This window comes from Schistocerca cancellata, chromosome 6, assembly GCF_023864275.1.
Source record: "Schistocerca cancellata isolate TAMUIC-IGC-003103 chromosome 6, iqSchCanc2.1, whole genome shotgun sequence".
Classification (NCBI taxonomy): Eukaryota; Metazoa; Arthropoda; class Insecta; order Orthoptera; family Acrididae; genus Schistocerca; species Schistocerca cancellata.
In genome coordinates this window covers 156,168,741-156,240,829 of record NC_064631.1, presented here as the reverse complement: position 1 = coordinate 156,240,829, position 72,089 = coordinate 156,168,741, and the positions used below count along the sequence as shown (strand labels likewise).

The 72,089-nt window shown below is 44.4% G+C and overlaps 1 non-coding gene and 2 pseudogenes across 1 annotated transcript; 2 read left to right on the top strand and 1 right to left on the bottom strand.

Moving 5' to 3' along the window:
* Positions 1–28,247: 28,247 nt before the first annotated feature.
* Trnaa-ugc (transfer RNA alanine (anticodon UGC)) lies at positions 28,248–28,322 on the bottom strand. Its single transcript has one exon. It is a non-coding gene; the product is annotated as a tRNA-Ala (tRNA).
* Positions 28,323–53,796: 25,474 nt separating this feature from the next.
* On the top strand, positions 53,797–53,914 carry LOC126089721 (5S ribosomal RNA; annotated as a pseudogene).
* Positions 53,915–68,193: 14,279 nt separating this feature from the next.
* LOC126089604 (5S ribosomal RNA) lies at positions 68,194–68,311 on the top strand (annotated as a pseudogene).
* The last annotated feature ends 3,778 nt before the right edge of the window (positions 68,312–72,089 follow it).

The following is a 72,089-nucleotide window of genomic DNA, read 5'->3' as shown; positions in this document are numbered from 1 at the left end:
AGTCGAGATGACAGGCATCTTATCCGCATGGCTGTAACGGATCGTGCAGCCACGTCTCGATCCCTGAGTCAACAGGTGGGGACGTTTGCAAGACAACAACCATCTGCACGAACAGTTCGACGACGTTTGCATCAGCATGGACTATCAGCTCGGAGGCCAAGGCTGCGGTTACCCTAGACGCTGCATCGCAGACAGGAGCGCCTGCGATGGTGTACTCAACGACGAACCTGGGTGCACGAATGGCAAAATGTCATTTTTTCGAATGAATCCAGGTTCTGTTTACAGCATCATGATGGTCGCATCCGCGTTTGGCGACATCGCGGTGAACGCACATTGGAAGCGTGTATTCGTCATCGCCAAACTGGCCTATCACCTGGCGTGATGGTATGGGGTGCCATTGGTTACACGTCTCGGTCACCTCTTGTTCGCATTGACGGCACTTTGAATAGTGGTCGTTACATTTCAGATGTGTTACGACCCGTGGCTCTACCCGTCATTCGATCCCTGCGAAACCCTACATTTCAGCAGGATAATGCACGACCGCATGTTGCAGGTCCTTTACGGGCCTTTCTGGATACAGAAAATGTTCGACTGCTGCCCTGGCCAGCACATTCTCCAGATCTCTCACCAACTGAAAACGTCTGGTTAATGGTGACCGAGCTACTGGCTCGTCACAATACGCCAGTCATTACTCTTGATGATCTGTGGTATCGTGTTGAAGCTGCATGGGCAGCTGTACCTGTACATCCAAGCTCTGTTTGACTCAATGACCAGGCGTATCAAGGCCGTTATTACGGCCAGAGGTGGTTGTTCCGGGTACTGATTTCTCAGGATCTATGCACCCAAATTGCGAGAAAATGCAATCACATGTCATTTCTAGTATATCGTACTTGTCCAATGGATACCCGTTCATCATCTGCATTTCTTCTTGGTGTAGCAATTTTAATGTCCAGTAGTGTATTAATACAGTATTGGATTCTTATATTCATCAGCGCAGCATTCAGTACTTGACAAATAAGATTATTATTGAACATTATTAATGGCCAGTAGTGTAGCACCCGCTATTTGACATGGCCCTCTCTCTCCTGTCGCACAATGCAGCGAGTATCTGCTGCTGCAGTTGACATTAGTCGACCATCTCTTGCCCTTCGGGCAGCAGTGCCTCTTGTTCAGAAAGCTTCCCACGATCGTGAAACAATATTGTGAGCGTTGCCAAACTCCTGGGCTACGCTCGTCCCACTTCGTCCTTCTTCCGGCTTCCGGATGATCCCTCCACGTGTGAAGCTACCCAGATCATGCGATATTGCAGTGCCTGTGTTGCTGAGAAGTACGGTGCTGTGTTCCTTTGGACATGCATGCATGAACCCCCCCCCCCCCCATGATGACAAATCAGATGAAAAGATAAAAGCCGACCAAACAGCATCAACAACACACCCCTTAATAGAAGCAGGAACTAAATATATCTCCACGCCATTCCTCGGTAACATCTCATACCAATTTTCAAAACTGTTTAGGCCAAACACAGTCAAAGTAAGTTACCACACAAACAACAAAACACAAAACAAAATAATTCAAAATTCTAGAACGGCTAAGCCGCCTATTCGCAAATGTGGTATATATAAATTAACATTTAACAGCTGCTCCTGCTATTATGCAGGGCATACAGGACGAAACTTCGAAATTCGATACAAAGAAAACGCAGATTTACCGCGTTTTGCGGCCAACCTAGCACGAAACAGTCATTCAGTTACAAACAGCAAAACAAATCTCCGTATCATACACACTGCAGACAGGCATACAAATGAACCTCCTGGAATTAGAGATTTTCGCCCATAACAATAAATCACCCCACACTATCTTAACTGAACAAATGCACTTAGCGAATAACCTATTTTTCGAAAATTTCAAAGAATCATTAAACTAAATAACTAAAAAAAAAGTTCCTCTCCTACCCCCCCTCTCTCTCTTTCTCTCTCTTCCACAATGGCACACCGGCTCAAAACACTCTCTCTCCTTCTCTAGTGCCTGCGCGCGCGCGCACACACACACACACACACACACACACACACACACGCACACACGCACACACACACATCAAAAAAACGCCTCCCACATGCCACCCTGCTTAACGTTTCACTTTTTAAAATATGCTGACGTGATTTTTATTGCTCGAACAGTCCACGGGTATACTGCCGGTTCATAGTTTCCAACGGACACAATATTTCGCCGATCAGACATGTCTGATCGGCGAAATATTGTGCCCGTTGGACACTATGAACCGGCAGTATACCCGTGGACTGTTCGAGCAACATATACGCCGGGAGAAACTGAAGAATCACATGATGTTTATTTCATAAGTATTGAGCAATGTTAGTTGAACAGAACATAAAGAAAATATCAAATGAAATGTCAGAGCTAAAACTGTCGATGTAATATCTTCCATTCTCGTTGTTTAATAGATTTATAAAGAGCACGTATCAATTTTTCCATATAATTACGTCCTATTTTTGCAATAGAGAAATAGATACATACTTACTATCACCAGTGTGTTTTACAAGAGCTGAACACAAAGACTCTTTGCCGTAACACAAACTCTTTGACATAATTTTAGCTATACTCCTTGGATTATTTACGTTTTGTTAAACATGTGGAACGTGTTACCTGTGGCCAAGTGTATGAAGTGCACTAAAATTAAAGTCACTGGAAAACATTCCTCCTGTTTTCCAGATCACCGTGTGCACTAACAACCAACCAATGCGTACTAATAACCTTAAGTAATGTAACAAAGTCTACCTCATAATGTGAATACTCTGTGCTTAAATGTTTCGTTTATACTTCTAGCCACAGCTGCACGATTGACACACTGCTGCAAGCAATCAATACCATCTGATGATTAATCGCTAGGCGGTTCGAAAACGGCAGTGTGTTAATAAAAATTGAAGAATAAAACAAATGGCGACTGGTTGCTGCCATTTCAAGAAACCTTGAATTACAAAACTACCCAACCTTGTTACTAATTTTTGCGATTAAGACAACTTCAATAAAAACATTTGTGAGTATTAAATTTCGTTCTTCACAAAACAGCATCTGGTTTCATAAGATTTCTATATCGTGTTGCACAATGTGAAGTACAGAATTCAGAGAAAGCAACGAACCTCAACTAAACGGGAAGTAATATCTAACAGCCTCTGCATACCGTGGGACCTGGCAGACTGTGTCGATAGTTTGGACACTATAACAATAAAGCCACAACCACCTTCGGAACCTGCATTAACGAACTGTAAAGGAATTTTTATTCGTTCTTTTCATTTGTTAAAAATATGTTGTCAGGATTCGACGATAAAGAGAGTTCATTTGTAACAGTCCACATACATGAATATGGAGGGAACATCGATAGATGGACAGATTTATGGACGATCTTTGCAAAAAGGACATTAATTTATCAAAATAAATTCCTTTACCACGTGAAACGTTCAAGGTTCCTCTGATTCATGACAGTTGGGGCATTTCCCTTTGTACAAAATGGCTCTGAGTACTATGGGACGTAACATCTGAGGTCATCAGTCCTCTAGAACTTAGAACTACTTAAACCTAACTAACCTAAGGACATCACACACATCCATGCCCGAGGCAGGATTCGAACCTGTGACCGACGCGGTCGCGCGGTTCCAGACTGAAGCGCCTAGAACCGCTTGGCCACAACGGCCGACTCCCTTTGTACAGATGTATTTAACTACTTAAGGGTGTCACCAGAGATAGGACCTCCGTCGCTAGAAAAAAAATCTTCCCCCAACCAAATTCGCATCCTGTCCCATCAGACAGACAGACACATCAATTCAGTATTAGTTTGAAAAAAGTCAGAACACACTACGCACATTAACTGGTACCAAGTGTGATTAGAACCATTCGTCAAAAAATTTCAAAAATATTTCGTCACTCACCGCGAAACTAACACTAGCTTTCGCAGCAGGAGCCTCAACTTCACCACAGCCCAGGAGGGCAGTCTGACGCCTGTTAACCGTTTTGGAAAATTTGGAAATTTGTGCTAATTCCTATGGGACCAAAGTGCTGAGGTCATCGGTCCCAAGGCTTACACACCACTTATGCTAACTTAAACTAACTTACGCTAAGGACAACACACACACCAATGCCCGAGGGAGGACTCGAACCTCCGACGGGGGAAGCCGCGCTAGCCGTGCCAATCAATGTACCCGAGACGGCACGGCTACCCCGCGCAGCTACCTGATAACCGTGGCCAACGCCGCTTGCAACTGTTTCCGGAAAGTGGCCGATTCCTCCGGCAGCCATGTACAGCAGGTTCAGTCGCTATCCACCTCTACCTGCGTTCAGCTTGTAGACCTACCATATGTACTGAGTTCAAGTTCTTTGATACCCTGGCAGACAGAAGATGATCATTGTGGTAATGACAATACATGATTTTTAATTCGGAGTTCTCGCGTTTTCGTGTGGGCCGTGAGCCGTTGGAGGCTGTTGGCTTTTAGAGGAGTGACTTCACGTGGAGTAGAAACGAATATGAAATGTATAATAAATGTAGGTGATGAGCAAAGTAGGGAAATATAATCATAGGAAGAACGTTAATTAATTATACAGATGAATAAATTGTGATAGGTAATTATTAAATAAATAGTGTGCTGCAAAATATTGCCTAAACAAGCTTAACTTAATTGCCACGTGTGAAAAATGAGAAATGATAATTATCATATGCAACGTTTCAACAACATTTTCGTGATTTTCTTGGGAAACAATTCAGAACGACACTATAACTGTGAAAATGGTATTATGCACGTTCGTACCGGATAGGTCTGAAATGCTTGTCAAATGAACAGCCACTATATTTATGTTCCTTGCTCTTTGTGAATTACTGAACACACATACACATATTGTTATACATTTGAACTGAAATGCGTAATAATCAGACTATATTTGAATTGAAAGACGAATATGGGATGGGTACTAAGCACGTAGACATAGCCCTTAAATTTGCCCCATTTACCCTGTGTGTGATGATAAATAAAACTGATTCCGATTACCTTCAGTTATATTTGCGACCGATAATTGCCTTAAATATATATCGGAGAAGGAGATGGAAGCTTCCAAGAAGTATCATATTAACACAAGCAGTCAAAAGGTATCTACAATCTAATAAAAACGACTAGAGTAGGTTGTCCATGCTAACTACACTGATCAGCTAAAACATTATGACCACCTGCTTAATAGCTTGTTTGTCCTTCTTTGGAACGAAATACATCGCTGACTCTGTGTATCAGGGATCTGTCAGTCTGTTGGAAGATTTGTGGAGGTATGTGGCATTAGATGTTTTAATAATAGGTCGTGTAATTCGCGTAAAGAACGGACCGCTGATTGGCGTACGCGGTGATGGCTCCCGGTAGCTACCCAGATGGGTTCCATAGGATTTACGTCAGGTGAATTTGGTCGCCAAGACATCAACGTGAGTTCCCTATAACGCTCCTCAAACCACTGAAGCAAGGGTTCTGGCTCCGAGACAAGGACAATTATACTCCAGAAAGATGACATTGCCTTCGGGGAAGACATCTAGTATGAAAAGATGTAGGTGGTTGGCAATTGTCAGTGCGTCTTCGGTTACTACCAAAGATACCATGCAAGAGAACGAGAATGTCTCTCAGAGCATAATACCGCTCGCACCAACCCACGACCCTGCATGCTTCGAGCCACCGTTCACTTCAATGACGGCGATTGTGGAGACGACAACCGACCTAGTGTAGGAAAAATGTTAGTCACCCGAAGAACCGACACGTTTCCATTGATCGACGCTCGAAACCCGATGGTCACGTGCCCACTGCAATCGTAATTGACGATTTCGTTCAGTCAACATGTGAACACGTAGGGGTGGTCTGCTGCGGAGCTCCATGTTCAACAATGTACGGTAATACTCCGAAACACCTGTGCTCTTTCGGCAGAGACACTACTGATAACAGTCTATCCTACTTTACAGAGCAGACAAACCTCCAAACCCCATCGTCTGTGAAGAGTCGTGTTGAGTCGAATCATTTAGTGCGTGTCCTACATCTTTCCGTAGATGCTCTCGACACTAGCACGTGAACATTTGACCAGCTTCTCCGTTTTCGAGATACTCGTACACAGGCTCTTTATCAAAGTCGCTTATCTCAACGGATATCCCCATCTTCTCTAGGGTGATCCCCCGTCTGTGTCTGCCCCGCTTATATACTGTTGTTAATGCGTCACACCTCCACAATGGCACCAGGCGGCATCCAACGACGCGGTGGGCAGTGGCCGTAATGTCTGCTGCCACTGGCTGCTATCCGGGACAACGACTAAAGTACTGCACTAAAAGGTGCCCGTTATTTTTTCGGTTTTAATATTTACTTTTATGTATCGCTACCGATCGTCTCAGTACTGATTCATTCTGAAACTGGATTTTATTAAAATCCGGTCCTCGTTTTTGCCATATGTCACCGATTTGGTGAAGCTACTGTGCTTCTTATTTGTAAGTGCCACCGAGTGCAATGTCGTCTGAAGTCATTAAGGTAATTTGGTCCAACAACTAACCTGTAATGCGCAACGGAATATGGCTATAGCGACTTAAGCACGATGGATCACTCCGTCTTCAGGCCACGAGTGGCCTACCGGGAACATCCGACCGCCGTGTCATTCTCGGTGGAGGATGCGGATGGGAGGGGCGTGGGGTCAGCACACCGCTCTCCCGGTCGGAAGTCGTATTCTTGATGGAAGCCGCTACTATTCGGTCGAGTAGCTCCTCAATTGGCATCACGAGGTTGAGTGCACCCCGAAAAATGGCAACAGCGCATGGCGGCCTGGATGGTCACACATCCAAGTGCCGACCACGCCCGACAGCGCTTAACTTCAGTGATCTCACGGGAACTGGTGTATCCACCAAGGTCGTTGCCAAGCACGATGGATCAGGCAAAGAATTTCGTTAATCATTTAAAAGACACTTCTCAAGCAGGACAGTTATTGTAAATAAACACAGGAGTTGGACAGGAGTGGCAGAATGCAACTGAGTGAAAAGACTAACGAAGTATTCTCCATTAAAGAAAACATTAATTAAAAACGAGGTAACTTGTCCTCAAATTTTGGCAATCATTTCACAAGTCAAAATCAACTTAATATTATGGTTTCTTGCAGGGGATGGTTATTTTTTAACACAGATTCCACGCATTATCCCGTCAGAAAAAAAGAGTGTCATTGGAAAGGGTGGGACACAGTTGCTGCGGTAAACACATTAGAACCCCAGCACTCTTTACTACTGGAGACAGGAAGTCACTGGGAGATAAACTCACCAATCAAACCAAATCCCAATAATTCCTACGAATCATGAGTGGTTATCATCAGACCAGACTTGTGACCATTCATTTTGCTCAAGAAAACCCATAGAACGCAATGAAGCCATTCTAATACGGACAGATAAGTGAAGACAAACTGTCCTTTCGAAAACTAATTTCAAATATGATAAAGTTTACACATGTAAAATTCAGCCACATAATTCGCTTGATAGCTGAAGTTAATCAGAGAACGAATTACCTACATTATTAAACGAAACTTTAAACCCTCCAGGTTAGCCAAGAGCGCTAACGCGCTGCTTCCTGGACTCGGGTAGGCGCACCAGCCCCGGATCGAATCCGCCCGGCGGATTACCGACGTCGTCTGTGTGCCAGCCAGCCTAGATGTGGTTTTTATGCGGTTTTCCACATCCCGCTAGGTGAATACCGGGCTGGTCCCCACGTTCCGCCTCAGTTACACGACTCGCAGACATCTGAACACGTTGGCACTATTCCATGAATTACGCTAGTCACAGACAACAGGGTTACACTAATTCCGTCCCAGGGGGGAAGGGGGATGGAGTGGCGGCAGGAAGGGCATCCGACCACCCCTTTCCACTAACCTTGCCAAATCCGTTCCTAACAATGCCGACCCTGCGTCAACGCGGGACGTGGCGCCAGTGAAAGAAAGAAAGAAAGATTAAACGAAACTTTAAATAGGAATGCCAACCAAAAAGTTTTAGCTTAAGTGCACTCAAAAGCAGCACGTGTAACTCACCACAGCGTCAGCCCACCACTAACTAACTCCGAAACTTTTTAAAACTTACCAGACGCTGTGACCTGACGCCTCGCACCTAAGTTGACGGCGCTGAGGCCAGCCAATGTCAAGAAAAGATATCGCGGATCCGGGCGCTCTGTCGTACTGGGAGGACAAAAATGACAGTGACTGTTGGTCAAGTCTCCAACCAGTCCCTTGAACAAAATTTGAACAAAAATTCCTTGAAACTGTCCACCACTTGCACGTTGGTCTGCCTGGCCTATAGCAAGACACAGTGCTAGAAAATAAGCGAGACAAACTGTTGTGTCTGGCCGGGCACGCCATAAGCCTGATTTGAAAACTAAAATTTCAACGAATGCTCCCACGCTTGTACAACGAAAACCAAGAAAGCTATACTTGTTCTACAGTCCGGCGCACATAAAACCGGCCCCTGCACTGAATGCAATATGAATGAAGAAAATCAACGTACATAATCTCTTACATTTTTATTGTACAGTTTCATTATTAACTATGTAATTAACAGTTTAAGTAACATATTTATTAGTTTAATAAGCATATTTTAGAAAGGAATTTAAAGTCTGTGTTCAAAATCTTCTCCGCCAACATCCAAGCAAAGTTGTGCTCGTCGAAGGATGTTTTCAGTACTCTTTGAGGAATGTTCGAAATTTCTTTACATATGTTGTTTTTTAATGTGTCCAAGTGTTCTGGGATTGTTGCGGTAGACTCTAGCCTTCAGAAATCCTCAGAAGTAAAAGTGACACGGTGACAAATCGGGAGAGTGGGGTGGTTACAAGCCCTTACTAATGGTCCTCTCTTCTGTAAAAATCAGTATGTATGCGAGGTAAGGACAAATCCGAAGTATGAGAGGTTGCCCAATCTTGCTGGAAATATGCACAATGTTTTTCGTTTGGAGTTAACAGAGCCGAAAATTCATTGTAGAGTTGCAAGTAAACTTGTGTGTTGACAATTTCGTTGAAGAACAATGGCACGATAATTCTGTTACCAGATACAGCACACTATACACCAATTTTTAAATCGTGTAACGGCTCTTGCAGTATGCCATGGGGATTCTCTGTAGCCCAGTGTCTTGTGTTTGTGAATTAACGTAACCCGACAGATGGAACCAAGCTTCATACATCGAAAGGAGGAGGAACGGATCAAGATGTCCACCAGCGACATTTTACAGCAACCACTTTAACAGTAATGTGTACGCTTACCCTTGTCCGCTTTTTTTTTTTTTTTTTTTTTTTTTTTTTTTTTTTTTTTTTTTTTTGACTTCTTTCAATGTGTGCCGTCACGTTTGCCACAACTTCAGGTCTACGTACAGTCGGCGCCTTATTTCTCTTTGAATTAACAGCACCGCCGGTCGATCGCCACTTTCTCACTAGATCCTGAATCGTTGATTTAGCAGGAATATTGTTTTCTGGAAACTTTTCACGAAAAGTGTCACGAACTACTTTAAGGGATTCAGACCGCACATATTCTTCAACAATGAACACACGTTCTCCAATGGAGTAAGGCATGACAATGAAGTACACGGTTTATAACGACTACTTTCCGTATGAACTACTCACACGCTACTGCTGTTGGAAGGTGGCAAAGAAGCTGACAAGCTAGTAATGCTACTCACACGCGTTCGCATTCCAGTTCGGCCGGTTTTATATGGGCCACTCTGTACAACTGCATATGCACTCCCAGTTAACCACACATTCATGATACGCGCGTTCTATAAGTAATACAACACTTGTTTCCTCGGTAATTTTCGGTTGGAAAAATGAGGAATTTCTTGTGGGACATGGTGGAATATTCCCGCTTCAGCCCCTATAGTTTCATGAAGTCCGATAGGTATTCGTGCTACATGTAGCCTTCAAAGGGCGTCTATAACGGAGGTGCGTCCCAAGCAGAGCGCTTTCAGAGTGTCTACGGAGACCTGGAAGTGGACAAAAGCACGGAGAGTCGTTGGGTGAGGCATCTTTCAACATCGCAAACATGGGTTCACCATTTCGAACTCTAGGCGAAACGGTAATCCATAGAGTGGCGCCACACCACCTCTCCTCTGAAGAAAAAGCTCAAAGCCTTACCCTCAGCTGGTAAAATCATGACGACGGTCTCTGGGACTCCGAAGGGGTTATTCTATTTTGCAGTGGACACATGGTGTGTCGTGGGGCGATCACTCTCTTTTTAAACTAATTGAAAAGCCACGATCGCGTCAATATCGTTATTCTATTTGATGTTCTCCCTTATGATGCAACGATCAACTCTGAAGTGTGTTGTGCTACGCTCAGGAAATTGAGGAAATGGCTGCAGCGTGTCCGTCACCACAAAAATGCAAACGAACTTCCCCATAACAACGCAGTGCGTTACGCAAGTCTACGCACCCAAGAGAAGCTCGCAGAACTGCAAAGGGGTCCAAAAAAATGTATGCTCTGTTTAAAAGTCCATAACTTGCAAACTAATTGACGGACTTGTCTCATTTTTGGTGAAAGTGTAGCTTAAAGTCCAACTTAAAGATATCACAGTAGGTGTTCGAAATGGTCACCATTAACATCCACACCCAAACGATGCCGCCGAACTGCAGCACGAACTACTGACTGCAACGTGTTCAGTTGGATATTTGCACATGAATGTACGATGGATTCTCGAAGTTCATCCAATGTGCGTGGCTTTTGTCGATAAACGACGTCCTTTAGTGTTCCCCACAGGTAAAAGTCCAGAGGAGTTAGGTCTGGGGAACGTGGTGGATACTCCACAGCACCTCTACGGCCTATCCATCTTCCTGGTAGATTTTCGCCGAGATACGCCCTAACACGGTTTTGGTAGTGGGCTAGGGCACCATCTTGTTGAAAGTAAACTCTTCCCTCTCCATACAAGTCTCGGATGGCAGGTAAAATTGATGTCTGAAGCTTCTGAAGGTACACCTCACCAGTAACTGTGCCGTCAAAGAAGAATGATCCAATCAAGCCCCGGTAAGACAACCCACACCACACATTTACTCGTGGCAAATTCACGGCTTTGTCTACATGGACGTTCGGATTTTCGGCGGCCCAGTAGATGCAATTGTGGCGATTTACTGTACTATTGAGTTTGAACTGTGCCTCATCAGACCACACAATCATCTCTGCAAACTCTTCATCTTTGCGCACCATGTTAGTAAACCACTCGCAGTACTCCATTCTGCGATCTGTGTCGTCCTCATTCATTGCGTGTAGCAATCGTGGGATGTAGCACTTCCACTTTGCTGTCTTCAAAATTCGCCAAACACTTGAGCGACTCACTCCAGTTTCACGCGCACACTGTCTCACAGACTTCTGTGGTGAGCGAGTGAATTGTTGTAACACACGACGAGAGTCAGCTGGACTTGTTACTGTTACAGGTCGTCCAGATCGTTATTTGTGTACATCTTTAACACAGCTTTCGTCTTTAAATTTGTCTCGAATGCGACGAATCGTTAAACCTGTCGGTAGCTCTGTTTGATACTCATTTCGACATTGCCGTTGAACCTCATTAATGTTTTCGTACTTAAAATACCACTTCAAAACTGACTTCCTTTCATAGAATGTAAGCCTTGCGCCAGCCATGTTTACCCGAGTAACATTGACTATCTGGCAACTGTCATCTGACAAAACAAAACAACGCAATCAAGGCTTGTGTGGCGATTGCCGGAACTATAAACTATTACACTACAAAAGATGAGACAACTTCGTCAATTCGTTTGCTAGTTATGGACTTTTAAACAGAGGATACATTTTTTGGACCCCTCTGTATATTGGACTGTTCTTCTTCGTCCAGGTGGGCGTGGTAGCCGTGTGGTTTAGGCGTCTTGTCACGGTTCGCGCGGCTCCCCCCGTAGGAAGTTCGAGTTCTCCTTCGGGTATCGGTGTGTGTGTAGTCCTTAGCATAAGTTAGATTAAGTAGTGCGTAAGCCTAGGGACCAATTTCTTCTTCATCGTCCCAACAGCCCGGGTCTAGCACCTTCCCATCTATTCGGTCCAATGAAGGACGCATTCCGAGAGAAGCAGTAGGTGGATGATGCGGAGGTTATTGATGCAGCAAGCCGTTGGCTCCGACGATCAGTAGCGTGGTACCATGCGTCCTCCCAGTCCCTCCCAGTATGGTGGCGTAAGATTGTCGCATTGAAAGGTGATTATGTTGAAAAATACGGATTTTTAGTCAAAAGAGTGGGGAATAATATGGTGTATTGGAGTCCTGAATAAAATCAACCAGCATTCAGAAACAAAAATGCGTTTCATTACGTACTGAAGGCACGTCGTACATCACAGAGATAACGGTGAGTATGGGTAACATAGAATGCTGATATACGCTAATGTTCAGAAAAAAACGCAACACCTTGAATTAGTTCAGGTGCCGGCCGCTGTGACCGAGCGGTTCTGGGCGGTTCAGTCTGGAACCGCGCTGCTGCTAGGGTCGCAGGTTCGAATCCTGCCTTGGGCATGGATGTGTGTGATGTCCTTAGGTTAGTTAGGTTTAAGTAGTTCTAAGTTCTAGGGGAATGATGACATCAGATGTTAAGTCCCATAGTGCTTAGAGCCGTTTGAACCATTTTGAGTTCAGATAGGACGCTTATGTTTACAGGACATTAGTATATCCTGCAGAAAAGACTAGCCTTTGAACCATGCCAGCCCACGGGTTCAGGGTCAACATCAATACTGCGGAACAACACCACCTACCGCTAAAATGGGCCTGTGGCTCTGATTGTCGCGGCAAACCAAAGGTAACGGATCAGTGTGACTTGAGCTGACGTGCAGGATGCCTCGCACACGTGTGCGCGAACGGTACCATCATATCAGTGAATTTGAAAGAGGACGCAATACTGGCACGAGAGAATGTGATGTATCCATCAGGGGAACTGCTGGTGGTGTGGGACAAAGTGTTCGGCAGTGCAACGGATGTGCAGAATGGTTCACGGAAGGCTGTAGAACAGGTGATGTGTCAAGTTGCACCCCCCTGAGAAGATCGACACCTCTCACAAATCCCATTGCGGGACAGATCTGCGAACTCCTCGGCTCTGGCGCAACAGTGGAACACATCGTGCACTATCAGGAGTGACAGGCCGTCGCCTTATGTTACGGCAAGGGTTACGTGCGCGTCATCCATCTCTTCGCCTACCTATGACGAATCTGCAAAAAACTAGATGGCAGTGGTGCATGGAACAACGTCACTGGGGACAGGAATGGCATCAGATCTTATTTGCGGACGATTCTAGGTTCTATTTGTTTGAAAATGATACAGCATTTTCGTTTGGCACAAACAGGCAGAACAGCATCACAGTGCATATGCACAAGACATACAGCGCTGACTCAAAGCCTTATGATGTGAGGTGCCATTGGGTACAACGACAAATCACAGCTGGTGCGTTTCCAGGGCACTGTGACCTACATGAATGACATCCAGCGACCCATAGCCATTCCCTTTCTGCACACATCCCAGACGCCATTTTTCAGCAAGACAATGAACGACCACATTTTGCTGCATGAACACGTGCTTTTCTGGTGTCACAGGACGTCAGCCTTGTGCGCTGGCTCGTCAGATCACCAGACTTGTCGCCAATCGAAAATGTGTGGGATATGGTGAATCGTCGGGGCAGCGCTATGACCCAATGCCGGTCACCATAGATGAACGTTGGAACCAGGTGAATACAGCGTGTATGGCTACACCACAGGGCGCCATTCGCGCCTTATACGCGTCGATGCCATCACGCATGGAACAAGTTATCAGGTCCCATGGCGGACCCTGTGCCTACTAGGCAACGGGACACATGCTGAACGAGGTAAATGGTTCAAATGGCTCTGAGCACTATGGGACTTAACATCTGAGGTCATCAGTCCCCTAAAACTTAGAACTACTTAAACCTAACCAACCTAAGGACATCGCACACATCCATGCCCGAGGCAGAATTCGAACCTGCGACCGTAGCGGTCGCACGGTTCCAGACTGAAGCGCCTAGAACCGCTCGGCCACAACGGCCGGCGAACGAGTTGACTGAAATGCTAATCATTTGTGAGAACATGCTAATATACATGTCCTGTGAACGTGACAGTTCTGCCTCCAGGCGTTCAACGTGTTCTTTTTCTTCTGAACATGAATGTAGAACAGAAGGAAATAAAATCAATAAAGTTGATTTCCTAGACGTGGCTATACGATAAGCAAAAAGCAGAGAAGCAATTTCCTGAACGTGGTGAAGCCATGTTAATTATTACAAATAATAATCTCATGAAAGGTGGATGAGACAGATGCCTTTCAATGGTACAAAGCCCGCTCACATTATATTAAAGCTCTTAAAATATGCAAGAATTTAGAAACAATAATTAACACTTCTCTAGTTACTGTTCACCTCATCGTAGTGCTTACTCTTGATTCAGAATACATAATAAAAACCATCATCTGTTCGTTACCTTAGCAAGGCAGAAGATTTATCCTGAGAAAACGTCATGTTTTCAGCATTTAGATATTTTTAAATACATTTTACAAGAGCGTAAGTAAGAAGTGTAGTTTTGAGTTGTACGACAGTCCCCATCATGGGGCGCCACAGTGTTTGAGAACCGCTGCACTGCAAAGTAGACAGTAGAGTAGGGTAGCTCACCGAGGTATGGATCGTTGCAAGTATCGTAAGAGACGTTGAGTGGGTCACAGTATGTATACTGTGTTGTTCTGAACGCAAGAACGTCTTAACTGACGACCATCAATCTAGCAGTCTCTTTTGCTAGTGACTCACAACATGTCCAGTGCTAGAGAAAACAGCGCACTCACCGTCTTAGCAATAAATTATGATCAGAGACCGACTGTTACTTTCTCGTACAACTCGCTCTCTCACGTCTAAAATTATGTTGTCAACTCTGCGATATAGATAAGAGGCACCGAACGCGAAAGCCGTCGTGGTGGTGGTGCTGACTCACGCGCCTCGTGACGTTAGCTCGCTTTCTAGCCTCTCCGTAGCTTGAAATTCGCCAGACGCTAATCGTTCGCAAGCTTTTTGAGTACGAGACTCTCCCTCATTACGAAAGACATATATGCCTATAGTATGAAATATTAAGTTTGTAAGTAGGCTGTTTATATTTTCTTATTGGCAACGTTACGTAGCGCTCTGTATGAAAATCAATGGCTGTGCTGTGTGCAGTCTGTGGCTATTTAGCATTGTTGTCTGCCATTGTAGTGTTGGGCAGCGGCAGCTGGCTGTGAACAGCAGCGCGCAGCGTAGCGCAGTTGGAAGTGAGCCGCCAGCAGTGGTGGATGTGGGGAGAGAGATGGCAGAGTTTTGAAATTTGAAACACTGGATGTCATGAACTACTATATATATTATGACTGTTAAGGTAAATACATTGTTTGTTCTCTACTAAAATCTTTCATTTGCTATCTATGCCTATCAGTAGTTAGTGCCTTCTGTAGCTTGAATCTTTTATTTAGCTGGCAGTAGTGGCGCTCGCTGTATTGCAGTAGCTTGAGTAACGAAGATTTTTGTGAGGTAAGTGATTTGTGAAAAGTACAGGTTAATGTTAGTCAGGGCCATTCCTTTGTAGGGATTTCTGAAAGTCAGATTGCGTTGCGCTAAAAAATATTGTGTGTCAGTTTAAGCACAGTCATGTATAATTGTTGAAAGGGGACGTTTCAAGTTTATTCTTACTAAGTTTGTTTCTTTAGCCTAATTCAGTGGCACTAAGCTCGTTCCGTGGTTCAGGACTCACGAAGCTAATCATCTTATTTGTCAAGTACTGAATGCTGTTCTGAATGAATATAAGAATCTAATACTGTATTAATAGTTACACATACTGCAAGGAAAGTTGAATATTAAGCAGGTCAGTTTTTCTTGGCTGGAATTCGTAGCCGCCGGCCGCGGTGGCCGAGTGGTTCTGGGCGCTTCAGTGCTACGGTCGCAGGTTCGAATCCTGCCTCGAGCATGGATGTGTGTGCTGTCCTTAGGTTAGTTGGGTTTAAGTAGTTCTATGTTCTAGGGGACTGATGACCTCAGATGTTAAGTCCCATAGTGCTGAGAGCCATTTGAACCATTTGTAACAGTTTGAATTCGTGGCCGTATAAAACGTTATGAAAGACATCATAGTCACCACTGCCTGTTCAGACTGTTTATGTTCTTCCCACCAACAATCTCAGCTGCCATCAAACAATAAAAATGTGGAACACTTTGATGACAACAACGATAACAATCTGTATGATTTACGCCATTTTATTGTGTACCTAGTCTCGTTCTCGATTAATAAGGACGCATTCTTTCAGTCAAGTATCATCCTATGGATATAATCGTGCCACCGGAACAACAGAACCACTTCCTAGACATCGATTCGAAGTTCCCAAGACTCTTTTTCCACAAGGAATACGTACCCCTCTGGACCCTGAAAACCCTTCCCCAAAGTATGATAATGTGATCTTCAAGTCCTTTTATGAAACTGAAGTGTAGGTCACCGGGAGGTGATGGGACTTCAAACAAACACGATAAAAACTGTAATGATGTTACCTAACATATCCAATTCCAATACTGGGTCAAAAACTATCCTGCAACCGCATCTACCAAAAGTCCAAAAAGGAAACCCAGAACTGACTAAAACTACTATTACAATTAACAGACCAAGATACGCAGATAAATTCTACGAATATCATTCTTACATATAAAAACCCTTATTGATCCCATCCTTATCTCTGCCATTTATACTAGTATTTAAGTACTGACGCCGAAATGAGGTGCGTTTAATGTGGATTATTTCGAGGTATATGACTGGCAGATACATTCACCAGCAGCAATTCACGCGTTTAAGTTCACCTCGCCACAGTCTCTCGTTACGATTACCATTGTAACAGTCTAAATTGACTGATATATTAACTCTCTGTTGAACAGAGTGATATTTATCTCTTTCTTCTAGAAGAAGAAGAAGATCCAGCTTCCAGCTCCGTGATAAAGAACGCAGTATAATATGAGGGCTGGAACTTAAATAGTGGCAACTATTTATTCACAACCAATGCAAAACAGTTACATGTTTGCACCTGTTACTGTCCTTCAAAGTAGTCACCAGCGTTGTGTAGAACCCGTTGCCAGCGATGTGGAAGGCGGAGTATACTGTTAGCAGAGCCTGTTCTGTTGATGGTGCGAATGGAGCGAGTCTACTGCCTGTCGAATCTCTGGAACAGTTCTGAAGCGAATGCCACGAAGTGGTTCCTTCATCATCGGAATCAAATCAAAGTCACAAGGACTTAAGTCCGGGAAGTATGGTGGACGGTACAGTACTTCCCAGTCCCATCGACCGAACAGAGCAGCCACAGCTTGCGCTGTATGCGCCCGCGCATTGTCGTGCAAAATAATAGGTGGGTTACGCAGAAAGTGTCGCCGCTTCTTTCGCAAAGCTGGTCGCAGGTGATTTCCAAAAACGAACATTAATACTGTGCATTGACGGTCTGCCGTGGAGGAACGTAATGCGTTAGAATAACACCATCACAGTCGTACACGAGAATCACCATAACTTTAGACCGATCTACTCGTTGCCACTATTTCAGTTCCAAACCTCGTATAATCATACATAATGTCGCCGTGTGTTCCGAAATTGGTAGGCTACGGTGTGATCAAGTATCATTTTCAGGATGAAGCAATTTAGAAACGAAAGAAACTGCCTCCCTTTTCAGAAGACATTTTGTAAAAAACTTTTCCACAAATCTATATTGTTGCCTGATAGACGCGCAATACGTCTACCCAGAATCACGGATGGGAAGAGATATATTGTAGAAGAGTGAAAAATTTTATATCGGTTTAAGGAAACATTAGAATACAGATATACGTTCATCTTCATTTTCGTACACCTCTCTTTTTGGCACTGACATGTTTATATTGCATCTTTGCACCGCGCAATATTCCAAAACTTATTAAATAACATTTACTCTATGGGTAAACCAAAATAACATTGACACACAAGCCGGCCGCGGTGGCCGAGCGGTTCTAGGCGCTTCAGTTCGGAATCACGCGGCTGCTACGGTCGCAGGTTCGAATCCTGCATCGGGCCTGGATGTGTGTGATGTCTTTAGGTTAGTTAGGTTTAAGTAGTTCTAAGTCTAGGGGACTGATGACCTCAGATGTTGAGTCCCATAATGCTTAGAGCCATTTGAACCATTTTTTGACACACAAACTAGCGTTGACTTCTGCTTCTTCCAATCATGTAATGACCCCCATCTACCTAGCTTTGCATATTCGAATATTTTCTTCCATTTGTATCCTGTAACAGCTCATAAAGTTCCCACATCTCCTCGGACACACACCTTCCTACATCTCCCCTGAACTTGAGTTGCTGCACCCTATAGTCTCCCCAAGCACTGAGACTTGTGACGTGATGATGAATATGCGAGTATCGATAGTCAAAGTAATATGGTGCATAAGGAAAATTATCATCAATCCTTAACTGTATGTAAGCTTCTAATTCGCCCCCTGGATAGAAGTGAGTATCGTTTCCAGCCCAACATCAAGCATATTGTCTGATGGAACACCGTCTGGAGACGAAAGAACTCTGTCTTTCAAGTACTGAACCACGTAGGTTCTCATCGTCACAGCAGCCAGCACTGAGTGATTTTTTTGTTGTCAGTGATGTTCTGCCGCACACACTGGAGCTCTGTTCCTAACGATTCTCACCCACAAGAAGTGCATCATATCCAGACTAGTTGTAAGTAGGCTGTTTATGTTTTCTTATTGGCAACGTTACGTAGCGCTCTATATGAAAATCACTGGCTGTGCTGTGTGCAGTCTGTGGCTAGTTTGCATTGTTGTCTGCCATTATAGTGTTGAGCAGCGGCAGCTGGATGTGAACAGCGCGTAGCGTTGCGCAGTTGGAGGTGAGCCGCCAGCAGTGGTGGATGTGGGGAGAGAGACGGCGGAGTTTTGAAATTTGGAAGACTGGATGTCATGAACTGCTGTGTATATTATGATGTTAAATTAAATGCATTGAATGTTCTCTATTAACATCTTTCAATTGCTAACTATCCCTATCAGTAGTTAGTGACTTCCGTAGTTTGAATCTTTTATTTAGCTGGCAGTAGTGGCGCTCGCTGTATTGCAGTAGTTCGTGTAACGAAGATTTTTGGTGAAAGGTACAGGTTAATGTTAGTCAGGGCCATTCTTTTGTAGAGATTTTTGAAAGTCAGATTGCGTTGCGCTAAAAAAAAAAAAAATATTGTGTGTCAGTTTAAGCACAGTCTTGTGTATAATTGTTCTAAGGGGACGTTTCATAGTTGCATCATCAAATGTTCAAATAAAGTGAATACCTCATTTCATAAGAGTCGCGAGTCTCCATTTCACCTGCGGACACAAGCGTGATTGGTCTCTGCTCTTGCACAGTTGAACTGGGCCTGGGTTTGTTAAATACCGGTCATAAACCTTGTAATCCGATCATTGGCACATATTTTACACACCAATTACTCTCTCTCGTTTACAATCGATGACCTCGAACCTTCAGAGAGAAAAGCACCGAGATTATAACTGAAAGAAAGTTTTCTCCGGTTTACTGTTAGTACGACATAAAATATGGGTACCAGAAGAAAAGGTAACGCAGAAATGCAGAATCTGACTAAGATCAACTCGTCTCTCTCAATAGCTTCTTTCACATTTGACGTCGTTAATAGGAACGGAAACAGCATCTACTCATTCACCATTCCCAAGAATCCATAACACCTCCGGTACCTTGGATAACACTCTATCACTCGACCTAAACTTTTCACAATTTGTGTCTATTGGGAAGAGGTCTGTTGAGGATGCTGGCACGTGTAGTTCGCCGTCCTTTCAGAAAATTCGCGCAGTATAGTCAGAATTGTTTGCATGGTATTGCACTGCTGGAATAGTGTTCATCGGTGGTGAGTGTATCATCTGGAGTGTCCCAGGGAAGTGTGGTAGGTCTTTGTTTTCTATCTACATAAATGATCTTTTGGATAGGGTGGATAGCAATGTGCGGCTGTCTGCTGATGATGCTGTGGTGTACGGGAAGCTGTTATCGTTGAGTGACTGTAGGAGGATACAAGATGACTTGGACAGGATTTGTGATTGGTGTAAAGAATGACAGCTAACTCTAAATATACATAAATGTAAATTAATGCAGATGAATAGGAAAAAGAATCCCGTAATGTTTGAATACTCCATTATCAGTGTAGCGCTTGACACAGTCACGTCGATTAAATATTTGGGCGTAACATTGCAGAGCGATATGAAGTGGGACAAGCATATGATGACAGTTGTGGGGAAGGCGGATAGTCGTCTTCGGTTCATTGGTAGAATTTTGGGAAGATGTGGTTCAACTGTAAAGGAGACCGCTTATAAAACACTAATACGACCTATTCTTGAGTACTGCTCGAGCGTTTGGGATCCCTATCAGGTCGGATTGAGGGAGGACATAGAAGCAATTCAGAGGTGGGCTGCTAGATTTGTTACTGGTAGGTTTGATCATCACGCGAGTGTTACGGAAATGCTTCAGGAACTCGGGTGGGAGTCTCTAGAGGAAAGGAGACGTTCTTTTCGTGAATCGCTACTGAGGAAATTTAGAGAACCAGCATTTGAGGCTGACTGCAGTACAATTTTACTGCCGCCAACTTACATTTCGCGCAAAGACCACAAAGATAAGATAAGAGAGATTAGGGCTCGTACAGAGGCATATAGGCAGTCATTTTTCCCTCGTTCTGTTTGGGAGTGGAACAGGGAGAGAAGATGCTAGTTGTGGTACGAGGTACCATACGCCACGCACCGTATGGAGGATTGCGGAGTATGTATGTACACTCCTGGAAATGGAAAAAAGAACACATTGACACCGGTGTGTCAGACCCACCATACTTGCTCCGGACACTGCGAGAGGGCTGTACAAGCAATGATCACACGCACGGCACAGCGGACACACCGGGAAACGCGGTGTTGGCCGTCGAATGGCGCTAGCTGCGCAGCATTTGTGCACCGCCGCCGTCAGTGTCAGCCAGTTTGCCGTGGCATACGGAGCTCCATCGCAGTCTTTAACACTGGTAGCATGCCGCGACAGCGTGGACGTGAACCGTATGTGCAGTTGACGGACTTTGAGCGAGGGCGTATAGTGGGCATGCGGGAGGCCGGGTGGACGTACCGCCGAATTGCTCAACACGTGGTGCGTGAGGTCTCCACAGTACATCGATGTTGTCGCCAGTGGTCGGCGGAAGGTGCACGTGCCCGTCGACCTGGGACCGGACCGCAGCGACGCACGGATGCACGCCAAGACCGTAGGATCCTACGCAGTGCTGTAGGGGACCACACCGCCACTTCCCAGCAAATTAGGGACACTGTTGCTCCTGGGGTATCGGCGAGGACCATTCGCAACCGTCTCCATGAAGCTGGGCTACGGTCCCGCACACCGCTAGGCCGTCTTCTGCTCACGCCCCAACATCGTGCAGCCCGCCTCCAGTGGTGTCGCGACAGGCGTGAATGGAGGGACGAATGGAGACGTGTCGTCTTCAGCGATGAGAGTCGCTTCTGCATTGATGCCAATGATGGTCGTATGCGTGTTTGGCGCCGTGCAGGTGAGCGCCACAATCAGGACTGCATACGACCGAGGCACACAGGGCCAACACCCGGCATCATGGTGTGGGGAGCGATCTCCTACACTGGCCGTACACCACTGGTGATCGTCGAGGGGACACTGAATAGTGCACGGTACATCATCCAAACCGTCATCGAACCCATCGTTCTACCATTCCTAGACCGGCAAGGGAACTTGCTGTTCCAACAGGACAATGCACGTCCGCATGTATCCCGTGCCACCCAACGTGCTCTAGAAGGTGTAAGTCAACTGCCCTGGCCAGCAAGATCTCCGGATCTGTCCCCCATTGAGCATGTTTGGGACTGGATGAAGCGTCGTCTCACGCGGTCTGCACGTCCAGCACGAACGCTGGTCCAACTGAGGAGCCAGGTGGAAATGGCATGGCAAGCCGTTCCACAGGACTACATCCAGCATCTCTACGATCGTCTCCATGGGAGAATAGCAGCCTGCATTGCTGCGAAAGGTGGAGATTTGATGTCTTACCAGATTCCTGATATTCACGGTACACTCGTGATACGACCTACCAATGAAGTCTGACATTGGCCTTCTCAGTACCTGGTGGAAAGTCAACGTCTCTAAGAGTACTAATATCACTGTCTCGAGTAGTGAGTGAGAATAATTCTTGTTTACACGCTATTTTAGCGGTAAAATTCGCAGAAGGGTGAGACCAGTCCATAAGTTATCAAGTTGCTCGCCCGCTCCCATCAGCGTACGAAAGGAATGATGTTGTTGTTGTGGTCTTCAGTCCTGAGACTGGTTTGATGCAGCTGTCCATGCTACCCTATCCTGCGCAAGCTTCTTCATCTCCCAGTACTTACTGCAACCTACATCCTTCTGAATCTGCTTAGTGTATTCATCTCTTGGTCTCCCTCTACGATTTTTACCCTCCACGCTGCCCTCCAATGCAAAGGAATGATAGGACGATAAAAATTTTTTTTTTGACAACTCTTGCAAGTTTTCTCGCCCTACCTCACGGAGTTGATAATCCGTGTGGACCGAGGCCCCCTCCCTCTCCGCATCGCCCTAGCTGCGCACAGAGAGGGGGGGAGGGGTTGAGTAAGGTTGTTTGGGGGAGGAGACTAAACAGCGAGGTCATCGGTCTCATCAGATTAGGAAAGTAAGTCGGCCGTGCCCTTTCGAAGGAACCATCCCGGCATTTGCCTGGAGCGATTTAGGGAAATAACGGAAAACCTAAATCAGGATGGTCGGACGCGGGATTGAACCGTCGTCCTCCCGAATACGAGTCCAGTGTGCTAAGCACTGCGCCGCCTCGCTCGGTTTCGCAGAGAGAATGTCTAGTGATAGCTGTCCTAAATGCGGAACACAGCAGCACTAAATCGCAAAGGCAGCATCCCACGATGAGGGATACTGCTATTTTCCACGGAAGACCATGTTAACATGTTACCTTTATTTACTTTGTGAATGGCTGCGGTAGTAGTATTTACTTTCCCGCAATAATTGGCCGAGTATCGGCGCTCGGCGTAATTATATTTTTAATTGCGGCTATTTCGCCTTATTATAGCCTCGCGCGGTTGTTACGCCGTCGTTATTGGAGCGCTTTTATGGTAATCCGTGATACGCACCGTAATTACTGGCCGCACGTAATAATACAAATTTCTTCAAAGCTCCCTGTCTTGAGATCCGTCGTAGGAGAGAGCAGTTGCATTTTAACCAATAATAATGTACCAGAGGAGAAACACTTTACTGAAATTAATGTTTTTTCCCCTTTCCAACTAACGACAGATAGGTCTTGGGGAGAGTTGGTGGTGGTGGGGGGGGGGGGGGGGGGAGTGGAGCGTTTCGGGACCGAGAAGTTAGCTGCCTATCAATCAGACCGTCCAAGAACTCGCATAATTGTAAGCTGCGATGTTGGCTGAGGAGACAGGAGTCCAGCGACGGATAATTTTTCATGAAGGGAGCGCTGGTGCGACCTGCAATCGTTGATTGCGTCCCAAACAAAATATACAGGTGGGAGCGTGCTCGATTCCCACTCTGGTCACGGGCACAGGATGAATTAAAATGAGCGCAGCCAGTGTTCAGCTATGCACGATAGGCAGGTGAAGAATTCTTAAGCGAAATTGTTATCCTTAAGAGTACAGACAATCATAAACAAAAAATGAAGTACTCCACTAAAAATATCTTGTAGGGTTTTCAGTAACATTATGTTGTTCAAACTGTCTCCCTAATCATTGGCAAACTGTGGATAGCAATTGTCGTATGGCTGAGGGCAGTCTAAATACAGGGTGTTTCACAGTTCATGTATACTCTTCTAGAGGTAATAGAGGGAACTTAGTAGATCACGTTTTACGTAGGAAAACGTCGTCAAACAACGTTACAGGGCGTCGACTTTACAGCCAAAATGTTCAAATGTGTGTGAAATCTTATGGGACTTAACTGCTAAGGTCATCAGTCCCTAATCTTACACACTACTTAACCTAAATTATCGTAAGGACAAACACACACACCCATGCCCGAGGGAGGACTCGAACCTCCGCCGCGACCACCCGCACAGTCTGTGACTGCAGCGCCGAGACCGCTCGGCTAATGCCGCTCGGCGACTTATCAGTCACTGGCGCCTTTAAATGTATGTAGTGTCCTTCGGTGTTGATGTTGAAAGGTCTCTGTTGGATTCCTTTCATGTTTAATTTCTTAAATCTGTTGCCATTTATGGAATAAATTCCTCTTCTAAATGTACTGTGGCGTTTCTGACTATCTGGGAGGAGACTGAGCAGTGGAACGTGTTACTTTTACACATAAACAAGAACGATCTGTCACACTACTACACTTTAAAGCACAGTTTATATGTAATTCTTATATGTAATTCATGTCACACAGTCTCATACGGAACCTACATCCGCTTTCTTTTATATACTGTATATGATAAGATAGTGTCATCCCCCTTCCCTTTTGTGTGAGAGGATGAATGAGCATATGTATTTCTAGTTGCATGCTTGAGGGTAGCAGACAAGGCTGTCTGCTAGAGAACAGTAGGACCAACGTCGGAACAGGTAGCTACGCTTCCTAAAAGCAAAGAGGTTTCTATCCTTAGTATGGTCCTGTCCGTCCGTTGCCATGTTGGTATAGGAAGCTGCCCCTCTGGTCACTTCCGTTGGTCTTTGTGAGCCACCCTCAGGAAGCACGCTCGGCAGTAGGGCAGTTGCAGTGTGGCCGTGCGGAGCGTCTGAAGTGGTAAGATCTCCGGCTAAGCGCGTGTCTGTTAAGTCCGTAGGACAATGGATTTCTTAAGTTCAGCCTAACTGAAAATTTAATCACCTTTATTTCGGGTTTGGATCTAAAATATCCGATGTTATCTTAAATTGCAGCGCAGTATAATTCTCGTGTGATTTTCTTTATGTTCAGCCCACGTGGGGTGTACTTTGCGAGACCACTACCACGTGCTTATACAACTGTTTGACCCATCAGGTTAATAGTAAGACGTTAGTAACCAGTTCAAGGTTTTTCTTTTGTCAATTGCTTTTCGATCTAATTTATTTTAATTATCAAAATTATTGTGGAGTTGTACGCTTTGTGTAAACCAAGTTGACCACGTGAAGCATGTGGTGTAATCATCAAAGTAGCCCTCAGCTATTCTTTTTGCGAAGATTTCACAAAGAGTTAATATGAATTTAGTATACCAGTGTGTGGTGATTACATGACTGACAGGATTGTGGTATGAACGTAATTTCTTTGGGTAAAAACTGAATCAGTTGGTTGTGGTTAATTTCTTCTTGCTTATGTTTCAATGTTCTTCGTGTGTTATTTTATGAATGCAGTGTTGTTTGCAGTCTCCCAGTCTTGGCTCCATATTTTATGTGTTCCGTAAGATTACAATCTCACATTTTTTCAATCGTAAATAAGGCACCAGCTCAGTTATAACTCACGTATAATATGCTGAAATTTCAATGAACAATCTTAAAATAAATTTCCAAATATAAACTGATTTCTTTCTTTTTATTTAAATTCTCCTTTATATATATATATATATATATATATATATATATATATATATATATATATATATATATATATATATATATATTACCGGTTTTGTATGACTATTAAAAGATTATCATTAATGTTAGTCTGCTTGGTAAACCTAGACTAAATATCTGATGAAACAGTTGCCCAGTAATCCACGGTTAACGTCCCCAGACAGATCACGGCTTTTAACCCACTTTCATTGTCAATTAGCACCGATTTCAGCATACCAAATTAAAGTTACAACATTACAATGTTACAAACTGTCTAGGATGATGGAAAAGAATAAATGTATCAATCTGAGGTAAGGGTCCCAGTACCGGAAACGAACGAGTCGGAAGCTATAAGCGAAAACCATTTTGATACCTCTGACAGTGGAATACACTTACCGACACTGTTGCTGCTACGATTGTAGGGTAGGCAACTTCCACATGTGACAGTATGAACTAAAACAAGAAAAACTGTCTAATAAACATGCACGTGTTCGTCTTCGCTACTGTGAAATACATATCGTCTACTGAACAAGTGCTCACAGATACTAAGTAATCCGTTTTAAATCCCGTGTTTACTGGACATTTTTTCTTGTTTTGGTCCATACCACCACTCTGAAAGTAGCCTATCCTACAATCATAGAAACATCAGTACCCGTATCCCACTGTCAGAGGTATCAAAACGGTTTGCGCTTATAACTTCCCACTCGTTCGTTTCCGGTACTGCGACCCTTACCTCAAATTGATACATTTTTCCTTCTACACTCCTGGAAATGGAAAAAAGAACACATTGACACCGGTGTGTCAGACCCACCATACTTGCTCCGGACACTGCGAGAGGGCTGTACAAGCAATGATCACACGCACGGCACAGCGGACACACCAGCAACCGCGGTGTTGGCCGTCGAATGGCGCTAGCTGCGCAGCATTTGTGCACCGCCGCCGTCAGTGTCAGCCAGTTTGCCGTGGCATACGGAGCTCCATCGCAGTCTTTAACACTGGTAGCATGCCGCGACAGCGTGGACGTGAACCGTATGTGCAGTTGACGGACTTTGAGCGAGGGCGTATAGTGGGCATGCGGGAGGCCGGGTGGACGTACCGCCGAATTGCTCAACACGTGGGGCGTGAGGTCTCCACAGTACATCGATGTTGTCGCCAGTGGTCGGCGGAAGGTGCACGTGCCCGTCGACCTGGGACCGGACCGCAGTGACGCACGGATGCACGCCAAGACCGTAGGATCCTACGCAGTGCCGTAGGGGACCGCACCGCCACTTCCCAGCAAATTAGGGACACTGTTGCTCCTGGGGTATCGGCGAGGACCATTCGCAACCGTCTCCATGAAGCTGGGCTACGGTCCCGCACACCGTTAGGCCGTCTTCCGCTCACGCCCCAACATCGTGCAGCCCGCCTCCAGTGGTGGCGCGACAGGCGTGAATGGAGGGACGAATGGAGACGTGTCGTCTTCAGCGATGAGAGTCGCTTCTGCCTTGGTGCCAATGATGGTCGTATGCGTGTTTGGCGCCGTGCAGGTGAGCGCCACAATCAGGACTGCATACGACCGAGGCACACAGGGCCAACACCCGGCATCATGGTGTGGGGAGCGATCTCCTACACTGGCCGTACACCACTGGTGATCGTCGAGGGGACACTGAATAGTGCACGGTACATCCAAACCGTCATCGAACCCATCGTTCTACCATTCCTAGACCGGCAAGGGAACTTGCGGTTCCAACAGGACAATGCACGTCCGCATGTATCCCGTGCCACCCAACGTGCTCTAGAAGGTGTAAGTCAACTACCCTGGCCAGCAAGATCTCCGGATCTGTCCCCCATTGAGCATGTTTGGGACTGGATGAAGCGTCGTCTCACGCGGTCTGCACGTCCAGCACGAACGCTGGTCCAACTGAGGCGCCAGGTGGAAATGGCATGGCAAGCCGTTCCACAGGACTACATCCAGCATCTCTACGATCGTCTCCATGGGAGAATAGCAGCCTGCATTGCTGCGAAAGGTGGATATACACTGTACTAGTGCCGACATTGTGCATGCTCTGTTGCCTGTGTCTATGTGCCTGTGGTTCTGTCAGTGTGATCATGTGATGTATCTGACCCCAGGAATGTGTCAATAAAGTTTCCCCTTCCTGGGACAATGAATTCACGGTGTTCTTATTTCAATTTCCAGGAGTGTAGATCATCCTAGATGGTCGGAACTTGGATGGGTGACCATCCAGGCCGCGATGCGCTGTTGCCAATTTTGGGGGTGCACTCAGCCTCGTGATGCCAATTGAGGAGCTACTCGACCGAATAGTAGCGGCTTCGGTCAAGAATACCATCATAACGACCGGGAGAGCGGTGTGCTGACCCCACGCCCCTCCTATCCGCATCCTCCCGTGAGGATGACACGGCGGTTGGACGGTCCCGGTAGGCCAATCGTGGCCTGAAGACTGAGTACATCATCCTAGAAAATTTGTAACATCATCACGGAATCACACTACATACATTTACAGGCGTCGGTGTCCACACCTTTGACGCTCTGTAGCGTAGTGGAGGACGTTGCTGGACTTAGGCTCCTATGTAAAATGAAATGATAATTAAATAGACACCCTAGCTGCAAACAGGCGTTGATGTACTTCATTGGGGACATGTTGAAAATGTGTGCCCTGACCGGGACTCGAACCCGGGATCTCCTGCTTGCATGGCAGACGCTCTATCCATCTGAGCCACCGCGGGCCGGGAAGCCATATTTTAACTATATATGTCCCCAATGAAGTACATCAACGCCTGTTTGCAGCTAGGGTGCCTATTTAATTGTCATTTCATTTCTAGCAAAGCTGCATGGTCATCCACGGTAACTGTTCTTTCGGGAACAGATACTACCGTCATATATAGTCCTACGTAAAATTTTAGTTACTCAGTCTGCTCTACAACCTCTAGAAGTGTGTAATATGAATTGTGAAGCACCCTGCATATCCAGAACGAGTAAATATACTACCTGACAAAAAACTCCCAGAGATTTGATTATATGACAATGTAACTTCCTACACGTTCACGTCATTGGTGGATATGTGAATGAGTGGAACTGCAATTCTCTGACAGATAGAACGGCCACTACAGTTTGCTAGTACTGTTCATGTTTAATGTAGTTATCGAAGTATATAAGGGGCAGGAACAGCGTCAGCTGTTGAGTGCTCATTTTGAGGGACATAGAAATGCCATGTACAAGTGGGAAATTTGGAAATTTGTGGCAAGGATGAAAGATGATTATTGTTAATGATGTAAAAGATCCACACAGTGGACAACAAGTGAAAAAGATAATCCTTTTGTTTCTGATTTAGACTGCCATAAAAACGTGAAGGAACTGTTAATCAGAACTCAGGGAGATGTTGTAGTCTAATTCACAATCGATTTATTGATCTTAAACATGACAAGACAACAAAATTATTAAAGAAACATCATACAAAAAATATTTATTTAACAAATCCTTACTAAAATGGGATCTATGGTGGACAAATTGATCTGCTGGGGACCGACACGTGGCACTAATCAGAACACTACTCGCTCTATCTCACTTCATACACGAGAATCCAGGTTATGGCATCAAACTACGCCACCACCAAGCATCTATATTCTACCATACAAAAAAAAAAAAAAGAAAAATATGGTTCGAAAGAACAGGGTGCTGAGAAATATATATTATAGTGCTACGACGCAGCAGCGAATACTTGACCCTCCTGCTGGTCAAGGTGGCCCACCACAATGCGTTCGGTGACTGAAGTCATGGACGGCGGCAATCTGTTATTAAATGCGCGTTCCCGTAAAATGCAAGTTCTCCGTCTCGCGTTCGATTAATTCAGAACGCAGGTACTTCCCTATGAGCCTCTGAAACACCAATGGATTCCAATGTGTAAGTGGACCCGTTTGCTGGTCTGCTAAACCAATTTGACTCCGTGCCACACCTGTGCATGTCGGAATACGTCAAATGTTTAGACGGCCAACTCAAGACAAATAAGTACACACACACACACATCACTCGTTGTGACCGTGATGATATAAGCAGTACCTCTGATGGTTCAGAAGGTGACTGACACAGGCTCTAAGTCGCTCACTATCAAAGGAACAAGTTTCACGATTTAGGTAGAGACCTGCAGTTATTTACTAGCAAAGCGCCAGTACAAAAGACTTGTACAAGAGCGCTACTCTTCCTTCCTCTCCTTTTCCTCCTCAGCTCGGTTCCAAAAGCACATGTCTCTTTTTGACTTCCCCCACTTTCACGTAAGCCAATCACGAACTGGCGCCCAGCATTCTCAGCTCAGAGAATGGTCTTTGCACTGCACTGCAAACTGATTTGACCAATCAGAGACTTTAAAGTTAATTGGCAGAAAACGGAAAAAAATTCAGCTTTGCAGCCTCTTTCCCACACGTTTGCTGTGTCTTTTGCTAACACAATACAGGGTGGAACCACAGCCCTCCATAAACAACTTGTTATCTCTCCTGTTGCGTCCATTTCAAAGTTTGCAAAGAACAGCCATAAACTCGCATTGACAAAAGATGTTTTGAAACAGAGTCTGGACGTCTGGGCGCCAGTTTCCCTGTCTCACGGCCATTTGCAGAACGTTTACATTTCCTTTGGCGGCTTTCTCGCTCACAAGGCCTACAATGCGCTGTCGGCGACTTTTCGGCGCTAGGCCGTATACCTGGACGTCTGCCCCCTCTCTAGCGCCAAGCTAATGTGTTTTGCACAATGCCACCACTGCACGCGCCCGTCTGGAAATGTCTCCTCGTCGTTCCCCAGGAAAAACGCGCTTTGTCGGCCCACCAACGCCGTGCTTTACTGCAGTTGTTTAATTCGGCACCCTGTTCCTTTGAACGCAGGTAAAGCTTGCCGTATTTCGTTCCAATCTCTGTTTTTTAACATTTTAGATGTGCATCATGGTTTCACTGTCGTTTATACTGATGGCTCCAAACAGGAGACTTTCCTTGGCTGTTCTGTGGTGTTCCCTGATCATGTTACCCGGATTCGCCTCCCTGCTGAATATACCGTTTTCGCAGCGGAGCTCCACGCGATCCTGACGGCACTGGAGCAGATGCATCGTGTTCGGGGCGATCGATTTCTTCTCTGCTCCGATTCTCTTAGTGCCTTACAGTCACTGCAGAACCTGTACCCGACTGAAGAGATGGTCCAGCTGATACATGACCAACTGTACTTGCTCCAACGGCGGGGTAAAGAGGTATCCTTCTGCTGGGTGCCTGGTCATGTCGGCATATGGGGCAATGAACAGTCTGATCGGGCTGCCAAGGAGGCCTGCAGAGAGCAGGATGTGGTCCAGTGTCCCATCCCCTTGCAGTCAGTCATCGCTGCACTCCACAGGAAGTGCATGGAGTTGTGGGAGGACGAATGGCTGGCGGTGACGGCCAATAAACTGCGGTTGGTAAAGTCAACCACTCGGCCGTGGCGTTCCTCCTCCCGGCTGCTCAGGCGGGAAGAGGTGGCGCTCACACGTCTTCGGATCGGGCACTGTCCTCTGACACATAGCTATTTATTACGGCGGGAGGATCCTCCGTTTTGTGATGCTTGTGGTGTGCACATCTCTGTCCGGCACATTTTAACAGACTGCATTTTATACCGTGATGCAAGGGCAGAAGCACAAGTTGATGGGGATCTGCCCTATGTTTTAGCTAACGATGAGACGTGTGTGTCTAGGGTTTTTAAGTTTTGTGATGCGTCTGGACTCTGGCCTAAACTTTTAGGCTGGAGGTGTTAGTGTATTGCAGAGTGGCTGACTCCTCCCTTTTTTCCTTGCGGTCAGCCAGCCACTTCCATCTGCTACATTGTTTTAGCACCCTCTACATTTTCTTCCCGTGTTGTCCATGTTTTACTGTTGACGCCCTGCTTCATCCCACGCTTCGGTGTGGGTGAGCACATGTTTTTCAATGATTGTTCCCCGTTTTTTCTGTTCCGTTATATGTAAATGTTCTGAGTTTTTTTCTTGACACCCGTCTCACTATGATACTGAACGGGCGCTGAAGACCTTGCTGTCGTGCGCCCACACAACCCTTCTACTACTACTACTTTCCCTAGAGCACGCAAACAAGACCATAAACTGCTGCCCACTATTTCATCACAATGTATAAAGTCAAACCGCCGTAGATCGTATTCCCTACACCGAATCAGAAGCGGGAGTGCCCTGTAATCTCTCAAGGTCTTATGGGGCCAAACTGCTGAGGTCATTGGTCCCTAAGCTGATTCACTACTTAATCTAACTTATGCTAAGGACAACACACACACCCTTACCCGAGGAAGGACTTGAACCTCCGACAGGGGAGGGGGGGAGGAGAACCGTGCAAAATTCTCTGTAATCCCACACCACTGGTCAGAGATTAGCAGCGGCCTGCTGGCCAGGGACCCATTGCCCCATGTGCAGACTGTCATTAACACTGCAACACAAACGATCCGAGCGATGCCCTGACTGGAAACCATGGACTGCTGATGAATCGCATCGCAGCGCATTCAGCGATTAACTGTGGTGCTGCACTGCTTCAGAACACCATCGTCGATGAATATGGTGGCGGTTTGGAGAGAAGTGCTGTTCTTCCAATGTTTTGGAGAGGCATGGCTGTGTTACTCCTGGCCTAATGATGTGAAGAACAACCAGGTATGACTCCAAGTCGTGACAGATAGCGAGTTAGGGAATTCTGAAGTCTCGATAGTATCGCGAAATTTAAAATTTTCCCGGTGGATTAAGAGTTCGAAGAGATTTCGGGATTTCAAACGGTCGTCGTAAACTTCACTCCACGATATTTCGACTGGACACCTGCCAGTCATCTTCAGGTGAACCATCCAAGACTGACGATGACCTCTCTGCTCCGCCTTACACAGCGCGCTGGGAGTATTGGCCCACATGCGTCAGAGTCCCGTTGACAGAAGCACCACACCGCCTGGGGGCAGCGCCCTCGCTAGCGGAACTACAAGAAATCAGCTGTCTTCGGCGTTGCCGCCCGCCGCAGTAATCGGCGTATTCTGTCGTCTTCGTCTGGAGCAAATCTCGGAGACGACGGGATTCCACGCATTATCCAGCTGGTAGCTGCTTTCAAGGTTCATTAGATTTTCCGCGATGCGTATTTCAAAGGATTCCCTTAGAATGGAGTACCCCAAAAGATGTTGCTGTGGCCAAAATCAATGTTTTGTCACATTCCATTGAAAGCCCGCTGGAGGTGTGTGAAATGACTGATCAACCAAAAATTGACATTTTGTCTTGGGACCAGTTTCTGCTGCCTTTGCTTTAGGTCAGCGGTTTTAGTGTATTTTTCGTAATATTTGAATGCAATGTGGTTGCAATTATTATTTTCCAGGTTTGTGGTTACATTTGAAAATGGTGACTGAGTGCGTCGAAACTAGTTACGTAACCTTTTGAAAAATTTCATTGTTTTAGTGACTGTGCTTTGGCGACCGTTTGTGGTGTCAAATAAATATTTCAAGTAATTTTTATCGTTTATAGCTACCGAATTATGGCATCAATTTCGTTATTTTTAAGTAGAACTGTATAGTTTTCCTGTGGCCTTTGTAAGAGCCTTCAAAGATAATTTCATAAAGTGTGTACAATCTGATCAAATATTAACAAAATAAAAGCATTGTAATAACTTTTTTTTGTATTTTCAACATTGCAACTATTCTAATATGTAAGAAACTATCAGCCTCGATTGCGGTAATGAAACCAACCTTTACCTAGGTTCAGCATAAGTGACTGAGCCTTCTTCAGAAGATATACCTGAATCTCTAATATGTGAAGAGGGCATGGTCTAGTTTCACGTGAACTCCCGAGGCCCACCGCACAGCGTCCATGGAGGCGAGGCGCACGCCAGAGCTTAAGTTTTGGTGTTGACTTAGTACTTATGTACCGCATTTTTAAAATGTGACTACGCCTATTCAGGTTGTTTAGTTTTATTTCTAGACCATGCCCTCTTAGATATATTACAGATTCAGATATATCTTCTGAAGAAGGCTCAATTACTTGGGCTGAAACTTAGGTAAAGGTTGGTTTCATTACTGCAGTCGAGGCTGATAGTTTCTTATATATTATTGTAATAACTTTCCCAGCAGCAGGAGAAGAGGTCCCAGGAACAGCACCTGTACCAAATGAAAGCAAACATTTAATTCTGGAATGGTTTGTGTTTTTTGGTGTGTGATTGAGGATCTATCTTAGAAGAAGATTTATCTTAGAAGAAAGATTAAGGAAAAGCAAACCTACGTTTCTAGCATTTGTAAACTTAGAGAAAGTTATTGACAATGTTGATTGGAATACTCTCTTTCAAATTCTGAAGGTGGCAGGGGTAAAATACAGGGAGCGAAAGGCTATTTACAATTTGTACAGAAACCAGATGGCACTTATAACAGTCGAGGGGTATGAAAGGGAAACAGTGGTTGGCAAGGGAGTGAGATAGGGTTGTAGCCTATCCCCGATGTTATTCAATCTGTACATTGAACAAGCAATAAAGGAAACAAAAGTAAAGTTCGGAGTAGGTGTTAAAGTCCATGGAGAAGAAATAAAAACTTTGAGGTTCGCCGATGACATTGTAATTCTGTCAGAGACAGCAAAGGACTTGGAAGAGCAGTTGAACGGAATGGACAGTGTCTTGAAAGGAGGGTATAAGATGAACATCAACAAAAACAAAACGAGGCTAATGGAATGTAGTCGAATTAAGTCGGGTGATGCTGAGGGAATTAGATTAGGAAATGAGACGCTTAAAGTAGTAAATGAGTTTTGCTATTTGGGGAGCAAAATAACTGATTATGGTCGAAGTAGAGAGGATATAAAATGTAGACTGGTAATGGCTACGAAAGCGTTTCTGAAGAAGAAAAATTTGTTAACATCGAGTATAGATTTAAATGTCAGGAAGTCGTTTCTGAAAGGATTTGTATCGAGTGTAGCCATGTATGGAAGTGAAACGTGGACGATAAATAGTTTAGACAAGAAGAGAATAGAAGCTTTCGAAATGTGGTGCTACAGAAGAATGCTGAAGATTAGATGGGTAGATCACATAACTAATGAGGAGGTATTGAATGGAATTGGGGAGAAGAGCAGCTTGTGGCACAACTTAACTAGAAAAAGGGATCGGTTGGTAGGACATGTTCTGAGACATCGAGGGATCACCAATTTAGTATTGGAGGGCAGCGTGGAGGGTAAAAATCGTAGAGGGAGACCAAGAGATGAATACACTAAGCAGATTCAGAAGGATGTAGGCTGCAGTAGATACTGGGGGATGAAGAAGCTTGCACAGGATAGAGTAGCATGGAGAGCTGCATCAAAGCAGTCTCAGAACTGAAGACCACAATAACAACAACAGATTGAAGATTATAAGTCTGTACTCTGCTGTATTATCGGTAAGATAGTTTACCTCAGAAAATATTGAGGCTTTCAAAACGCATGCAACAGTCGGAAACGCAGATATTGTTTTCTGTTACGGTCAACATCACGTAATTTATAACTACAGAGATTAAGTTGTATACTGATAGGTATTCTGGGTGTGACAAACTGTCGTGATCTGTCTTCGCAAAAATTATTAAATATTTTAAGCGTTTTGTACCAAGCAAGTGGTACACAACAAATATCGTGAGAGGCCGCCACCACGCAGCCACAACCACTCGCCCGGCATCTCTCAGTTCCATGCAGCAGCCTCCAGACGGCGCTCACAGACGTGGATCTCTTCCTACTTCTGCGCCCCTTCCTTCAGTGCGCCGAGTACGTCTGCCTCTAGTGTGAATGCTGCCAATCAAGGACTACTTCGCTACCGCTTTGTACTAGCGGACACGTAAATTCTGCAAAGAGGCACAAAAGCACGACATGATGTGGACACTCACGCAGTCACGAACCAGTAACCAAACATTTGACTCCAGTGCCTGGAGTCTGCCCAATACAATACTCTGAGGAGTACCTTCCGACTCAGCAGTTGCTCTTTACTTGAGCCAACCCAGAGTGTCTGCGATACTACAATCAGTTATAGCGACAAGATCAAAAACTGCCAAGAGAGAGCGGCCTTATGTCATTGTATTAGGTATGGGACATCAAGTGCGACACATCAAATTGTACCAAAGCTAAGTGTGATTTGTAGTATAATTTTAATAAGTGTTACATTTTAGTTGCTTTACAACTCCTGAGGGTATTTTATTTCCGGGGTTATAACTACATTATTTTAATAAGTGTTACATTTTAGTTGCTTTACAATTCCTGAGAATATTTTACTTCCGTGGTTACAACTACAAGAAAATACGTATTTTTCTCACTACACGTGTTCCCTTAATTGAAGTAAAGCATTATCAATGGTCTGTAATTAAAGATATTTACAGTTTGATTTGTTTTCTAGATCGTAAAGCAGTTCGTTAATAAATTGTAGGTTTTTACTTATGATAATTTCTGCTTCGTTTTTCGCCTACATCACGAAATGCCGTCTGCTAGCGCATCTTTGGTCTCATTCTTCGTTAGCTGCTGTGCTGTGATAAACATTAAAAATGCATAGTTCTGTAAAACAGCGTAAAGTTAGAGCACTATTATCAGTGTCTGACGAAGAAAGTAACCAAAGACGTTTTAGGAGACGGCATTTCCTAAGGTACGTGAGAAACAAAGCAGAAATTATCGTTAGTAAAAACCAACAATTTGTTAATGAATGGTTTTCGATCTAGAAAATAAATCAGACTGGAAATACTTTAGTTACAGACCAATGATGATGCTCACCTTCAATAAAGCGAAACATGTCTGGTAAGAAAAATGCGAATTTTCTTGTTGTTGTTGTTGTTCCTGTTGTTGTGGTCTTCAGTCCTGAAACTGGTTTGATGCAGCTCTCCATGCTACTCTATCCTGTGCAAGAATCTTCATCTTCCAGTACCTGCTGCAACCTACATCCTTCTGAATCTGTTTAGTGTATTCATTTCGTGGTCTCCCTCTACGATTTTTACCCTCCACGCTGCCCTCCAATGCTAAATTTCTGATCCCTTGATGCCTCAGAACATGTCCTACCAACCGATCCCTTTTTCTAGTCAAATTGTGCCACAAACTTCTCTTCTCCCCAATCCTATTCAATACCTCCTCATTAGTTATATGATCTACCCATCTAATCTTCAGCATTCTTCTGTAGCACCACATTTCGAAAGGTTCTATTCTCTTCTTGTCCAAACTAGTTATCGTCCATGTTTCACTTCCATACATGGCTACGCTCCATACAAATACGCTCAGAAACGACTTCCTGACACTTAAATCTATACTCGATGTTAACAAATTTCTCTTCTTCAGAAACGCTTTCCTTGCCATTGCCAGTCTACATTTGATATCCTTTCTACTTCGACCACCATCAGTTATTTTGTTCCCCAAATAGCAAAACTCATTTACCACTTTAAGTGCCTCATTTCCTAATCTAATTCCCTCAGCATCACCCGATTTAATTCGACTACATTCCATTATCCTCGTTTTGTTTTTGTTGATGTTCATTTTATACCCTTCTTTCATGACACTGTCCATTCCGTTCAACTTCTCTTCCAAGTCCTTTGCTGTCTCTGACAGAATTACAATGTCATCGGCGAACCTCAAAGTCTTTATTTCTTCTCCATGGATTTTAATGCCTACTCCGAATTTTTCTTTTGTTTCCTTCACTGCTTGTTCAATTTACAGATTGAATAACATCGGGGAGAGGCTACAACTCTGTCTCACTCCCTTCCCAACCACTGCTTCCCTTTCATGTCCCTCGACTCTTATAACTGCCATCTGGTTTCTGTACAAATTGTAAATAGCCTATCGCTCCCTGTATTTTACCCCTGTCACCTTATAATTTGAAAGAGAGTATTCCAGTCAACATTGTCAAAAGCTTTCTCTAAGTCTACAAATGCTAGAGACGTAGGTTTGCCTTTCCTTAATCTAGCTTCTAGGACAAGTCGTGGGGTCAGTATTGCCTCACGTGTTCCAATATTTCTACGGAATCCAAACTGATCTTCCCCGAGGTCGGCTTCTAACAGTTTTTCCATTCGTCTGTAAAGAATTCGCGTTAGTATTTTGCATCCGTGACTTATTAAACTCATAGTTCGGTTATTTTCACATCTGTCAACACCTGCTTTCTTTGGGATTGGAATTATTATATTCTTCTTAATGTCTGAGGGTATTTCGCCTGTCTCATACATCTTGCTCACCAGATGGTAGAGTTTTGTCAGGACTGGCTCTCCCTAGGCCGTCAGTAGTTCTAATGGAATGTTGTCTACTCCCGGGGCCTTGTTTCGACTTAGGTCTTTCAGTGCTATGTCAAACTCTTCAAGCAGTATCGTATCTCCCATTTCATCTTCGTCTACATCCTCTTCCATTTCCATAATATTGTCCTCAAGTACATTGCCCTTGTATAGACCCTCTATATACTCCTTCCATCCTTCTGTTTTCCCTTCTTTGCTTAGAACTGGGTTTCCATCTGAGCTCTTGGTATCCATACAAGTGGCTCTCTTTTCTCCAAAGATCTCTTTAATTTTCCTGTAGGCAGTATCTATCGTACCCCTAGTGAGATAAGCCTCTACACCCTTACATTTGTCCTCTAGCAATCCCTGCTTAGCCATTTTGCACTTCCTATCGATCTTATTTTTGAGACGTTTGTATTCCTTTTTGCCTGCTTCATTTACTGCATTTTTATATTTTCTCCTTTCATCAATTAAATTCAATATTTCTTCTGTTACCCAAGGATTTCTACTAGCCCTCGTCTTTTTACCTACTAGATCCTCTGCTGCCTTCACTACTTCTTCTACTGTATTTCTTTCCCCCATTCCTGTCAATTATTCCCTTATGCTCTCCCTGAAACTCTGTACAACCTCTGGTTTAGTCAGTTTATCCAGGTCCCATCTCCTTAAATTCCCACCTTTTTGCAGTTTCTTCAGTTTTAATCTACAGCTCATAACCAATAGATTGTGGTCAGAGTCCACATCTGCCCCTGGAAATGTCTTACAATTTAAAACCTGGTTCCTAAATCTCTGTCTTACCATTATATAATCTATCTGATACCTTTTAGTATCTCCAGGGTTCTTCCATGTATACAACCGTCTATCATGATTCTTAAACCAAGTGTTAGCTATGATTAAGTTGTGCCCTGTGCAAAATTCTACCAGCCGGCTTCCTCTTTCATTTCTTACCCCCAATCCATATTCACCTACTACGTTTCCTTCTCTTCCTTTTCCTACTACCGAATTCCAGTCACCCATGACTATTAAATTTTCGTCCCCCTTCACTATCTGAATAATTTTTTTATTTCATCATACATTTCTTCAATTTCTTCATCATCTGCAGAGCTAGTTGGCATATAAACTTGTACTACTGTAGTAGGCGTGGGCTTCGTGTCTATCTTGGCCACAATAATGCGTTCACTATGCTGTTTGTTGTAGCTTACCCGCACTCCTATTTTTTTATTCATTATTTAACCAACTCCTGCATTACCCCTATTTGATTTTGTATTTATGACCCTGTATTCGCCTGACCAAAAGTCTTGTTCCTCCTGCCACCGAACTTCACCAATTCGTACTATATCTAACTTTAACCTATCCATTTCCCTTTTTAAATTTTCTAACTTACCTGCTCGATTAAGGGATCTGACACTCCACGCTCCGATCCGTAGAACGCCAGTTTTCTTTCTCCTGATAATGACGTCCTCCTGAGTAGTCCCCGCCCGGAGATCCGAATGGGGGACTATTTTACCTCCGGAATATTTTACCCAAGAGGACGCCGTCATCATTTAACCATACAGTAAAGCTGCATGCCCTCGGGAAAAATTACGGCTGTAGTTTCCCTTTGCTTTCAGCCGTTAGCAGTACCAGCACAGCAAGGCCGTTTGGGTTAGTGTTTCTTGTTGTTGTAACAAAGGAATCAAGAGTTGTTTATTCCATTTTGTTTTGCCTCACCCTTTTATAGTGACGCCCTGCCAGACAAGTATTTATTTGGAAGTGTGCAAATCAGCCACCATTAAGAAAACATAGAAGGGTAACAGTCTTTTGCTGTCGTGGATGACTGGGCTGAATTAATAGTAGCATTCATTTATTTAATTAACAACATTAAGAAACTGCAAGTGCGAAGAATAAAATACGCCAAAGAAAAAGAACGGCTGTTGAGAGAAATGCAACTAAGATTTTAAAGCAGTAACACATATCCACATATCACAGAGATTCAGCTGATTCAACTTGAACATGCGAGTCGTATTAGTGGTCTGCAAATGTTACATTCTAACGCATATCATCCTTTCTCATTTCGCTCCGCTAAAAGCTTCATGGTAATAACTTTGAAAACAGGTTATCGTTGGCCGTATGGTGTCTAAGAAATCTGAAAAGTTATGCAGTGTCTCTATGCACTATTTTATTTACTGATGAAGCATCATTTACCATCTGTGGACTAATTAAAGTTCACAACATGCACTACTGGTCAGATGGAAATCCACGGCGGCTGACAGAACAGGATAAACAACGACCTTGGTCTCTCAATGCCTGGGAGCGGTTTTTTTAAGACTCCTATCACTGGTCCCAGTTTTATTGATGGGATTAAAAATACTGGCGAGAATCTTTAATTCCTAACAGATATGCACTAGTTACTGTGCAAGGTGGCTATAATTTCGCACCTTACAAGCACTCATCCACATACTTTGGCGTGATCTACAAACACAATTAGGTATCATGTGATAGGTTGTACATCGTATATATGAACAAATAAAGGAGACTGACGTTGTCAAGTACGCCTTGTAAATAATTGTTAACGCTTATTGCATGAAAGGTGATGGAGTTTCTTTATTATCAGAATGGCGTAATGAATGACTGTCTATACTAGTAGAGGTTGGAACGACAGTGGAAATGAAACGGCAGGCGGAACTCAAGCCCTGGGTGGAAGGCCCACACAGGTTGTAAGTAGGCTGTTTATGTTTTCTTATTGGCAACGTTACGTAGCGCTCTGTATGAATATCACTGGCTGTGCTGTGTGCAGTCTGTGGCTAGTTTGCATTGTTGTCTGCCATTGTAGTGTTGGGCAGCTTGATGTTAACAGCGCATAGCGTTGGGCAGTTGGAGGTGAGCCGCCAGCAGTGGTGGATGTGGGGAGAGAGATGGCGGAGTTTTGAAATTTGTAAAAATGGATGTCATGAACTGCTGTATATATTATGACTTTTGATGACTATTAAGGTAAATACATTGTTTGTTCTCTATTAAAATCTTTCATTTGCTAACTATGCCTACTAGTAGTTAGTGCCTTCCGTAGTTTGAATCTGTTATTTAGCTGGCAGTAGTGGCGCTCGCTGTATTGCTGTAGCTTGAGTAACGAAGATTTTTGTGAGGTAAGTGATTTGTGAAAGGTATAGGTTAATGTTAGTCAGGGCCATTCTTTTGTAGGGATTTTTTGACAGTCAGATTGCGTTGCGCTAAAAATATTGTGTGTCAGTTTAAGCACAGTCATGTATAATTGTTCTAAGGGGACGTTTCAAGGTGTGTTGGTCCTGCTTAAACACAGGAAGTGGCGAGACGGACGTTGGAACACCTGAACGCTGGAGCACAATAGAGTCGCGACTTGCCGGTGTTGTAGCCGGACGGTTAAGATGATACTTCGGAAACTACGAAAATCTTGGACGCAGCTGGGAGGAACGAGGGAGCGTCACCATTTTTACTCAGAAGCGGACCATTGTACGAGCATAAGTTTTGTCGTCGCAAACTTTCCGCGCTGGACGACAAAAGACTAAAATATGGTTGGTCGGCGTTCGGAAGAATCTGTAGAGAGGGAGAATATTCCGTGGCTTCGGGAATATGATTCGTTTGCGGAATTACGTGGGTGGGGAGCCGAGCCTTGCTGGGAAGCCAACGGTAGAGAGACGAGTCTTCCATTGTGAGCGCGCGTGTGTAACGGTCGCTCGATATCAGCTTTGCTGATACAGATGGACTTGCTGTCTTTGCTCTCAGGAGAGTTTATAGTTACAAAAGTTAGGCACTGTACTGTTTCGAACCTATACGAGTCTGGACTTCACTTCTGGGTTGGAAATCGTCGTTGAGAACGCAGCATTCAGTAATTGAAAGCACTTCTTCTGCATATGCTTACGTTGAGACGTTCTCTGAACTCCGTCATTGTGGCTGGGAATTCGCGTTTCTCGTCTGTAGAACACAGAGGACCCTCTTCTGCCGTCCTAGCGTTTTAAGAGGCTCCGGAACGCCCTATACTTGCAATGTTAAAATAACGCTTATAAATTACATCTTTCCTCACAAAGTATTTGAGGTAGGAAGTTGAACTTTATACAGATTATTTATTGGAATATGGGCTACAACTTAACACAGGGATTTTACAAAATTTTAGTTCAGTTATTAAAGATGATTTTTTTTCAATTGTAATGAAAATTCACAACATTTTTTGCAATTTTTTATTTATATATTCAAAAATATACAGTTTTTTTGGAAAAAGGCTGTGTTAAATTATGCAGAAGGTACTGTGTAACACTTACTGAAAGTTTGAAACAAATATGTTTGGAAGATCCTTAGAAAACATGTTATTAGTATGAGAAAATAAAAGTTTTGGGAATCGAGCGACAAAGATTGGATTAACTTTTTAGTGCATTCCAGGTCCATAGGATGGATTATCTTCATCCTCTGCAAACTCCTCCTCCAGCTTCCTCTTGTTCCTCTTCCTGTTTACTCTTGCTTGTATTTCTAGACTCTTTACAGCCCTGTCTGCAGCCCGAAGGCGTTCCTTGTCTAAAGCAAACATCACTCGTACCATGTTAGAATGTTATTATTTACAGTAATAACACATACCTTTGGCTTTCCAACATTTCTCCTTTTCTTAAAAGCCTTCAGAGGATTTCTAATAACTTTACTTTTACTCATTATTATACTTCAACAAAACAGAGACTCAAGAAACAGAATTAATTACGAATATTTTCGAGATAACGACAGAGTAAATAAACATGAAACAATCGACAATCACACCAGCGATATATATTGAACCATCACAGGTTAACCACAACACATACTTTATCTCACATCACTAAAATGTACCTGATGAACACGGACGTTAATAATAACACCATTTGACAGCAGTTTAACAGCGCCACAGTGGGTCACGCCCATGTAGAACACATTTCAAAAAAAAAAATTTAAAAATAGTTGTAGTCTTCGGAATTGAATAAATTATATATCTATTAAAAGGTAATAGTCTGCAGATTCAGAAAACGCAAGAAAGTAAAAATTGAACTTTTCATGATTTTGAGCCTTTCCGGAGCCCCTTAAAGAGTTTTATTTTGTGGCTGGAGTTCTTCAATCGACGCAGACGTGTACGAGAACCAGCACGCCGACGTACCAGACGCAGTACATACGGTGATAACGGAAATTGCTTCGGCTTATTAGAGCTATAAAGCTAAACAGCTGTGATCACGTTTGTTTATATCAACTGAGGTTCCACACTACCGTAGATCATCTTTGAAAGTAGTGTCTTCTAGTGTTTGATACGTACGTAATGTCAGTCATTTCGCTTTATTAATGTTAGATCGCGTGGCCATAAAAGGGGGCAGTGTTGGGCAATTGATTAATAATTTTACTTAGGAAATACAGACATTTGTCATAAAAGGTGTTTTTTAATCTGCGATAAACGTTTAATAAGAAACAACGTTTATCATTTAGCAGTATTAGTTTCCTTCATCATTCATTTATGTTTAGATTGTAATTTATGGAATTAGAAGATCCTAAGATCTTCTTCAGAGGGTAGTCAGACAGGGCGAAATCATCATTTTAGCGTTTATTATTTTCCGTTGCGCACATTCATTTTACACCCGCCTGGAGTAGCATCTTGGAACTGGAAGACATTTCACTGGTCGTAAGGCAATCTATGTGGTACCAGCATGACGGATGTCTCCCCAGTTTCGGAAGCTCATTACAAGTGGTTCAGATGGCTCTGAGCACTATGGGACTTAACATCTAAGGTCATCAGTCCCCCAGAACTTAGAACTACTTAAACCTAACTAACCTAAGGACATCACACACATCCATGCCCGAGGCAGGATTCGAACCTGCGACCGTAGCAGTCGCGCGGTTCCGGACTGAAGCGCCTAGAACCGCATGAGTTCATTACACTGCCTTTGAACAGAACATTTGGAGATCTTCGGATCGGTCACTTGGGATACAAAACGGCACGAGCGCTCAACAGAGTTAACATCTCTGCACTGTTTTTTTTTTTTTTTTTTCTGGGGAAAATTAAACGAAGAAGCCTCCGAAGAAGGAGGGATCGTCGTGTTGTGCACCGAGCACATCGCTACCACTTCACGTCTGCGCCTGCCATCCGACCCATGATCGGAGACTAACATCCGACGAACTACATCTACATCTACACAGATACACCGCAAGCCTCAGTACGGTGGGTGGCGGAGGGTGCCCTGTACCGCTAGTAGTCATTTTCTTTCCTGTTCCACTCGCGGCAGTAGAATCGTTCGGCAACCAGCTTCAAATGCCGGTTCTCCACATTTTCTCAGCCGTGTTTCTCGGAAAGAAAGTCACCTTCCCCCCAGGGATTCCCATTTGAGTTCCCGAACACTTACGTGTTGTTCAAACCTAGCGGTAACAAATCGAAGCCCGCCTCTGAATTCGTTCGATGTCTTTCTTTAATCCGACCTGATACAGACCATTCGCCTTCGCTACCACAGTTCACACGTGCTCATTCCATTTCATATCGCTTTGCAACGTGTAACCTTCCCGTATAAATAAAAAATATAAAATAATTATGTGTAACCTTCCCGAATAGAAAATAAAAAATAACAGTAATTAAATTTGGATAATTAAATTCTGACGTATGAAAACTGATAAATCTTCATGAAAAACTGATACATTTTGACGAGAGCAGCGCTACGCCAAGGCCCTGTGAAATCAATCTGAATCTGTCCGTGAGAAATAAACTTAAAAATTCTTACCTCGTGATGTTGTCGCCAGATAACGCTATCTATATATCTGCTCTTGAATGGCACAGCTTAGTGCAATGCTGGCCTATCTACTAAGACTGGATAACATTCGTCTGAGATCTGAATTACGAGAAAAACTGAGTTTACTTAGTGATACAGCTGCACAGCTGGTCGTCTGATTACTAAAGAGCACATGACTATGACCTGACAATTCTGGAATGTTTTAATTTATATAAATGACTGGATCGGGACTGGCAATGACTTAAGGGGAAATAACACTTTTATAGCTGCCTGGTAAAAAGAATTACATTCTGAAAATTTTTACGTTATTGATAAAGATCTACAATCCATTACACGGGAAAATTGAATATACACTGCTGGAAATGGAAAAAAGAACACATTGACACCGGTGTGTCAGACCCACCATACTTGCTCCGGACACTGCGAGAGGGCTGTACAAGCAATGATCACACGCACGGCACAGCGGACACACCAGGAACCGCGGTGTTGGCCGTCGAATGGCGCTAGCTGCGCAGCATTTGTGCACCGCCGCCGTCAGTGTCAGCCAGTTTGCCGTGGCATACGGAGCTCCATCGCAGTCTTTAACACTGGTAGCATGCCGCGACAGCGTGGACGTGAACCGTATGTGCAGTTGACGGACTTTGAGCGAGGGCGTATAGTGGGCATGCGGGAGGCCGGGTGGACGTACCGCCGAATTGCTCAACACGTGGGGCGTGAGGTCTCCACAGTACATCGATGTTGTCGCCAGTAGTCGGCGGAAGGTGCACGTGCCCGTCGACCTGGGACCGGACCGCAGCGACGCACGGATGCACGCCAAGACCGTAGGATCCTACGCAATGCCGTAGGGGACCGCACCGCCACTTCCCAGCAAATTAGGGACACTGTTGCTCCTGGGGTATCGGCGAGGACCATTCGCAACCGTCTCCATGAAGCTGGGCTACGGTCCCGCACACCGTTAGGCCGTCTTCCGCTCACGCCCCAACATCGTGCAGCCCGCCTCCAGTGGTGTCGCGACAGGCGTGAATGGAGGGACGAATGGAGACGTGTCGTCTTCAGCGATGAGAGTCGCTTCTGCCTTGGTGCCAATGATGGTCGTATGCGTGTTTGGCGCTGTGCAGGTGAGCGCCACAATCAGGACTGCATACGACCGAGGCACACAGGGCCAACACCCGGCATCATGGTGTGGGGAGCGATCTCCTACACTGGCCGTACACCACTGGTGATCGTCGAGGGGACACTGAATAGTGCACGGTACATCCAAACCGTCATCGAACCCATCGTTCTACCATTCCTATACCGGCAAGGGAACTTGCTGTTCCAACAGGACAATGCACGTCCGCATGTATCCCGTGCCACCCAACGTGCTCTAGAAGTTGTAAGTCAATTACCCTGGCCAGCAAGATCTCCGGATCTGTCCCCCATTGAGCATGTTTGGGACTGGATGAAGCGTCGTCTCACGCGGTCTGCACGTCCAGCACGAACGCTGGTCCAACTGAGGCGCCAGGTGGAAATGGCATGGCAAGCCGTTCCACAGGACTACATCCAGCATCTCTACGATCGTCTCCATGGGAGAATAGCAGCCTGCATTGCTGCGAAAGGTGGATATACACTGTACTAGTGCCGACATTGTGCATGCTCTGTTGCCTGTGTCTATGTGCCTGTGGTTCTGTCAGTGTGATCATGTGATGTATCTGACCCCAGGAATGTGTCAATAAAGTGTCCCCTTCCTGGGACAATGAATTCACGGTGTTCTTATTTCAATTTCCAGGAGTGTATTACAAATCTAGGTCAACTGGTGCTGACGAATCACAAAAGAAAAGATTGAAAGAAAATCATATTAACATCTCAGGGAAGTGACTTAACTACGCTCATGCCAATAAAAATAATAAAATTTACCTTACAATACATGGCTGACTTAATTACACTGTAGATTTTTCATTATATTAACAATTATTCATTCGTTCATCATTATCTCATTCCATGGTATCATTTAGCTCTGCGGCTGATCACAATTATTATGCAGTTCCATAAAATAAATTTTTACAATTTGTTCTGCACTGTGACTTTAACAACTACTAACTATAAACTGCGCTGCACCAGCGACAGACTACAACTACACTCTGGCAGTGAGCGACTGCAACTGCGGCAATGACTGCTCTGACCTGCGACTCTTGTTGTAGCTCTCTTTTGACAGGGGCAAAGATATTTTATGCCTCAGGCAGCGCCTGTGAATTGTCGTTCTAGCAAGTGAGCAATACATCGAGATTACATCTGCTCCAGCAGCGTGGTGAACCCCTTACAAACGTTGTGCTCAGGTACTTAAAAGACTTGACTGTATCCGAACGTATAGGCTTGCTCTTCCTAATCATCCGCATTAACTTACACTTTTCCACATTTAGGGCTAGCTGCCGCTTATCACACCAAATGGAAATTTTGTCTAAAGCTGGGTTTACACTAGCAAGTGCTTGCAGAAGTTATTGCTGCAAGTTATTGCTAGCAGCTTGCAGCTGTGTTTGCACAGCAGCACAAGAATTAAGCAAGATTCTTCCGCAAGTTCTTTGGCAAGAAACTTGCGTCAACAACTTGCTGATACTGTTTACATATGCTTTCAGTACCACTACGAGTGACAGCCAAAGTGTAAAATGACAAGTAGGCGGCTGAGATATGCTGCAGCTCTTGTAATTGTAATGCAAAACGTGAAAAAGAAAAAGAGAAGTTGGGTTAGAGAGTAGATAATGAGAAGATCGCAAAATGGTACCTGTAATAACCTTTTGCAAGAACTTAGTATCGAGAGCATGGATACTTTTGAAAACTTTTGCAGAATGACCTCAAATGATCCTGGGTATTTGTTGATGTTAATAGCGCCCGTCATATGAAAACGACACACAAACTTCAGTACCGCTATTTTAGCAAAGGAACTTTGCTAGTCACTCTATGATTTATAGCTACCGGTGAGCTACGAATAAAATAGGCATTTCATTTATTTATGTGAAACATACAACCAAAAAAAGTTTGAATTTTGAAATCTTTTCTTTGTAGGAGACTCATACAAGTCCCTAATGTACTTGTTTCATATTCCCGTCAGCACGATTTCTCTGATCGTACCCGATGTATGTAGAGCCTTTTTTAACGTCTTGAAAAGGGAAATTATTTGGAGGTATGTGAAAACACAAAAATGAAATCAAATTTTTATTGAAATAAACTGCATTTTACTGAATGATATGCTTATAAAAATGTTTTTTCTAATGCTCATAAAATGGAAAGTGACAAGCTAAGAAAATAGAACATGTAATAATTACACGTCGTCTTTTTCTAGACTCCTAAAACAACAACTTTCTATGTACTTCTTTTATAGATGTGTCGAATATCGACGAGATTTCATTTAATGCGCTCATCTTCTTCACTCTATCCTTAAAGTCTCGGTTATGCACGTTCCGTATTTCGGGGTAGCTCTCCATGGCTTCAATAAAATGTTCTGTATCCATTTCTGAGATTTGTTTGCATATAATACGTAAGATGGTTGCATAAAATTAAGTCACCACATTAAGTAAAATGTTAAATATGAGTGTTATGCATACGACATACTTACTATAACTTGCGCTTCCTACTTGCAGGAAATAGAAATAAATCCTAAAAGCTGCAAGTTACTTGCAGATACTTCTTGCGTAGTGTTCACACTGGAAGCGGAAAACGTGCAGCAAGTCACTTCCGCAATAAATTGCTACAGTCGCAAGTCGACTTGGCGATATGTTTACACTCGCAAATCGCGCGGCAAGTTCCTCCGCGCAAGTAAATTGCTACAATAACTTTCTAGTGTAAACCGAGCATAAGTCGTCTTGTATGTTGCTACAGTCACTCAACTTCGAACACCTTACCGTACACCACGGCATCATCAGCAAACAAGTGCAGACTGCTTCCCACCTTGTCCACCAAATCATTTATGTGTATAGAGAACAACAGTCCCGTGGCGAGTCCGCCGCTCGTGGTCTCGCGGTAGCGTTCTCGCTTCCCGAGCACGGGGTCCCGGGTTCGATTCCCGGCGGGGTCAGGGATTTTCACCTGCCTCGAGATGACTGGGTGTTTGTGTTGTCCTCATCATTTCATCATCATCCAGGAAAGTGGCGAAATTGGACTGAGCAAAGATTGGATAATTGTACGGGCGCTGATAACCACGCAGTTGAGCGCCCCACAAACCAAACATCATCTTCATCAGTCCCGTGGCGTTTCTCTGGGGCGCTCCTGACGATACCCTTGCCTCTGATGAATGTTCGTCGTCGAGGACAACATGCTCGGTTCTATTACTCAAGAAGTCTTCGAGCCACTCACCTATCTGCGAACTTATTCCATATGCTCGTACCTTCGTTAACAGCCTGCACTGCGGCATCTTGTCAAACGCTTTCCGGAAATCTAGAAATATGGAATCTGCCTATTGGCCTCCATCCAAAGTTCGCAGTACATCATGTGAGAAAAGAGTAAGCTGAGTTTCGCACGAGCGATACCTTCTAAAACCGTGGTGATTCAGGGACTAGGAAAGTACCGCTCGTGAGTACGCTGCAGTTGAAACGTCCCCTTTGAAAAATTTATACAAGACTGTGCTTAAACTGACACACAACATTTTTAGCGCAACGCAATCTGACTTTCAGAAATCTCTACAAAAAGAATGGCCCTGACTAACATTAACCTATACCTTTCACAAATCACTTACCTCACAAAAATCTTCGTTACTCAAGCTACTGCAATACAGCGAGCGCCACTACTGCCAGCTAAATAAAAGATTCAAACTACGGAAGGCACTAACTACTAGTAGGCATAGTTAGCAAATGAAAGATTTTAATAGAGAACAAACATTGTATTTACCTTAGTAGTGTTGAAAAATCACAATATACATAGCAGTTCATAATATCCAGTATTACAAATTTCAAAACTGCGCCATCTCTCTCTCCACATCCACCACTGCTGGCGGCTCACCTCCAACTGCGCAATGCTACGCGTTGTTCACATCCAGCTGCCGCTGCCCAACACTACAATGGCAGACAACAATGCAAACTAGCCACAGACTGCACACAGCACAGCCAGTGATTTTCATACAGAGCGCTATGTAACGTTGCCAATATGAAAACATAAACAGCCTACTTACACAGTTAATACCACAACAAAAACGGCTGCATTTGGAGTGGTCGCGTGACCGGGAAGCTTGGACTGCTGATGAATGCACTGCGTTGTACGAGGGTAATCCCAAAAGTAAGGTCTCCAACTTTTTTTTTATAAGTACAGAACTCTGGTTCAAATGGTTCAAATGGCTCTGAGCACTATGGGACTCAACATCTTAGGTCATAAGTCCCCTAGAACTTAGAACTACTTAAACCTAACTAACCTGAGGACATCACACACACCCATACCCGAGGCAGGACTCGAACCTGCGACCGTAGCAGTCCCGCGGTTCCGGACTGCAGCGCCAGAACCGCTAGACCACCGCGGCCGGCTCTACAGAACTCTGTTTGTGTGGCAGTTGGTCGAGGCGCTCAGTCTTGGCTTGGCAGCCATTGAGAATGTAGCTCCCGTTGGATGTTACCGCCAAGTGCGAACTGCGAGCAGTTATTCGATTTTTGAACGCAAGGGCCACTGCGCCGATTGAAATCCATCGCCAATTGACGGAAGTGTATGGTGAGTCGCGGATGGATGTCAAAAATGTTCGTAAGTGGTGTAGAGAGTTTGCAGCTGGTCGGACCGAAATTCACGACGAACAAAGGAGCGGGAGACGGTCAATTTCTGAGGAGACAGTGTTGAAGGTTGAGCAGAGCATGCGTGAAGATCGGCGGGTCAGCCTGGATGATCTCTGCACGTTGGTTCCTGAGGTTTCCCGCGGCACCGCTTGCAGAATTTTAACGGAAACATTGAACTACCGGAAGGTGTGCGCAAGATGGGTGCCACGCATGCTGACTGAGGACCAAATGCGGCAACGAGTTGACGCTTCCCGCGCATTTCTTCACCGTCTTGCAGCCGAACAGGACAACTTTCTGGACTCAAATTGTCACGGGTGACGAAACCTGGGCATACCACTTTAAATTTGAGGCCAAGCAACAATCACGCCAGTGGCGGCACTCTTCTTCGCCAAAGCCACGTAAATTCAAACATAGTCTGCCGGTAAAGTAATGACAACCGTTTTTTGGGATCGGAAAGGGGGTATTGTTGGTCGACTCTATGCCCACTGGGACCACAATTAACCCTGACAGGTACTGTGAGACTCCGGAAAAACTCAAATGGGCAATTCAGAACCGGAGAAGAGGAATGTTGAGCAAGGGCGTACACATTCTTCATGACAACGCTCGCCCACACATCGCTCGCAAACCGTTTCTCTCCTGCAACAGTTTCAGTGGAACATAATCACCCACTCACCCTATAGTCCTGACTTGGCGCTCAGTGACTATCACCTATTCCCTAGGTTAAAAGAACATTTGCCCGGAAAGCGATTCAGCTTGCGAGGTGCCGGGGCTAGCAGTGTATTTGACACTCATTTCTTCTAAAATCTACATATGTAAATAATGCTCTAAGCCCCCCCCCCCTATTCTAACTCCAACTTTTGCTGTTGCACAAGGATTAAAAAAAATACGCGAATTGACTCTAATCAACCCTGCCAGTGGAGTAGAAGAGAGTTTGGTACCTGCAGTAATTTAATTTGATAAATAAGTTAAATAAACGAAGGTTTCATTAACATAGTGAGGGATGATGGGGTTGCTCTACCGATTAACAGAATGGAAGTTCTGTCCAAAGTAACAATATGATTTATTAAGACTAAACACAAAATAATAAACAAAAACACATGAAACATTTATAATACATCAAATTGGCTCAAATTGGATACTCAAACAAACGCTTTGAATGTGAAGTTGTCCCTAAACTAGATTGTGAGGATTATGACGAAGTGGTATGTGCAGCTTATTCCTTGCAACTCAAATCTTAGAGAAAACACATAGCCAACACAACATTAATTGCTGCTACCCAAGACAGAACAAAGTTAGAAAAAGACGAACAGGCGCGCTCTGCTGAGATCTGATTATCACCTAGGAAAATCCCTGTCTGCCGGTGCTGCGGACATACCTTACCAAACTGTCTTCTTAACTGCCAGAACACGATCTGGCATACCGGAGGCGATGGCTGGTTGCTTCGACGTCCTCGACCGAAAGGCAAGAGCCGACTACCCACAAGAGCACCCATACAAAACCGAACACAGAACATTCCCACCCCCACGATAGTGGCCGTGGTTAACCGTTCCAATCAGCAACTCGAAAACCGGCTGAAAATTCCACTCCATTGCCGGAACACTACCATTCCACCAATGGAGATTCTTTGCGCCAATTTTTGCGCCGATTTTGCTATGTCACGGAGCTATGCCCTGAGTAAGCCAATCACAGTTACGATTTTGCAGAAAGCGCGGGAATTTGCCCGCCACAACTGCCTGGGTACACAAGTCATTCCCACGCCTCGCTGGTAGCCCGCCAGAAAGTGTTTTCGCTAAGTTTCTGCGAAGTAACGGAACCTCTAGCCCAGCTGCTACTTCAGGCCCCTGCGGGCGTGCCTCTTGACAATGTCGGCATCTGGAAAGCATTCACTCGACTCTCTCACACCCGTCGGCTTACCCATGCAAAGTCATCAGAGCCAGCCTGTCACCGGACCACCCGGGTGACGAGAGACGCTGCGTGGGAATTCCGCGTGTGAAGGAATAGCAACTTTCCACCGCATGCAATTAGAGAGGAGAATCGTAAGATAGAAATATGAGAGGGGACTCATGCCACCTCTCAAGCTCTGACGACGAGGTGAACAAAGAGGTTCATAACTTTCTGAATAGCATGCCGGCAAGCTGGTATGACATGGGCATACAAAAACTGCCACAACGTGTACAAAAATGCATCGACAGAAATGGTGATTATGTCGAAAAATAGCTAAATGTTTAAGCTGTAAACTGATGTAAACAATTGTAGAAATAGTCTACGTACTCAAAAAAAATAGGAGACCTTACTTTTGGGATTACCCTCGTATTTAGCGCTAGATCGCGATTCTGCACTATTCCATATGATCGTCGTCGGCAACAATGACGGCGTACTGCGCGCACTCCTCGTTCTTCCAAAGTGTTGGAGAGGGACAGCAGAGTGAGCCCTGCTGTTGTGTGGAGAGTCAGCCGGTACGACTTCGGCTCATGCCTGGTAGTCACTGAGGGAATTCTGACGGGCGGCACAACGGTACGTCAACGACATCCTGCTTCTTCGTGTCTTAGCGCTCATCCATCAGTACCATGGTTCCATTTTTCCAACAGACAATCAACGTTCACACATGACACGCGTCTCTATGAACTGCCAGTGTGGTGTTGAGGTACTCCTGTGGCCACAGGGATCTCAGATCTGATCCCAACAGAACGTCTGTCGCACTAGTTCGTACGTCACCTGCGTCCCAGTGCTACTGTACCAGGTCTGGTCAAAAAATTCCGGAACATCCATAATTTCGCGCCAATGGTATGTTGGAGGAAATGCAGTTGGCATTCCTGCACACAACTGTGCTTAGTGTGTAACTGCCGGAAGATTCATTCTTGTATGTCTGTTAGATACGAGGATAATGGAATGTAGTCGAATTAAATCAGGCGCTGCCGAGGGAATTAGACTCTTAAAGTGGTAAATGAGTTTTGCTATTTGGGGAGCAAAATAACGGAATGATAGAGAGGATATAAAATGTAGACTGGCTATGGTGAAGAAAGCCTCTCTAAAGAAGAGAAATTTGTTAACATCGAGTATAAATTCAAGTGTCAGGAAGTGTTTTCTGGAAGTATTTGTATGGAATGTAGCCATGTATGGAAGTGAAACGCGGGCGATAAACAGTGTGGACAAGAAGAGAATACAAGCTTCCGAATGTTGGCGCTACAGAAGAATGCTGAAGATTAGATTTGTAGATCACGTAACTAATGAGGAGATACTGAATAGAATTGTGGAGAAGAGGAATTTGTGGTACAGCTTGACTAGATCGGTTGGTAGGACACGTTCTGAGACATATCACCAATTTAGTATTGGAGAGAAGCGTGGAGGGTAAAAACCGTAGAGGGAGACCAAGAGATGAATATATTAAGCATATTCAGTAGGATGTACGTTGTAGTAGTTATTCGGAGATGAAGAGGCTTGCACAGGATAGAGTAGCATGGAGAGCTGCTTCAAACCAGTCTCTGGACTGAAGATCACAACAACAACAACAACATGTCTGTTAGTTATTTTTCAGTGGTGTATTGAGTAGTCAACGGCCTTGCCGCAGTGGTAACACCGGTTCCTGTCAGATCGCCGAAGTTAAGCGCTGCCGGGCTGGGCTAGCACTGGGATGGGTGACCATTCGGTCTGCCGAGCGCTGTTGGCAGGCGGGGTGCACTCAGCCCTTGTGAGGCAAACTGAGGAGCTACTGGGTTGAGAAGTAGCGGCTCCGGACTCGTAAACTGACATACGGCCGGGAGAGCGGTGTGCTGACCACTTGACCCCCCCGTATCGGCATCCAGTGACGCCTGTGGAATGAGGTTGACACGGCGGCCGGTCGGTCCCATTGGGCCTCCGTCGCCTTTTCGGGGGGAGTTTTTTTAGCTGTATTGAGTAGAACGTTGTGTCGCACAGTCTGCGAATTTCTAGACGGCACTATTAGAGGAGCGGAATATCTGCACCAAATAATGCGTGAAACTCAAGAAAACAGGAAGCCGACGGTGATGAGTGCTTAAGGCGTACTGGGTGTCTCGAATGGTTCTCGCAGTTAAAAAATGGCAGGACGGAAGTAAAATATGACCCTCGTCCGCAACATCCTTCTGTCACCGTCAGAGGGTAATACGAAACTACAAGTCCAACCGCAACAACTTCAAAATGTATTGCAGTGACGCAGTCACTGCCCTGTGGATAAATTTACTGCCCCACCAACACAGTTAGACGGCAGTAGACCGGTGATGCTGTATTGTAACATATCACATTAAAAAAGGAACATCCTACGATGACTACAGACGACACTGTTGTCAAAAACGCCAACGAAGTTTCGCGTGCCAAGATCGTATAAAATATAACATTTCAGTTGAATCTCGTCATAAAATCGTTACACATCTTGGAATGCATCGTGTTGCTGCCAGGCTCATCCCGCGGCTCATGAATTAAGCCCAGTAAGAACTTCGCATCGCAACTCGTCCGCAACATCCTTCTGTCACCGTCAGAGGGTGATACGAGACTACAAGTCCCACCGCAACGCCTCCAAGGTGTATTGCAGTGACGCAGTCACTGCCCTGTGGGTAAATTTACTGCCCCACCAACACAGTTAGGCGGCAATAGACCGGTGATGCTGTATTGTAACATATCACATTAAAATAGGAACATCCTACGATGACTACAGACGACGCTGTTGTCAAAAACGCCAACGAAGTTTCGCGTGCCAAGATCGTATAAAATGTAACATTTCAGTTGAATCTCGTCATAAAATCGTTACACATCTTGGAATGCATCGTGTTGCTGCCAGGCTCATCCCGCGGCTCATGAATTGAGACCAGTAAGAACTTCGCATCGCAATCTGTGAAGAGCTTTTGGATCACGCAGACGAGAACGAGATGTTAAGAGAATCATAACTGATGATGAGACGTGGTTCAACGGTTAAGATGTTGAGACCAAGGATTAATCTTCACGATGGGTCGGGAAAGGTTCTCCAAGGCCAGAAAAAGCTCATCACGCCAGGTCAAATGTCAAAGCCAAGCTCATAGTTTTCTTTGACTTTGAAGGAGTAGTTCCTCATTAATTCGTGACACAGGGACAAACTGCTAATCGATGGTACTATCGGGATGTGTTGGAGAAGGAAACGGCCTGAAGCGTGGCAAGAGAATTCACGTTAACGCACCCACACATTCATCCCTGTTGCTGCATGACTATTCCACAAAACAACACGAAGTCGCTGTGCTGCCTCATCTGCGTACTCTCCAGACCTGGCCCCTGCGGACTTTTTTTATTTTCAAAGTGAAAACCCCTTTGAAAAGACGAATATTTGCAACTATAGCCGAGATAAAAGAAAATTAGCAGTCGGCGTATCACGCGGTCCAGCAAGAGGCGTACCAAGACTGTTTCCGGAAGCGGCAACGGTGTTGGAAGCGGTGTGTCAGTTGTGGAGGAGAGTATTTCGAAGGAGACCATGCTCAGTAAGTGTAAGGTACGTGTAGAAAAATTTTGTGCACGAAGTTCCGGAATTTTTTGAACCAACCTCGTACATGAGATTAGTTGCAAAAGTTGTGGGCTAGCTCGCGTCAGAAGATAAAATAACTCTCCATGACAGCCTTCCTAACCGAATCAAGGCGAGATGGGCTACGACGTCATACCGATCAATGGGCCCATACTGCCAAGTTCTTTGTCAATCTCACTCGATTCTGTAATCACTGATATAACATCACACACTCTGTTAACAGTGAAGTTTCATTTGTTCGCTCCACTCCGGCTGCTTAACCCTTAACTACTCTAGTGAAATGCTCATATGCTAATATTCTAGTGGGGCCTCGGAGTACCCCAATAAGTTAAACGAAACTGTAATTTAAAGAAATTTTATTTTGAATTGCGCTTTTATCACTGAATATTATCAACATTTTTACGCATTTGAGATATGATTACAATTTTGGCACACTGAAAAATCTGTGATCGCGACAAACATGTTTTGAGCACTTTTCACACACTAATTTGGTTTTCTTGTCCGCATTTCTTGCACACATGTAGCATCGTGCTTTCCACATGGGTTCTGGCTCTGAAGATGTTGAGGAAAGAGTACCACCAAGTTTAACGACAACGTTTCTCAGTTCACAAAAAAGGGCTAGGGCATCTCGACGTTGTATACGGAGTTTTACTAAATTCATTCCAAGCCTCTGTAGCAATTCTCTTCTTTTTAAATCGTCAGTTAGACCAAGTTGTTTGCTGCACTGAAGTAAAACTGCAGCTTTGACTCCTACTATGTCTACAAGGGCATAAAATACAGACACTGGCCATCTGCGTGTTCGCCGTAATAGCGAATATTTGGCGCACATTTGGTCCAGTGCGTCCACTCCTCCTTTTGTGGCACTGTAATCAATGATGATTTCAGGTTTTGTCTTTTGAGTACTAATTTTCTGATCCTGCTGCATAGATGAAAGCAACACAACAGCTCGACCTTTCCGAGGAACATAAGAACAAATTGTCCTTCCTTCGTTATGCCCAAGTAATGCAGATTCTACTGGGCGCTTTCTGTTTGGTTTGAATTCTTCTGGGATCTGCTGTTCATTTAGCTTTAGAGTGCCTAAGATGGTCAATTTTTTGGCTTCCAGTTGATCATAGAGTTCAAGTGACATGAACCAATTGTCTATTGTCACATTTCTATTGCTTCCCTCAATTGGTGTTATTAATTTCAAAACATCATGTGTTGGAATTGATAGTATACTTTGTAGACAAATGCATTGCGTAAATAGAATGTTCGTGAATCACAAAGGCGCATAACTTTGAGGCCGTATTTGGCTGACTGCTTAAGCATATTCATGCGAAATTTGCACCTACCACGAAAGGGTACTAACATTTTATCGATTGTCACGTTCGCTGCTGGAGTATAATATTTCTGACATTTGTCTATAAAGAGTTCCCAGACATCTCTAATAGCTGCAAGTCTGTCATCACCCTTCCTACCATCTCTTGTAGTAGCACAATCGAAACGCAAAAAATACAAAATGAATAAAAATCCATGAACGTTCACAGTGGCTCGAAGCACATCACGACCAGTTCCATCATTAGCAAAAAGTCCAACAACATTTTCGTGATTAGATTTCATTAGTTAAGATAAATAAAGCAGACCTAGAAATGTACGGTCGCAGGTTCGAATCCTGTCTCGGGCATGGATGTGTGTGATCTCCTTAGGGTTAGTTAGGTTTACGTAGTTCTAAGTTCTAGGGGACTGATGACCTCAGAAGTTAAGTCCCATAGCGCTCAGGGCCATTTGAACCTAGAAATGCTCTAAGTTCTATTATATCTAGCGGCTTTATGAATGCTGGTTGAGGAGCTTTGTATTTGTTTGACATGTCATGTATCTTGACGTTTGTATTGGCGAGTGTTAGTTGTAATAAGTCTTCAGTAATGAACAATTCCCAAGCAGATAATACGTCAGTTGAATCAAATGTTTTTGCTTCACGTCTAGCACCTGGAAGGTGACTAACTATATTGTGAGCACGGGTACGAGTTGTAGGAGGAGCTTCTTTTGACCACCAAAGAAATATTTGTCAGCGGAAGGCCTAATATATGCCTCTTCATCTGATTCTTCACAAGTACTTTCTGATGGAACTTCAGAGGTGGAATCGTGATCACTTTAGTATAAATTCTTCCTCATCTGCTGTGCTCTCCTCATCAGATTGCAAAAACGCAGGATCATTCACTATTCTTTCCAACTCGTCATGTGTTAATGACTTCGATGATGCCATTCTGAAAAATAATGCACACATACACACATAACCTTAAAAATTGACGATTCAAAATGGCTCTGAGCACTATGGGACTTAACATCTATGGTCATCAGTCCCCTAGAACTTAGAACTACTTGAACCTAACTAACCTAAGGACAGCACACAACACCCAGCCGTCACGAGGCAGAGAAAATCCCTGACCCCGCCGAGCATCGAACCCGGGAACCCGGGCGCGGGAAGCGAGAACGCTACCGCACGACCATGAGATTCGGGCAAAAATTGACGTTATCATTGAAATTTTGCTCTTTTCGAAGTACTCTAAGACTTCAGTCGCGTAAGACACAAACTGAGATAATGAAAAGCAACTTACGTTAACACTCTGGTGGGATATGCAGTGACCTCTTTGTCTTTATGTCTGCCTCGCGGGGTAGCCGCGCGGTTTAGGGCGTCCTGTCACAGTCCACGCGGCTCCCCCCGTCGGAGGTTCGAGTCCTCCCTCGGGCATGGGTGTGTGTGTCGTCCTTAGCGTCAGTTAGTTTAACTTAGATTAAGTAGTGTGTAAGATTAGGGACCGATGATCTCAGCAGTTGGTCCCAAAAGACCTTACCACAAAATTTTTTTCTTTATCTCACAAAATATTACCGGAAACACCGTATCCAACAGTCCGCGTTGAACGCCCTCACTTCACTGAGGACTACCAAGAACACTGATGCCGTCTGTTGTTCCGTTCACATACTGTGTATTGTATTGATCTCGCCTGGGGTGCTCCAGGACCCCACTAGAGCACTTAAGGGTTAACGTTTTTTGTTAACCGCTGTAAGCCTATATACAGGGTGTTTCAAAAATAACCGGTATATTTGAAACGGCAATAAAAACTAAACGAGCAGCGATAGAAATACACCGTTTGTTGCAATATGCTTGGGACAACAGTACATTTTCAGGCAGACAAACTTTCGAAATTACAGTAGTTACAGTTGTCAACAACAGATGGCGCTGCGGTCTGGGAAACTCTATAGTACGATATTTTCCACATATCCACCATGCGTAGCAATAATATGGCGTAGTCTCTGAATGAAATTACCCGAAACCTTTGACAACGTGTCTGGCGGAATGGCTTCACATGCAGATGAGATGTACTGCTTCAGCTGTTCAATTGTTTCTGGATTCTGGCGGTACACCTGGTCTTTCAAGTGTCCCCACAGAAAGAAGTCACAGGGGTTCATGTCTGGCGAATAGGGAGGCCAATCCACGCCGCCTCCTGTATGTTTCGGATAGCCCAAAGCAATCACACGATCATCGAAATATTCATTCAGGAAATTAAAGACGTCGGCCGTGCGATGTGGCCGGGCACCATCTTGCATGAAGCACGAGGTGTTCGCAGTGTCGTCTAAGGCAGTTTGTACCGCCACAAATTCACGAAGAATGTCCAGATAGCGTGATGCAGTAATCGTTTCGGATCTGAAAAATGGGCCAATCATTCCTTTGGAAGAAATGGCGACCCAGACCAGTACTTTTTGAGGATGCAGGGACGATGGGACTGCAACATGGGGCTTTTCGGTTCCCCATATGCGCCAGTTCTGTTTATTGACGAAGCCGTCCAGGTAAAAATAAGCTTCGTCAGTAAACCAAATGCTGCCCACATGCATATCGCCGTCATCAATCCTGTGCACTATATCGTTAGCGAATGTCTATCGTGCAGCAATGGTAGCGGCGCTGAGGGGTTGCCGCGTTTGAATTTTGTATGGATAGAGGTGTAAACTCTGGCGCATGAGACGATACGTGGACGTTGGCGTCATTTGGACCGCAGCTGCAACACGGCGAACGGAAACCCGAGGCCGCTGTTGGATCACCTGCCGCACTAGCTGCGCGTTGCCCTCTGTGGTTGCCGTACGCGGTCGCCCTACCTTTCCAGCACGTTCATCCGTCACGTTCCCAGTCCATTGAAATTTTTCAAACAGATCCTTTATTGTATCGCTTTTCGGTCCTTTGGTTACATTAAACCTCCGTTGAAAACTTCGTCCTGTTGCAACAACACTGTGTTCTAGGCGGTGGAATTACAACACCAGAAAAATCCTCTGTTCTAAGGAATAAACCATGTTGTCCACAGCACACTTGCACGTTGTGAACAGCACACACTTACAGCAGAAAGACGACGTACAGAATGGCGCACCCACAGACTGCGTTGTCTTCTATATCTTTCACATCACTTGCAGCGCCATCTGTTGTTGAAAATTGTAACTACTGTAATTTCGAAAGTTTGTCCGCCTGAAAATGTACTGTTGTCCCAAGCATATTGCAACAAACGGTGTATTTCTATCGCTGCTCATTTAGTTTTTATTGTCGTTTCAAATATACTGGTCATTTTTTAAACACCCTGTAATAAGTGGCTGTATTTATTACCAAAGCTGCCGTTATTCTCTAATAGCAAAGCTGACGTTATTCTTTAATTAATTTGACTTAAGTTACGTAATTCATAGTTAAAATTTTTCTTGACAACAATAAAATTTTGCCAAGTTTTACGTTTATGGTTTTTGGGATGGATTATAATCAGTAATGCAATCTTGCTGGCAAAAATTAATTATATTCTGAAAACGATTCTTCAAATATTTACTGTTGGTAATGAAATGATTCTACAAACGTTCAGATGGGACTTCCTTTTTACAATAATCTTACAACTAGCATTGCGCAAACATACCTTCAGTAGTCTTGAGATTCTGAAAAAAAAAATAATTCAATAATATTAGTCCCTCTTACGATAATAGTTAGCTGATGTCTCTGTACATCCGTTTATAATCTCTTGTAAATCATAGCTGGTGGCTGGCAGGCACACCGCTCCTCTCAACCTCTCGCTTCAGACCTGCTACCGACTCGCTTCACATCTCGCTTACTACCAACTTCCCACGAACGCTCAAGTGCGGTCTCTCCCGCCAACAGTGCTTTCTGGTGCAGACAATCCCTGCTACCATTACAAAATGTATCAATGCGCGGACTTTCCCACTCCTTTCTCAAAATGCATCCATACGCGGTCTCTCCCGCCCTTCTTAAAATTATATCAATATGCGGTCTCTCCCGCCAACAATACTTTGGTGCAGACATGCCCTGCTACCACAATTATTTCCAAAATGACAAATATTAATTATTCCTACTTAATCCTATTAATAAAATATAAACATCTTTCATAAATTATGGTTTGACAATAGAAATATACACGTCTTAGAACAGTACTGACCTTTGAATGTAGGAACCAAGTGTTTTCAGTCAGATTTAATGTATAGGTTGATTAGGTTCTACCCGATTTGTAATATTTTGTGTGTTGTGTAATCCTGATGCAGAGAAGTTAAATTCTGAAATCTATTTTGTCGAACGATGTCAGACTTTTTCTCATGTAACAATCCAAGTGGTTTTTTTTATTTTTATATTTATTATTTTTTTTATTGTGACAGTAAGTTGAGACTGGTTTTGAAGTTAATGTAAAGTGTTTCATATCAGATTTTGTGAAGAAGAAACTTTATTTTGAATACAATTTTCAGTCTGAAGCATTTGGTGTTAGGATATCCCCTTATCAGTACCTCATCCTCTTCTACATCGTGTTTATTTAAATCCAGCGAATATTTTTTTTTTAAAGAAATGATTTTTCAATCAGAGTGAGAAAAATATTGTGCCAGAAACAGAAAAGTATTAATGTTTGCAACAGCTTTAATGCGGGCAGCACTGCACAGCGCTGAGCCTATATCCAATATTTACAGTGAACATTTGCAACGTTATTCATTTAACAACCAATCAACTGACATTATTTGCATGAAGCTATGAAGCTATTTTACGTCCGGCATTGGACTTTGCTGTGTCAAGATTGAATATTTTCTAAGCCTACTGTGGAGAGAACAGAATACCAAGATTACACCCGTTGCGACTCAAGCACTCAGGGAAATTTATTTCATAGTTTTTATTTCATAGGGAATTTTATCAGTTTATTGCACAGGACTATAGAACTCGGTGCTGGTGCTCACGAGACTGAGTAAATTTCAGAATGATTTATTTCATTATAGGCATTGCATACTGGTTTTGCAGATTGAGTTGTTTAATTTTTTTGGATTACAGTAAAACTTATTAAGCACACCATTTGCTCAACAACATATTACACGGTAAATTTCCATAAGACAAACATTACGCATTGAAGAATATAATAATGCCAATCCCAAAGAAAGCAGGTGTTGACAGATGTGAAAATTACCGAACTATCAGTTTAATAAGTCACGGCTACAAAATAGTAATGCGAATTCTTTACAGACGAATGGAAAAACTGGTAGAAGCCGACCTCGGGTAAGATCAGTTTGGATTCCGTAGAAATATTGGAACACGTGAGGCAATACTGACCCTACGACTTATCTTAGAAGCTAGATTACCAAAAGGCAAACCTACGTTTCCAGCATTTGCAGACTTAGAGAAAGTTTTTGACAATGTTGACTGGAATACTCTCTTTCAAATTCTGAAGGTGGCAGGGGTAAAATACACGGAGCGAAAGGCTATTTACAATTTGTACAGAAACAAGATGGCAGTTATAAGAGTCGAGGGACATGAAAGGGAAGCAGTGGTTGGGAAGGGAGTGAGACAGGGTTGTAGCCTCTCCCCGATGTTATTCAATCTGTATATTGAACAAGCGGTGAAGGAAACAAAAGAAAACTTCGGAGTAGGTATTAAAATCCATGGAGAAGAAACTAAACACTTTAAGGTTCGCCGATGACTTTGTAATTCTGTCAGAGACAGCAAAGGACTTGGAAGAGAAGTTGAGCGGAATGGACAGTGTCTTGAAAGGGGGGTACAAGATGAACATCAACAAAAGCAAAACGAGGATAATGGAATGCAGTCGAGTTACCTCGGCTAATGCTGAGGGAATTAGATTAGGGAATGAGACACTAAAAGTAGTAAAGGAGTTTTGCTATTTGGGGGAGCAAAATAGCTGATGATGGTCGAAGTAGAGAGGATATAAAATGTAGACTGGCAATGGGAAGGAAAGCGTTTCTGAAGAAGAGAAATTTGTTAACATCGAGTATAGATTTAAGTGTCAGGAATTCGTTTCTGAGAGTATTTGTATGGAGTGTAGCCATGTATGGAAGTGAAACATGGACGATAAATAGTTCGGACAAGAAGAGAATAGAAGCTTTCGAAATGTGGTGCTACAGAAGAATGCTGAAGATTAGATGGGTAGCTCACATAACTAATGAGGAGGTATTGAATAGAATTGGGGAGAAGAGGAGTTTGTGGCACAACTTGACTAGAAAAAGGGATCGGTTGGTAGGACATGTTCTGAGGCATCAAGGGATCACCAATTTAGTAATGGAGGGCAGCGTGGAGGGTAAAAATCGTAGAGGGAGCAAGAGATGAATACACTAAGCAGATTCAGAAGGATGTAGGCTGCAGTACGTACTGGGAGATGAAGCAGCTTGCACAGGATAGAGGAACATGGAGAGCTGCATCAAACCAGTCTCACGACTGAAGACCACAACAACAACAACTTTCGTTAACAAACACAAGTATATTTTAAAAGAACGTCACAGTGTATGGTGATACCTTCAGGAAATTGAAAAAACTTCGGTGTGTTCATTGCCACAAAAATGCAGACGAACTTCATCTTGTCCATGACAACGCAACGCTTCACAATTCTACCCACCCGAGAGAACATCACAAAACTTCTTTGGACTACTCTTTCTCAACCACTCTACAGGCCGTACTCGCACCTTCCGACTTGCCACTGCCTGGCCCAATGAAAGAAGCACTCCGCGAGAAGCAGTATGTGGATGATGATAATATCACCCACGCAGCAAGGCGTTAGATCCGACGTCGACCAGTAGAATGGTGGCATGCAGACGTACAGGCCCTCCCAGTACGGCGGCCTAAGGCGGTCACTTTGAACGGAGATTATGGCGAAAAATAGGGTTCCATGGCCATAAGAGCGGGGAATAATACAGTGTATTCGCATTCTGTATAAAACCAACCTGCTTTCATAAAGAAAACATGTTGCATCACTTAGTAAACGCCCCCGTGTGAATGTACACTAATGGCCATTAAAATTGCTACCCGACGAAGATGACGTGCTACAGACGCGAAATTTAACCGACAGGAAGAAGATGCTGTGATATGCAAATGATTAGTTTTTCAGAGCATTCACACAAGGTTGGCGCCGGTGGCGATACCTACACCGAGCTGACAAGAGGAAGGTTTCCAACCGATTTCTCATACACAAACAGCAGTTTACCGGCGTTGCCTGGTGAAACGTTGTTGTGATGCCTCTTGTAAGGAGGAGAAATGCGTACCATCACGTTTCCGAATTGACAAAGGTCGGATTGTAGCCTACCGCGATTGCGGTTTATCGTATTGCGACATTGCTGCTCACGTTGGTCGAAATCCAATGACTGTTAGCAGAATATGGAATCGGTGGGTTCAGGAGGTTAATACGGAACGCCGTGCTGCATCCCAACGGCCTCGTATCACTAGCAATCAACATGACAGGCATCTTATCCGCATGGCTGTAACGTATCTTTCAGTCACGTCTCGATCCTTGAGTCAACAGATGGGGACGTTTGCAAGACAACAACCATCTGCACGAACAGTTCGACGACGCTTGCAGCAGCATGGACTATTAGCTCGGAGACCATGGCTGCGGTTATCCTTGACACTGCATGACAGACAGGAATGCTTGCGATGGTGTACTCAACGACGAACCTGGGTGCACGAATGGCAAAACGTCATTTTTTCGGATGAATCCAGGTTCTGTTTACAGCATCATGATGGTCGCATCCGTGTTTGGCAACATCGCGGTGAACGTACATTGGAAGCGTGTATTCGTCATCGCCATACTGGCGTATCACCCGGCGTGATGGTATGGGGTGCCATTGGTTACACGTCTCGGTCACCTCTTCTTCGCATTGACGGCACTTTGAACAGTGGACGTTACATTTCAGATGTATTACGACCCGTGGCTCTACCCTTCATTCGATCCCAGCGAAACCCTACATTTCAGCAGTATACTGCACTACTGCATGTTGCAGGTCCTGTACGGGCCTTTCTGGATACAGAAAATGTTCGACTGGTGCCCTCGCCATCACATTCTCCAGATCTCTCACCAATTGAAAACGTCTGGTCAATGGTGGCCGAGCAACTGGCTTGTCACAATACGCCAATCACTACTCTTGTTGAACTGTGGTATCGTGTTGAAGCTGCATGGGCAGCTGTACCTATACACGCCATCCAAGCTCTGTTTGACTCAATGCCCAGGCGAATCAAGGCCCTTATTACGGCCAGAGATGGTTGTTTTGGGTACTGATTTCTCAGGATCTATGCACCCGCATTGCGTGAAAATGTAATCACATGTCAGTTCTAGTATAATATATTTGTCCAATGAATACCCGTTTATCATCTGCATTTCTTCTTGATGTAGCAATTTTAATGGCCAGTAGTATACATTCTAAGTTACGCTTTAAAAGTTAGTTACTGCGTTTAAATAGCGCTCTCTTTGCGTTTTGTTCTGCAGATAACCTTTTACAGTATGTATATTGAAACTGTATTTTAAATACGTATTACGGTACCGCAGAAAGGCACAGCTACTAAAAATAGCGCACCATAGCCTCGGGGCTTTAATGCAAACAAAGCGAGGCGGAAGTCCGCCTTCGTCCATATTTATAAGCGCTGAGTCGCTCGTTGGTACGCTGGTTCACGACTTTAATATTTCTCAGCGCGGCGCCAGTCGTGCGTTCCATTAATCAGCGTTTGCACTTAACCAAGCGTGGCAAGCGAGGAAATTTATTAGGCCAAATTAAGCGGCATGTCCCGAAGGCGGAACGAAAGCAGTTTATCTCGAGATCGATCACCACTTCCCGGAAAGCTCCAAATGTTTTATGTTGATCTACGTCCCTCTCCAGGAACCGGCGGTTCACGTTCAGGGCCAAAGGAAGTTCCTGTCCTGCATTTAATTCTTAAAGCGCCAAAGAAACTGGTATAGGCATGCGTGCTCAAACGCAGAGATTTGTAAACAGTCAGAATACGGCGCTGCGGTCGGCAACGCCTGTACAAGACAAGTGTCTTGGCGCTGTTGTTAGATCAGTTACTGCTGCTACAATAGCAGGTTATCAAGATTTAAGTGAGTTTGAACGTGGTGTTTTAGTCGGCACACGAGCGATGGGAAACAGCACCTCCGAGGCAGCGGTGAATTGGGGATTTTCCCGTACGAACATTTCACGAGTGTACCATGAATATCAGGTATCCGGTAAATCACCAAAACTCCGACATCGCTGCGGCCGGAAAAAGATCATTCAAGAACGGTAGCAACGACGACTGAAGAGAATCGTTCAATGTGTCAAGTGCAATCCTTCTGCAAATTGCTGCAGCTTTCGATGCTGGGTCAGCAATAAGTTTCAGCGTGCGGACCATTCAACGAAACATCATCCATATGGGCATTCGGATCCGAAGGCCCACTCGTGTACCCTTGATGGCTGCGCGACTTGAAGCTTTACGCCTCGACTGGGCCCGTCGACACCGACATTGGACTGTTGGTGACTGGATAAATGTTGCCTGATCGGACGAGTCTCGTTTCAAACTGCATCGAGCGGATGGACGTGTAGGGGTATGGAGACAAGCTCATGAATCCATCGACACAGCATGTCATCAGGGGACTGTTCAAGCTGGTGGAGGCTCTGTAATGGTGTGAGGGCTGTGCAGTTGAAATGATATGGGACTCCTGATACGTCTAGATACCACTCTGACAGGAGACATGTACGTAAGCAGGCGATCACCTGCATCAGTTGATGTCAATTGTGCATTCCGGCGGATTTGGGAAAATCCAGCAGGACAATGCGACGCCCCTTACGTCCAGAATTGCTACAGAGTGGCTCCAAGAAATCTCACCTGGGTTTAAACACTTCCGCTGGCCACCAAACATCTCAGACATGAACATTATTGAGCATATCTGGGATGCCTTGCAACGTGCTGTTCAGAAGAGATCTCCACCCACTCCTACCCTTACGGATTTATGGACAGCCCTGCAGTACTGATGGTGTCAATTCCCTCCAGCACTACCTCAGATGTACCCGTTTCCTTGGCTCTTCAGTGTGTACAAGAGCTGCGCATAGGGTGGGAGTTATCAGTTTTAGGCCAGTTTGGAAATGTCAAATGTGTGTGAATTCCTAAGGGACCAAACTGCTGAGTTCATCAGTCCCTGGACTTACACACTACTTAAACTAAAATTCACTTATGCTAAGAACAACACACACACCACGCACACACACACACACACACACACACACACACACACACACACACACACACACACACATGTCCGAGAGAGGACTCGAACCTCGGGCGGGAGGGACCACGCAATCCGTGACATGCGCCTCTAACCGGGCGGCCATTCCGCGCGACCAGTCTAAGAGGACGAACTAAATAAGGGGGCAACGGAAGAGGAGGCGGTTCATGTTAAGCTATGTTGGTGACCATAGGCTCTGCCTCCCAAAAAAGACATCTGCGCTAGTCGAGGTCTGAATCACAAGAGAGAGAAGCAACTGAGTTCTGCACTGCAGAATCCTACAGTGTCCACACACGTGACCTGTATCCCACGCACGCTATTGGCGAAAACCGATGGCGTGAATTCTCTAGCAGTTTCAGCAGCGGGCTCATGGGTCTCTAGCCAGCAGCTTTCTGAAAGGCACGCTACTAGGGTCACGTAGGCAGAGCCGAAGTTTCTGTGGGCGAATACTTACAAAGATATGACGGAGCCTTTGAAATAAATTTTTTAATGCTCTTCCCTAAATACTCCTTGACTGGCTGCCACCCTGTACAGCGGCCCTTGAGTCATCATGTGCCATTGGCGTCATATGGATGCGGCATGGATGGGCATGGGCTCAGTACACCGCTCTCCCGGCGGTTGTCTTCTTCCCAGCCCTTAGAGCAGCTGCTTCTCACTCAAGTAGCTCCTTAGTTGACAACACGATGCTGGATACACTCCCTTCCCGTCCTTCCCGCTCTCCAAGGGAAAATCCCAGACAGTATCGGGATTGAAGCCGGGTCTTCCACATAGCAGTCAGACACGTTGACGACTTCACTACGGAAAGCAAGCCCAGAAATCAAACTTCCAATTCTAATGCGCTCACAACAGTGATCCACATATACTTCAGAATGTATGGCGTCAAATACATAATCACTTACAATTTTATATGTTGTGCTTGTGACCATGGGCAACGGCCTTGCCGCAGTGGATACCCCGGTTCCAGTCAGATCACCGAAGTTAAGCGCTGTCGGGCGTGGCCGGTACTTGGATGGGTGACCATCTGGGCCGCCATGAGCTGTTGCCATTTTTCGGGGTGCACTTCGCCTCGTGATGCTAACTGAGGAGCTACTCGACCGAATAGTAGCGGCTCCGGTCAATGAAAACCATCATAACGACCGGGAGAGCGGTGTGCTGGCCACACGCCCCTCCTATCGGCATCCTCATCTGAGGATGACACGGCGGTCGGATGCTCCCGATGGGCCACTTATGGCCTGAAGACGGAGTGCTCCTTTTTTGTGACCATGGGCAGTTAAATAGAAAACTTCAAAAGACTGTAAAAAATTTGAACTACGTTTTACATTCTCTGTATTTCTTATCAGTGTATCGCTCTGTATTACATACGGGAGCGTGCTGGAAAGTAACACTTTTAAGTGACAATTCTTACGGCTTTTCAAATAAAACAAACGTTATTAACATTTTACTTATTCATTTTTCATGTCTACACATTTATTTTTCAACATAGTCACCAAGGCGACGAACACATTTCTCTCAAAATGGTTCAAATGGCTCTAGGCACTATGGGACTTAACAGCGGAGGTCATCAGTCTCCTAGACTTAGAACTACTTAAACCTAAGGACATCACACACATCCATGCCCGAGCCAGGATTCGAACCTGCGACCGTAGCAGCCGCGTGGTTTTGGACTGAAGCGTCTAGAACCGCTCGGCCACCACGGCCGGCTACATTTCTCTCAACGAGAGACCAGTTTGTTGATAGTATCACTGTAGCGTGTAGAAAGTCTGACTTTGTTGACGGAGTCACAACCTGAACTCCGCTTGCACCGTTTCATCATTGTCAAAATGAAGTTCTCGCAGGTGTTCTTTAAGTTATGGAAGCATCTGAAAATCGGATGGGGCCAAGTCGGGACTATATGGAGGTTGATCGATGACAATGAACCCAAGGCGCCGGATTGTTTCAGATTTCACCGCATTCTTGTGTGGTCTGGTATTGCCATGCTTAAGGAGAGGGTTCTCCGTGGGTGGAAGAACTCTTATAATTCGATGCTAGTTTACAACACGCTTTTTTCCCACGAACCGAGACCGTTATATACCGCGGCAGAGGTCTACAAATTGGTAGACATGAAGAATAGAGATGTGGAATGTTAATAACGCTTGTATTCTTTACAAAGCCTTAAAAGTCTTCACATAAAAAAATTGAAGGTCTTACTTTTCAGCACGCCCTCCTAGCTGTAGCCGTTTGTAATCACTATATTCATTTTGAACTGCCCTATATATTAACTATCTTTCCGTATAGTGTTTACCTATTTTTCTAAGGGCTCTGAAGGCCTTCACTAATTTCAATTTTAGAATTTTTCTCTAGGTCTACAAATTATTTCTACCTTCTTCGCTGTGCTTTTTCTTTCTTTTTTTTCTCCTTTCATTATAAGCTGACGTCAGGACTGCCTGTCTGGTGCTTTGACCTTTTCTAAAGCGAAACTGGTCGTCGTCTAATAGATACTCAGTTTTCTTTTCCATACGTCTCTACATTATTGTGGACAATGTCTTGGATGCTTGAGCTGTCAAACTAATTATGCAATAGTTTTCTCACTTATCTGTCCTTGCTATTTCGGGATTATGTGGATGACATTCTTTCGAAAGTCAGATGGTATATCTCAGACTTGAATCATATTTTAGTTGCCAGTCGCGCAAGAAATTGCAAGATATGTTGTCTATCCCTTCTAGCTTGATTGATCTCTAGCATTCCAAAGGTCTGTCAAACTCTGACGCTAATACTGGATCCCTTATTCTTCCAAATCGACAACAATTTCTTTTATCGCATCGGCAGACAGTTTCTATCCCTCATAGAGACCCTCAATGGCTCTAGCCGCCACCAGCTCCCATATACTGAAATTTCTCTACCATCGACAGTTAAACCAGTGAGAGGCACCCACATGCCTTGCTCTTACTGTGGCATCAAGCCAGCCAGGCCTGCAAGATGAGTGGTCTGCCAAGCGAGTGGATTTATTCTTATTTATCGCAAAACATCAATGACTGATTATGAGCTCTAGTACTCACAATTAAGCTACAAATTATTATCATGTTTGAACATTACGCAACGGAAACGGATAATGCACATCTGACTATTAGTAATTTACACAACTCTGATTGTTCACTACGCACTGGCAATACCACATTTTCTTTCTTACTCAACGGCTTTGATCAACACGTGGCCATCGCACTGAATGTGAATGGCACACACATTATAAATTCTGGATATCATGACTACACACTATTCGAAGAACAAGGCCACCAATCTTTTTCTTTTCACTATCCTTTTTTTTAATTCCGATAAATTCTATTATACTATCATTACATTTTATACAATAATTACACATGAGAAACTCCGCCCAGTGGGCATGGCTTTACATTGGTGATTCTCTATCTTATGGTCTCGTTATTGTCTAACGCTACAGTGCACTTTCTGGATAGGATGGTGGATCTTTTGCTATATCTCACACTTCGACTCTCACACCCATCATCACGAAAATTTACTACAGACCGAGCGGTACAAAAAGGAACATGCACAACCCACTGCCTCTGAACCTATCTTGCTACTCTCCCATGCAAACCACACATACTTAAATTACATGACATACATCACACTGGCAACATACAATACAGCACAAAGGATAGTCACAACCCAGTTTCACACGACACTGCCCCACTTCGTAACTTTTCTTTCCTACTACGAACTCTGGACGATATATGCACGTCTTCCTGTGCAATGCAATCCAAGTGGCTTTGATGGATAGACGGCTGACTCACCTTGCTTCACTCTCAGAGTATTAGAGTTTGAATCCAGCGTCACACGGAAACATAACACGCAAAGTAATATTAAGAACATATTCGTCACACACGCGAGTCCTCAACTGATACCATGGACAAGTACTTCTCTTTATCCTTTCTCATACACAGATTGAGACTCACATAGTACTCACCACGTGGAAGTATTCGTCTCTTATTTCAAGTCCTGCACACGCCATTTCTTAAATATTTCCAACTTATAGTACACACGCCAGTAATTCAGCTTAACTTTAGCACTCGGAAGTATTTCAACCTATTGCTACACGTGGTTTCATTGTGACCGTTGGTCACTTCCGAAGATTACTACGATCCCCTTAATATTGCCTGCCTGACATTTAATTCTCCCCACAAAAGTTTCTGAAATAGAGAAATTATTACTCCAAACTACTCTTAAGTATTCCACATGCATACCATTTTTTCCACTCTTCTGTCTTTACGGAGCACACCTAAGACAGGTCTTACCATCACAAGATCCAGCGCCAGAGAGCTGAAACATGGCCGTTCTTCGGGTCAGCTCGCACCATTGCAGAAGTGGGGGAGCACCTTGCTACCGTATTGGTCAGCCACAATTCAGGTGCTCAAAGCTCAGGTAAATTTCATCTCTTTGGTTCCACCAAAGGTGACCAAAGGACCGACTCAAAGATGATCATATATTGCACATTCATTACCTGCAGTTAGCAGACGACCATACATTCATTCATTTCACAGATCTCACCAAATTGGATGTAGGGATTTATTTTGTGGGAGTGCACATGTGATCAATTAAATAAATAAATTGTCATTCTTTCCTACACTGGTATCCGGCTTCAGTGTATTAAGTGAAATTGAGTTATTATTAGAAAAAAAATGTTGTTCTGACAAGAATAACGAAGAATGTTGTACCTATTTTCAATGTCGGGCGGTACTGTACCCTTTCACCAGAGTCGTTAAAATTTCAGTGCATGGAGACGATATATGCCTATATTCAACGGCCACATCTCTCCACTTCGTCATAGTCTA